The sequence below is a fragment of the Oryzias latipes genome, chromosome 3 (genome assembly GCF_002234675.1).
Source record: "Oryzias latipes chromosome 3, ASM223467v1".
NCBI classification, from domain to species: domain Eukaryota; kingdom Metazoa; phylum Chordata; class Actinopteri; order Beloniformes; family Adrianichthyidae; genus Oryzias; species Oryzias latipes.
In genome coordinates, this window is record NC_019861.2 from 16,516,228 (window position 1) to 16,568,674 (window position 52,447).

A 52,447-nucleotide genomic window follows, 5' to 3' on the forward strand; every position below is an offset into this window, starting at 1 on the left:
CCCCCATGCAGATCTGATCCCTTCACTGAAAAAATATATAGTCTATCGTTAAAGCTAGATTACTCAATTTAAACAAATTTACTTTGAGAAGACTAATAAAAGTTCAGTTTGGCTTATGAAATTGGGTGCTGGAAAGAAAAAGTAAACCCTGCTGATAAAAAATAAAACTAAAAAAATAAAGAAGAAATTTTGTGGCCTTATTAAAAGCTCTGACAGATGGTTAAGACTGTGATCCTGCAGCAAAAACATCAATGAATAGAACAGTGAGACTAAACTGATAAAGTGTCGACACAAATACTGACAGGCAGTTATTGTCACAGCAGTCTCATAAACAGTACTTCAATATTGTGACCTACAGGGCAAAATCCTTAGATTTAAATTTAAATATAGTTTTAAAGTCAATAAATATTTTATATTTTACATTCTACAAAACTACATTTTGATGGCCTTTTTAAAAATAATGAATCAAGCTTGAGCTCAACATAATTTTTCATTCATATCCTGTGGAACTCCTTCATGAACAACTTTCATCATGAGCTTAAAAAAACAGACCACACATTTGCATTAATGTCAGTTTCATTTAGTTTCTCAGGGCAAAAAACATCACTCTTTCACTCTTTCATTCAGCTGTTTTTATATACACATTTAACACACTTATTTTAATACTTTTAAAATATTTGTACAAAATACACTGTTCTCCCTTTATATGACTGGTTTGTCTGGAAAAAAGTCTGCAGGAGTGAAATGTTTAAACTGGGACATTATTGCATATCATCTGTATTGCATAACTCTTTCCCGAAATTGTGGGTGTCGAGAAAAGAAAGAAAAACGATGGAGCATTTACTGGAACTGATGTCACGGCAAAAACTCAGAGATTAGAAGATAATCGTGAAAGTTTTTTTAAAACCAGAACATGACAATAAATATGAGCTTCACACACCTGAGGAGAGTTAGTAACTGCCAAAAACACACACTGAAGACACTTTAGGAGAAAAAAATTAACACTTTCATCATTGTGTTGACTGGACATCAAAACTGAAAAGAGGGCGTGGAATCAGATCACAAAGGAGAAACATTGTTTTACCATAAAAACCAGGCAGTGGTGGTATTAACAAGTGGCAATTGGCCCGTGGGACAGAACCTGTAACTTCTTGGGTTGGCTCAATCACACTTTCAAACACAACATGCACTCTCCTCAGCCATTCATCTCAAGATATGTGTGACAAATATAGAGAAAAAATGAGTCAAAACTGTTGAAAATCACCTGAATTGTTCAACCCATTTGACACAGAAAAAACACATTTCTAAAACTATTGGTCAACTGTTTTTGAAACAGTTTAGACATGAGCTTAATTATATATATATAAAAAATTCTTAACGATGACTTTTTTTGTTTGTTTTTCCTTAAATAGATCCTAAAAAAGTGATGACTGGCACTGGTTGGGATCCTGCTTTCTAGGGATTGCCCCATGAGGCTAAAACACAAATATACTTATGGAGAACACAAAATTCACATGTAGCTTGCAGACTGGTCCACTGGCACGCTAAGTACATCTATACTTCACATGCAATCAATGGTTTGGCAAAAGTTAGTCAGATAGAGCGCCTGCCTTTGGATAGAATGGAGCAATGCAATCAATTAGCATCCTGTACCTACAACAAATTTTTCCTAAGGATGCAGACTTCTCAAAGTTTTGCAAAAACGTTAGAGAATTAATCAAAATGTTGAAAAAATAACTTTTATAATTTGCTTTTTGCTGTATTATTAGCTTCACGACAGCAGAACCTTTGATTTTTGCTTCTAACGTGTACCTGTAACATGAGCCTGAGCTGCAAGGGATTTTTTTGGCCTGATGACTTGGAGATGTAAGATCAGAGTTCTGCTCCAGCTGTCAGTGTTTCTCAGCAAAAATACCTTTAGAAAATTTACGAAAACACCCCCCAGAGGATGAAACTTTCTCTTAGACGAGAGCAGCTGCAGAGCTGAAGCAGAGCGGCGAGGAGGCGGGGGGAATGTGAACTTTTTTGCTTTAGGTGTAATAGGTTTTACCAGAAAATCAATGTGAACATTTTAATTAATGTTAAATGCATGGAGCAAAAGGTTCCTGGTGGAAGTCCCTGCTGGGTTCTTTCACTGAAGACTCAACATATTCACTGAAACGGCACAATTCTTCTATTTTGCAGCAGTCACGCTGCGCTAACTGGTGCTTCCTTAGTCTGTGTGGTGTACCCTGTATCCTATCCAATAAAATGTTTCCATCTTTGACCACAAACTGGACAAAGTATGCACTGAGAATGTTTGGATGGGTGTCAATAAAGTTAGGACATTATGGAACGACATTTACAGAAGTTGAGTGCAACAAAAACAGGCCGAAAGCTAGTTTTGGAAACTCCTGCATGGGTTTCTTCTTCTGTTCAACTCTGCTGCCATAAAATCTTCAGTTCTGCATTGCATCACGTTGTGGTACTATTTAAAAAAGCGCCTTTCTCATGTCCAAAGAACAAGACCAAAAATCTGTATATATTTTCACATATTGTGGCTGAATTTGACGTATTCTTAGGGCTGTTTCTTTTCTGTTACGAACAATTTTCTTTTTAATGTCTTGATGCCTATTGATGCAAATATGCACCAAACCGCTCCCGCTCCATAATTACCTTAATTTAGCATCTACCTGAAAGCAAAAAACAACAACCAAAAAAACAGAGTTTTTTTCCTATTTGGAAATAAATTCTGGTATCAAGGGGTTAATTTTGGTACACAAGATTGATCGTACCATAAGGATTTTAACCCTACCCTGGCTGTCTGTTTTGGAAACGAAACCGGTTTTGAGGTCTTCCTTTCTCCTTCTATTCCCAGAAGCTGGTTTTAACTGAGGCCTCAACTACGAATCCACAAACTCATCCAAACATTTAAATAGGCCAAGAAGAAACTTATTGTCCCTTAAAGACAATGAGGCTCAGCATGATGATGACAAGGCTTTAAAAGACAATATGTGCATTGGGAGATGTGCAATTCCCATCATGCCTTCTTTTAGTTTGGGCCCAGTGATCCCTTTCTTGTGTTGCTTGGTCAATCGGCTCAGGGCAAAGCCTAAAAAGAAACCTGAAAAGTGGAAAAAAAATGATTCCTTCCTGTTCTCTGAAGTTTGGTCAGTTATGTAACAAATACAACAGATCATTTCAACAATATATAAAAAAAAAATAACCAGGCAAAAAAAAAGCTTTCTGAAAGTCTGCAGCAAAGTTTGTTCTTCCATGAATCCAGAGGCATTTAAAGTGCATGTTGGTCACTGTCCGAACTGTCCAGTGAAAAAATTTGATCTCTCATCACATCACAGATGAGCTTGTGCTGTATCTTTATCTTTCCCCTTCTCAAAGCTGGTCCTCCATGTTTCCCCCTCTCACCTGGAGATTTTTCTCCAGGCTTGATGTGATGGAGATTCGTCCGTTCAAATTTGGCAGCTGAAGCTGAGCGATTCGGCTAATCAGGAGTCACTTGCTGCCACCCCCAACAGAGTCAGAGTTATCTTTCAGAGTTTTTTGGCATGGACACAATCTCATTTTCTTTAGAAAAAAAAATAGAAAGATTAAAAGTCGACACTAGAATCCTGGGTCTGTTTGGGTGCACTTCCCCAGAGTTTGGAAAAGTATGCTGCTTCTGGCAAAATTTGGAGCAAAAATAAAACATATTGAGCCAGTGTTAGATAGAGTAGGTGGAGTTTTCAGCCTGCTGGTGAACATAGCACTGAAAACTCTTGTCTCCAATAGGATGTTCCCTGGAAAAAAAAGAAGAAACAAGTGTTGAAGATGGAGCGAATGAAGCAGAAAAGAGTACAAGTCTACCACCTGTTGGCAGAAAAGGAGAACTTTTCACTACCTATAAACACAAAAATCGTGTTTTTGGTGTTTTGACATGTTCTTGTGGCATTTTCTGATGATGGAGGACATATATAAAGAAAACTAAGCTTCCTAATTGAGTATTTTTTTAATTCAATTTCAGTGAATCAGAAGTAGACGAAACAAAATGCAGTTTGAAAAGGAGCTTATTTGAGTCGTAGAAGATACAATGCTCCCTGCTCAGCTCCGAGCAGCAAGGAGGAGAAAGAGAGCAGAGGAACTGCATGCCAACAGTCCCTCTCACAACTCAGAGGTGAATTTACAATCAACTACTGCTGCTCTGCAGAACCTATGTCATAGAAAATAACACAGGTTTTTTGATTTTGCCTAAAGACGGCATCATCATAATTAAAAGACCACTGGGAACCCTTTTACGGTAGATTAAAGAATAGTTGGGGTGAGACTTTAACAATCTAATATTCTGCAATAAACAAAAGGAAATCCAAACATACTGGCTGCCTATCTTTGTCTTCTTGAACTTGTCCCGTTTGTACTTGGTGTGCTGTTGCTCCAAGGTCTGCACGGCTGAAATGATCTGCTTCAGGGTCTTATAGGTCTCCTGAGGGTCATCTATGACAAAGCTGGAGTACTCTTCCTGCTCTGGCCCGTCATATACCGACTTACTGCCACAAGCCTCTGCAGCAGACATCAAGCAGCGATGAGGAGGAGGATGGAACAAAAGGCAAAAGCTTTAGAATGAGTTCAGGCGCATTTAGAAAGCAGAAAAGCTGTTATCTGTGTCTCACCTTGCATCTTGATCAGCTTGGTCATATATGTGCTAAAGAGGGAATAAATTCTCTCCGTTTCTCTGTCTCCATCAACGTCTAGCTGGATATTTGCCGGGAGACCCCTGGAAACAGATGTATATGGATGTATAAGGATGAGAAGAGTGGACATAAAGAAGAGAAATGCATTGCTTAATGGATGTGAAAGATTTCCTTGTACCCAGTGCACGGCGTACACCCAGGAGCCGTGTCTGCTGAGTGCTTACAGCAGAGCCAGTGGCCGTTGAGGTAGGCTGAGGGATGGTAAGTGCTCAGACGTTTGCGGTTGCATTGGCTCACTTTGGTCAGGATGTCGATCCAGTCGCGGGCCTCCACGCAGTTGTTGGCCTGGATGTAGAGAGCTCGCTCTGGCTGGATGACCTGGAACATCTGGAGCACGGAGAAGAAAACGACAAGTCAGAGAGACATGTGCATGCTTTTGGGAGATCTTCTGGCCCAGAAGGTACTCACGTTTTTCATTTTGAAAGACTCCTCTTCCAGCCGCTCCACAGCCAGGATGTTTTCTATAGGAATGCTGCAGAGAGCTCCCTCACCTGGATGTGACAGGTATTACAGGTAAGGAGCAGAAAACAAGTACATCTGGAGAATTCTTTAAAATTATAACTAGATTGAGAGTAAAGTATGACACTAGCAACATCAATATATAGGGTTGTAGTTTAATTATTACTGATCAAATGCATGCCTTGGACAAAAAAAAGAGATTTGTTGTTATAGCTCACTTAATAACTTAGTAAATTGGACGGGTTGGACTGAAACAATTTTTGTGATATGAAATATTTTGCTTTTGTAAACCAATTTAAGTAAAATGCTTTTTAGGATGTTTTCTAGCTTTTTTGTGCATCATGTAAGCAACAGAAAAAATGAGATCAAACTGCAAACCCTTCTCTTTTTTTGTCACTGCAAGAACAGTTCAAGTTTGCAGATGCAAAGAAAGCTAAACTGCGTAAAGGTTTACCAATTTTCTTCTTTTTTCCAAACATATTCTTATTGTTCAACACATACATTGAGAAAATACAACATCATCAGAGATACCCGTTAGCTGATCCATTAACGCTGCACACCTCCCTCACCTTTGGTTTTGTGGTAGGTGAACTCATGATTGGTGAGGCGGAACCATCTCTTCTTGAAGTTTTTCATTCCAAACCGTTTCCTTCCTTGAGCTCGCTTAATCATAAACCTACGACGAAACAGGAAGCACAAACTTGTTTCCATAAAAAACTGTAAATGTGGGACTGAACTTTCCCTCATCCGGCTCCCTTATGTCTATCTGCAGTGCTCAAAGAGTGCAGAGCGTGAATGTAGGGAAGCACTACATAAGTTAAGCATACAAAATATCCTTGAAAAGAGCCCTATGCTATGAATATCTTTGGTTTATCAGTCCATACACATGCTAGCATACAGCAACCACTGCTGTAACTGTAGGTGTCAGTACAGCACTCATAGACTCATCAGTTTATGAGAGAAAAAAATAAATCAGGTGAGGAAAAAGCGCAAACATACCAGTGATTTTCCATTTTTGTTTACATTTTTGTCACATTCAATTATTAAGGTGACTTTTTTAGCGTCACAACAAACAATGAATGTGAAGTTTTATAAGTAAATAACAGATTGTTGAAGAAAGCATAACCCTGAATTTCATTTTTGTCCATAAATCAGTTTTTCCAGAATTAATTTTTGACTGATCATTTAAAAAAAACCCGCAAAGCTTTATATTTGAGTCCTACTATTTGGCAAACTTCTTGCTATCTTGCTTATGTTTATCTTGTTGAACTGATCAAATACCTTTTATTATCTGAGTGCTTCAGAATAGAAGATAAGTAGCTGTGCAAAAGCCATTTTAATTGGCCAATGAGAACATTTTAATGTTATAGACATAGTTAGGCAAAAGTATAATGTAAACACGGCTCATGTAAACATGTAAAACCACTGGTAGGGTCTTTGAAGGAAGAGTAAACAGCAGGATGTCCTTTGTTTTAGAGATTTAGGGTGATAACATGAACACAAATGGCAGGCGGCCAAATGCATATAGGACTGATGCATACAAAATATTTTAAGTTCTTTATATCTCGTCACAATCTGACCCACATGGGTCTTTTTAAATAGTTTTGGAGATGCTTCAGGCCGATATGATACAGTGAAAGCGCAAAAGAAGGGAGAGAGAAAAAAGGTGCCAGACTGGTTTCACATTTATCTATCGCAGTAAATAAAAACAGTTGTTTTTCTTTCTGCATTCTTTTTTTATTTTTATGTACAGCACCTTGAGCTGTTTTGTACATGAAAGGTGCTATATAATAAAAAAAAAATTTGAATTTGAATCAGGAGCAGACCAGAAAATGTTTGAAAAAGATTGCACTTGTGACGTAGAAAATACGTCTGGCAGACTACAAGCTCTCTGCTCTGCTCCATTCTAAGGCATACCCTTATAGACAAATAGATCCATGTACGTCTTTGTTTTCTTTCTCTGTACAGTGGAAGAGCTCCAATATATTGCACAACTTTTGTTTTACCGGTAATGTTATGTTAGGGGTTCGTGAGGGAGAGTGGGAGAGTGTGTAAACAGAGAGCTCTCAGCAACAGGGAGGAGAAAGAGGTCAGGGTTGCTCTGGTCTACGGAGTTAATGAACTACTGCAGAAACAATGTCCAAGAAAACGGCACAATTTTTCCCCATTTTGCCTGAAAACAGCATAATCATAATTAAAAGACCGCTAAAATCGATTAATAGATGATTAGAGTGGGATTATAATATGTAAATGACTGAGAAGGCCTCATTTAAAAAAAATCTGTTCTGCACACAAACCTTAAGGTGTCTCAACAAGAGAGAATTACAAATAAGAAAGCATAATTTGTGTGCATTGCAAAAATAAAGCATAAAGTGATGTTCTTAGTTATTACTTCAAAGTTTTATGCATTTGGCCCCTGTTTTGTAAGCACCAAAACTCTCCCATAGGTACATTTTTGTCTTTTCACCATCGCCACAGAGCTCCGGTTTCACATTTCATGACTATAAAGTGTATACAGAGTCAGGATGGGGGCGGCTCAGGAATACTCGTAGAGGAATCAACTCCTGCGTTTGCGTGTCTCGCAAGGTGAGTAACAAAACAGGCCATTAGCAACGGTAACTCTTTCTAGGTAAGCAGGCTTGAAGCTAACACTTTACTTCACACAGTAAGAATACGGTAACACATTGACAGACCTAATCATCCAAGGATGTAGCAGCACTTTTTTCTTTAAAGGTGAGAGTAGAGTCTAAAGTAAAGTGCAGCGGCGTCTACAGTGGTGGATGACGTTTGGCTTTCCAAGGTGGGAATGGGGTGGTCAACGTAAAAACACGGGAGGGTGATCACAGAGGGGGGTGGGGTTTGTATACTTTTATATGGAGAAGCTCTTACCTGCCCTTCGTGCCTTTAGACCCCTTAGCATCAACCCTCTTTATAGTGACCTTTAAACTCCTATGCCCGGTAGCAGAAACAAAAGAGGGTGGGGAGGTTGATGAGTGAAGCTAGCTTCTTATGGAAGCTTCTCCTTACAGCGTGGATTGTGACCCCATCGCACTAACGGCCGCATTTTTCAAGGTCACCGGCACAACTATAAAAGCTAAAGTTGGGCTCCTTTTTGGTGCAGAGTTGAATGAAAATCTGTGTGCAACAGTCCCCTCTCGGACACTTTTTGGGTTCATCCAGAATGACGTTGCTGACAGAGGGACACAGTTTCTCCATAAACAGAAAGGATTTTACTCATTAAAAAAAAAAACTCAAAGGAAAGCAGTAAGAAGACCCTCCAGATGCAAAGAGGAAGGGACTCCACTCCTCCCTTGCTGGTAATTCCTCACCCTGAGTATGGTTGACACATATTAACAATGGGGATGTCCCAGACGACACCTAAATAACACGCTCTTTGACAAACTCTTCAACTGTTTATGCAATTAATGTGAATTAACTGATTCTGACGCAGAGAAAAGCTGCTTTAATTATCGGCTTTGCCCCGATATGGAACATATTACTGACCTACAGTGTTTTATAACAGCACTGCTTTTCTCTGCGACAGAATCCGCTGAAATTAGGTGCATAAACGGTTGAAGAGTTTTGGTAGTCAACCAAGGGAGCTAAAGGGTTAAATCCTGTTCTGAGTAAAACTGGTATTCATAGATGCAGAAATGGACTGCAGACTTGGCTGGTTAAGTGACAGCTTTTAGAAGAGCACACCCATCTCCACGTGCTGAGGTGCAAATTCCCACTGTACCTACCTTTAAGTATCAGAGTTGTCCAAGTCAACCCTTTCTGTACATAAATAATGCAAATGATAACGTCCTCCACTACAACAGACGCTGAAATAACTTAAACAAGTTAGAATCGAATGGACCAAAAACCACAAAGACATGATTTTTGCTTAGTTCTTTCTACTAATGAAGGGTTGTTGGGATGCTGGTTCCTTACCCCTCTTTGAGCATGATTGGCGTTTCAATGCTCTTCTGATCCCATTTGCCAGAAGTGGAAATCAGGTCCAGGAACTGCAAAGATCCCCACCCAGGAGTTAGTCAGGGAAAAGTATAATGCAAATGTTTGTAACACATTTATATGTTATTAAAGGCCAAGTATGGTGACACATCTGACAGGCAGGAATCCGATTCATTGGGTTAGAGGAAAACTAAACACTCACATTCTTTACAGCGTCTGCATATTTTTGCTCATTGAAGTAGTCATAAAAGGAAGCCATGTAGGACTCTTTGAAGTTGGCCTTGGAGAGATTACAAGAAAAACAAAATACATCAATATGTTGTGGATGAATAGAACACTGTACCAAAGACAAATGATTAGTTTGGAGAGGAGAAAAAGCATTGAGCTACAACACTCACAGATTTAGATTTGGCAAGACTTCCCAGCGTCTGGATCGTCTTTGAGATGAGGGTGAGGGTTCGGGAGGTAGCAGGATCCTGTAAACACGAGGAGACAGGTCGACCATCAGTCGTCCACTATACTGGTTAAAGCAGGGGTCTGCAGCCTGAGGTTCTGCAACAACATGCATCTTTCATCCCTCTATTCTGGCTATAAGGCTTTGAAAACTGAAAAAAATAAATAAAGTGTGGTCATTTGGATATATAGGGCAAAGTCTTTACTTGGTGAAGCTTAAGATTAATTGTTTGAAGTGTTTTGCAGCATTGTGCTCTGCAATTCTTCAGGAAAGCATACAAATACACAGAGAAAAAGATGGTTAAAAGCATAATCTAGTACACTATTCTTATCTCCTGCTGCACAACACAGTCTAGATTCTCTTCAAATGAAAATATGCAAAAAATACATATCTGCACGTACATGTAGGTAAATGCATATGCATGTTTTTACATATATTTCATGCTCAATCCAAAACATCCTAAATGCGATCATCTTGTAATTCAGTACTGAGTCGAAACTACAGCACTAAAAAAACTAAAAAAAAAAATTCACTAAAAACATTTGTTGCACACCTATGCAATTTTTGTTATAAAACAAAACTTTCCATTTTAGCTTAAAATAATAAACTCTTAATTCAAGTAGCTTATGCTGCAACAGAATGATATTATATGACACATGGTACCTTGTATAAATTTAAACTATAGCTATATTTAAATAAGTCTATTTACATAGTGTAACAGTGAGATCATGTTAAAATACCACTCTGATCATCTTTTGATCTATTTTAAAAGCATTCCTATTGGTGTTCTAATTATAATAATGCTGTTTTTAGCCAAAATAAAAAAAAAACTTTAGTTTCTGCAGAAGAACAGTAGTTCCTTAAAAATTCATCTCTAAATAAGTCATCTGTTGGTTCGGAGCAACCCTTTCCCCTTACTCATTACTGAGATGCTCTGTTTATGCACTCTCCCTTTAGCTTACAGCCCTTCACAACCCCAACCTAACATTAGCGGTGCAACAAAAATGGGGAGCAATATCAGAGCTGTCCTGCCGTACAGTTTTGAGCCAGATACCAGCTCCGATGAGGAAAACAAAGATGTACGTGGATCAAGTCGTCTGCAAGTAGATGTTTTTAATAGTCAGAAATGTGATTTTAAGCTACATTTTCTTTAAATATGTCCTTCATCACCCGAAAAATGCCAAAAGAACGTATTAAAAATACCCAAAACAAAATTTTTTTTTCAGAGTGGGTCTTTAAAGGAAGTCTTTTTGTAGACTGAATTTAAGTCTTGACTTATCCCTGATAAAAGACACATGATCAAAAATGATACATTTTTCATAAAACATGCAGTGCAAATTTTGGCTTATTTTTTTTAAACCATATAGAATGTAACTACATGTGCATGTTTTGAGTATGGTGCATGTGTTGAACATCAGACTCACTGGATGGTGGGGGCGCAGGTGGAACAGGTTAGGGGAGAGAATAGCTGGGGCGAAGAAGCGGAGGAAGATGAAACTGCTGACTGCTGTGTATCGGACGTCTTGGTCAACTAGAAAGTAAAATAAAATAATAATAATAATAATGGATTGGATTTATCTGCGCTTTTCAAGACACTCAAAGCGCTTACATTGTGTCCATTATTCATTCACTCCTCATTCATGCTTGGTGATGGTAGACTGACAGAGGCGTGGCTGCCATTTCGCGCCTACGGCCCCTCTGACCATCACCGGTATCATTCATACACATTCACACACCAGTGGAGCCACACTGGAGGGAATACAATTCATTCTTTATCTCTGTTGCCTTATTTGGCAATGTATATGCCACAGTGCAGTTTTAAAAACTTCTAATTAGATTTTAAAAAAAATCTCAGAAGTGAAACATTTTTTTGTATGACATTTTGGAGATTTAAAACTCATTGAGGCTTTAATACCCTTTGTGCTATCCTAGGCACTTTAACATTGGGAGTTGGGTCATCTGGACCCCACTAGACAGTGCGCTGAACCTTTTTTTTCCAATAATTTGTGATCTTCACTGGTGTCCATGGATTACATGAAATCTTACCACCTTTATCATGGTAGGGAGAACACATCAATGTAAGGGTGGGGTCATAGGCTAGCACAAGGGATACAGTAAAAAATGTTTTTTTTTACTGTACAGGAAGTATTTCTTCCTGTAACCAGCAGGAGGCACCCTGATACAAGAAATGACCTTCATTGTTCCACAGATGACCATAAGGGGTAAATGGGAGGCTTCAGTTGTTTAGAGTTTGACACAGCCCACAGAGGACAAAAAGCCTTTCAGTAAATCCAGTGTATAAAAAAGAGAGCGTCCTCAGCCCTTTCACACATCCTGCTCTTCACTGTTTCCTCATTTGCTTTTGCCTGTTACCAGCTGTGCCCGGTAAGCTTTTCAGGAAGCGGGTTACCTTGGAAACGAGTGGCGGCGGACTCTCTTAAGGAGAAGAAGATGTCACACATGACGGTGGGACAGCGGACCCCAGAGGTGGTGATGACATTGAAGATCCGGTCCACGTACTGGCGGAGGTTCTCCTGAGGAGGGGAGGGAGATTGGAGGCGTCACACGCTGTGGACTACGTGGAGAACGCACAGAGAAGTGCCCCTGCTTCTTACCCTGTTCGTCTCCAAGTTCTCTGACTCTTTGAGCTTGACAGGATCGATTTCACAGGGTTTGTGTTCGGTGCAGATCTATGATAAGGTATTGAACCACAATAAGTCAATGTGCAGCTGAACCCTCAGGCAGGAACAAGGGTTACAAACAGGATAAAACATGTGCACGCTGTACGGAGTGTTAGGGAACCGCTTCCATACCTCATCTACGATTGGCTTAAGTGTGACTTGTAGATAGTGCATCCCTGCCAGCTTCATGGTTTCGTCGATACATTTGGAAGTCAATGAATTTCCCCGGAAAATGGTGTTTGGATCCCTGAAATAAGAGGGAAAAGTTTTATTTTTTTATGCAGTAAAAATAGGAACAATGTCATCATCTCTAATTGAAGTCCTCAGCCACTCACTGTGTGCGGTTGACTTCAGCGTGTGCGATGGCGCTGATAAAAGGCACTACTTTGCCATAGTGGAGAAAGAGACGGACAAGCGGAATGGCGGCTTCCTGTTTTTCCCGACACACCTCCCCCAGGATATGAGCGGTGGACGCAGACACAGGCTGAGTTGGGACAAGAGGGAGTAAAACAGTGGGACTGGCGTTTGAACATCCGAGGAACTCCTTCACAAACCTCCACGTTGGCAGAGTCCAGCAGCAGGTCTCTGAGGGGGTTGTAGTGTTCGGAGGGAAAGACGTGGTCCTCGGTGTAAACGATGTTCAAGCGCAGAGAGCCCAGGTCCTCCACCTTTACAGACTTCCCGCCATTCTCCCGGGGCTGCAGAAAGTACCTGAAAAAAGGAATCCCACACTGATGGATTCAGATTAAAAAAACTGATAGTTGAAGAAATACAGACAAATAAAACAGCCTAATCCCTTTAATTGTTAAGAAAATGATCATATAAAGTAATCCTATTTGCAGCAATTACAAACCACATCCACTCTACAGGGACCAAATTATTTTGTACTTCCTGACAAACGATTGTAACTAAAGCAGATATTCTGCAAGTTATTTTTAACTCCCAAAACCAACCACTTACTTTTCCCAGACTATCAGATTATATTACAACTGAACTTTGCTGAGTCATTATTTTCAACTCTTCCATTGTTAAATCAAACTCCTCCCCTGATCAGTACCAACATATCCATAAACCACAGATGGGCAGTTACTCTGATTTACTGCATTTACCTACTCTTTTGTAAATATCCTTTTTCCTAAAAGTAGTTTCATATTTGCACTAGTATGTTGGTATATTTTCATAATATTTTTGCAAACTGAAATCCATAGTTACTATAGTTGTTCTACGATTAAAGGGTTTAGAGAAATCAAATGTCAGTGAGACGGCAAAAGTCTATTGAGTGTTGCAGGAGTGTTCTGGCGCCTCCCACTCTGTCTTGCTCCACAACTTCCCCAGCCAGTAATCACCACCAGTGCATCTGAATGTGTTTGCCCCATTAGATCTGCTAATAGAGCATGGAGATATGAGGACAGAGTCCAGTCCAGTTTACAAGTGTTCATTGCTGTTTGTTCCCACAGATGAAGCGTCGTACGGGCAGAAAATAAATTCTCCCTTTAAACATTATAGTAATTCAAACAGGCGCGCGTTGCATCTGCAAAAAACACAGTAAGCTAAAAAGGGATCAGCTGAGCAACAGCTGCCTCATTATTTTGCTGTTATTAGGTCATATGTGCCAGGGTTTCAACAAGGACTTGAACTTAAAGTTCATCACCTGCCAGTAGCGGTCCATCCCCAGAAAACATACATTAAAAAGAAATCTAAGCATTAGCAAACACTTCAGTTAAACCAGAACATGAAGCGAACTCTGTTCACCATTAAAAATCCATCAAAATAAAGTCTGTCCTTAGACTTGATTTTTCCGTTAAAGCATATTCAACCAATAATCTGCAGATAATAATCCCTTCACGAAAGCTAATTTTTACAGTTACCTTTGTGCTTTCAAAAAAGTACTTAAAAATGTGTAGTTTTGCATTTTTTAAATGCTTTTGAATGCTTGAGGTTAATCATTCTTTTGAATATAAATTACATTAAATTTAATGGAACAGAAAAACTGTTATCAGTACAACAGGAAGCCAATCAATAACCATCAACCATTGCTCCTACCAGGCATCGTGCACACCAGCTTGGCCCAGGACCCGCAGAGGGACGCGCACGCCTCCCAGGAATTCGTCCCCGAACTTCAGATTGCTGGCGTTCCACAGATCCACCCTGACCACCAATCATGTGTTAAAGTTATACCAGGAAGGAGGCATAAATGGCGACATAATGTTGTGCAGCAGGAATCCAACAGCCTTACCTCAGCGCTAGTTTGTCAACATCCTCCTCTTCAACATCAAACTGCCTCTTTGTGTAGCTTAATGGCCGCGTAACCTGCAAAACGCGGTCACGTCATTAGATATTTGAACAGAAACAAGTTTTTCATTGCAAAATACCTGGAATTGTAGTTTTGCCTCAATGTTTGATACCAAGTTGCAGAATTTGTGTGTACTCATGAAAAAGAGAGGATTGAGGGGGACAGAAGAACTAGGTACGTGCAGGGAGAGGGAAGGGGGTTAACGTCCTGGTTTGGAGTAAATAAGCGGGTTCTTGTCACTTCCAAATCAATGGGCCAGACTGTTTGGTTTGTCTGAATCAATCATACTCTTGTCCTGCTGTCTGTTGGTGCGGCAGCGAGGAGGCCAGAGGGAGGAGCAGAACAAAAATGTCACTTCAGAGCTACAGAGCGACACGGTTTACGAGGCCGCCCTGAAAGGAGGAGCCCCAAAAACAATCCAGTGTGTAGCTATTTAATGGCTGGAATTAAACACCAGTAAGTTTCCAAGCTGACCACATAAATGGTGGTCCTCCTTGTGTCCTGAGAGGGACTTTTCCTCTAAAGATTTCTACAGAATTTTAGGGTTTTAGTGGTTAGAAAAGAAAAAAAAAATTTTTTATGGCAGACAACACTAAAAAAGTATGATTATAGTTAAACGTTGTCATAGCAATATAAACAACAAACAGTGACGGATCATGCTGGACAATGGTGAAGTACCTCAAAGTAAAAAACCTCCTCAAACTGGGGATTGTTAGTTTTCCTCTTCACTTTGGTCTTCTTAGCTTCTGACCTGAAGTATTAAAAAAACAGCAAAGTAAAAAATAAAATAAAATCCCAAACAAATTTTTTACAAGATGTAACAGACAGAAAAAGATGTGGAGAAACTCGCCTGGAAGGACCGAGTAAGGAGACAGCTGCGTAGGGATCACACTGACCATTGATGATCGGAAGACCTTGGCACTCCAGCACTCTGCACAAAGAAATACATCATCACATGCAAGACTCAGTGCTTTGAAAGCACAAATCTGGTTATCAATGCCACAATAATAAATTCTATTTTAATTTCTGATTCACCAGGGTTAAGAAAAAATTTGATTCAAAATGCCTTTCCTACACTGCAAAACAGGCAATAAATCAGAGTTTCTTAAAATTTGAAAGAAAATTTTTAAAAATAAAATAAATACAAAAATCTACCAATGGGGTAGAAATATGGTTATTTAAGAAAAAAAAAGACATGTTTTCTTAAAATAAGATTATTTTACTATTGAAAATCTTTCTTTAAAAGGATTGTTTTTCTTGCAAGACAGGAAATAAAAAGTCTTTTAAGATTTCGTTGTTGCAGTGCATTGGTTTTACACTGTATTTATTTCCAAAGGAAAAAAATTAATACAGCCCTTTCTAGATCTATTTTCTTTGCCCCAATCAGGAAGTCTTCTCATTAAAGAGTCAGGTGACTAATAAATGAGAGTCACAAGCACAAATAACAAAATCTAATTCCATCAGCCCCCATGCACTTTCAGCGCAGCCACTAACTCTTTGATTTGGTTTCCAGCAGAACACTTCCCTAAAAGACAACAACAGCAAAATACAAATAAAAATATCCCCAAAGTTTCCAAATTTGTTTTGAGCTTTTTAAAAACCCACTCTGATCATCTCTTGATCTATTGTAAAATCGTTCCCAGTGATCTCGTAATTAGGATTATTCAATTTTTTAAGCTAAAATCAATAAACCTGTGTCATTTTCTTACACATAGTTTCTGCAGAGTGGGAGTGTTTCATTAGAATTGGGAGCAGTACAGTGCAAATCCCACCCCTCTTCCCCTCCCATTGCGTAAAGTGGAGCAAACCAGGAAGTGTGTGGCCCCTCAGTGTATTTTCTAAGTCACAAATTAGACCTTTTCACACTGCGTTCTTTTCGTGATTCACCACAATTTGAATAAAGACAAACTCAGAAATGCAATTTTCTTTATATGTTCTTTATATCAGAATTTTCATCTGAGTGGGTCTTTTAGGCTTTATCTCTGAAGACCAACACAGCATCTGTATGAACATCAGAGGAACAGATCATTTTACAGTTATGGGTTTATTACTGAGGCTCTCTGTCCCCTTTGAGCTTTTATATGGATATTGAGTGTGCATTCAGATTCTGAACCTGGTCCATAGTGGACCATGAAGATCTCTTAGGGCAGTGGTCTGCAACCTGAAGCTCTGGAGCCATTCTTTGACCCTTCCTTTGTGGCTCTCTGGTTGAAGAATTTTTAAAAGTACCTCATTTTTCAGCACTATATGGCTCATCAGGCAAAACAAAACAGATGAGTCAAACTTTATTCGACTCATTCACAAACAACTGAAGAACAGAACAATGACTACCCATGATTTATTCTGATTTAATTTTAGTTTGTTAGATTTATACATTTCTGGCTGAGATGAACCACAAATGGTAAAATAAATGTTTTGATTTATTTATTTAAATCCCAGCTGACATCGCACTACCTACTACTTTTTGCAATGAGATGATACTATATATGGTACAGGATGTCTTTTATTTTGAAAGGAAGTTCACATGAATATCTGACAAAAGCTATGTCTATTTCTTATTTATGCAAAAAACAAAAAAACAGCAACAACAGTTTATTTATGATAATATAATAATAATAATAATAATATCAACATAAATACAAATCAGTGTTTTATTTTTCTAAAGAGGGAAGATAGACTTTGTGGTTCCAACTGGATTGTGATCAATGAGGAATCGACCCGAAATGTTAAAGGTTGCAGACCTCTGTCTTAGAGGAACATATCTAAACATAACAAACATATCTACATGAGCTGCACACTTTTACGCATGCACCATCAGTAACCAGGATTCATTCAGAATCTGTACATTAAAAAAACATCCAGTTTTCATATGAACTTCTCATAAAAAAAGCAAAGCATGGAACCACTTCCACTGATTGGACTAAAGAGATTCCAAAACACCTTGATCTAAATGACACAATTTGCAACCATAGAGTGTTCTGCAGTAATTTAGTGCCCCACAATGGGTGGAAATAGTAGCCTCCAGGAGTTTTGTCTGTGGCAGCAGAGTTCTGCTGGCGTTTGTTGCTCTGCACCGGCTGCTGGATGACATCATGCTTTAATGGGGTTTAGGACTCGAACCGAGCTCACAGCGGGACGGCTCCCTTCCTGTGTGTCACAGTGACGCAGCACCACTCCCACCGCACAATGAATTAAACAGCAAATCCCACCTCTGCCAGCCACGACCAAAGTGACACACAAGCACTGTCCTGTCCGCACGTAAACACACACTTCCCTAATAAGAAACAAGGATCAGGCTGGGTTAAGCATAGCTAATTCCGGAGCACTTCCTGTGCAGTAAGCTGGTTTATATAACCCCTGCTTGGCCTACAATCCAGCCCATCTCCCCTGTCATGACCGCTGTGAGCTCTGACATGCACACAGAGGCAGTGGAGCAGACGTGTTTGTTTTAGCTGACAGTCCTCGTGTTAGGTTCCTCTACGCCCACATTTCCCATCGAAAAGGATTTCACTCAAATATGAATTACATCACCGCCTCTCTGCCACCCCACATAACCTGAATACATAATGGCCACGTGGCTACGGGTCGCTGTCCTTATGGCCGCGTTATTAGATTGATAAAAAAGGGAACTTTTTATTTGATTACTCCTGACGCAGATGTCACATCCAAGCCTGCGCCTGGGAGACAAAACAATATGAAAAACTATAGTGGAAAAAGTCCTGATAGGAATATTTGATGTGGTCCGTACGGCACTGAGTTCTGGTGCTGGCTTTTTTGCATGATTGCACCAAAACATTTAGCAATTAAAAGTGCATGAAAAGGTAATACATTTCAGCAAACCTTTGAAAACTTGATGTACATAAAAATCAAAACGATTTTTCCTCCCATAAATCTCCTCTTCTTTTCTGTCGGAATTGAGAGCTGGGGCCAGATGTTTGTGAGCGTCCATGATGCCCATAGGTGTCATTAAACATGCATATCCAGTGTTGCGTTCCTAAATGTCATTAAAAAGGTCTCATTTCTCAAGGTTTTTTTTTCTTCTCAGCTTCACGCCAATGTATTTTGTGCAGAGATGTGTTTTTAAATGTTGACATCAAACTGTGGGTCACAACAGGTTGTAGCTTTGACATCAGATCCCCAAACCAGATCTGTTATTGGATTCTGGATGCATAAAACTGTTGAAGTTACTCTTCTGCTGGTATAGGTAACACTTAAGCCAAAGATAAGTATTCAAAACTGAAATTCATTAATGATAAATAGGATAATTTACCAAGAAATTATAGTCTCTTAACTTAATTCTGAAAAGGAGTTCTTATGATTTAAAGATGCTTGTACCATTATCTGTGCAGAAATTAAATTAGTTAAAAAAGTGATTTATTTTGACAAGTCTTCTTTTTTCCTTCAGCCTTTTAGAGTTTTGCCATCAAAGTGGACACATTTAGAGATTTTATTAGCAACCTAAATATAAAGAACTTTTGCATTGATTCTCTAAGCATGTGGGGAAACTAAGAGTGCACACTGTACATGTTTTTTGACTCATGAAAACACTGTGTGACACCATCAAAGACAGCTCATCTGAGTCAGTGACATTTGCGGTTAGAAGTTGGAAGATCAAAATGATGGCTGAGGATACAATGCTCATCTTGAGACTTGCAGAGCCTCAGACCGCACTGGGTGAGGTGCAAAGCTGGTGCCACCCTTCCCAACTTAAATGCACAAGAAGAACATCTGAAATAAAAATAGACCCAAAAGGCATTTTAGCTGAAAGGGGCCAATTCCAGACAGGATTTTCCCAACCTAATGACTTTAATTTTTCACTTAAATAAACGAGATCCATAACAAATTTCTTGTTGCAATTGACAATAAAAATGCTTTTAAGAAGTTTTCTTTATTATGAGGGAAATATGCCAAAACTTGCATTAGACTAAAGGAAAAGCATGTATTTGTAAGAAAGCTAAGTTCCATTTCACAAAAATTTCCTGAGAACCGACAAGCTGAATCAGGAAATAACCTGATTACAAGTGGCAGCACAAAGTGAAGCAAACCAAGAGATTTTTAAAAAGCAACTTTTCAATCATCTTTCTAAAGAAATTAAAGAGCAGAAGAAAATAAATCAAGTAAAGGATATTTATTTGTCAGGAAAATGAATATCTTAAGCTGTGGGGCTCCACCAAACAAACAGCCATTAGGCACCAAGCGAGAACACTGAACAGGAGTGGTCGGCTCACTAAATGAGAACAACAAGGACTCATTAGGGATGCCATAAAAAGATAGAAAACATGCAAAGAGCTGGAAACGCCACATGACTCAGTTAAGATCAGCATTCGTGATTTAGCTACAGGAAAGAGTCAGTGCACAAAAGGCACCCCTGGGAGAGATCAAGCTGAAAACCACTGCAAACAGTTTTCACAACGTTGTATGTGGACAAATATGCATTGCAATTACTTTCTCTCTCTCTATGTCCAAACTGAATGCAGAAAAAAGGCCAATCTTTGTCTATAAAAGTATTTCATTATTTATAAAAGTATTTCATTATTTAAAATAGCTTATTAAGTATAAACTATACATAAATGGATATAATTCTCACTCCACTGAATAAAAAAATGTCTTTCAAACATCCCACATGCACAAACATGGAATAAAACAATCTGCTATGTTTCAGTCCAGCCAGTACATGAGCAAATAAAGCCAACACACAATTCTGACAGGTCATACGTAAAGGCTTTAGTACGGATATGTTAGAGAAATTTACACTTATTTTTAAATATCCTCCTAAGGAAAAATTCACCTATTGGAGACCAAATAAATTTTAATTTAACAGCAGCTGGAAACACGGCATGTCTTGTCATTTAGTTGAACTTTTAAGGGCTGAAAATTGATTGAACATTATTTATTTTTTTTACTTTTTCTTAGAAAAAAATGTTATTCCTGCAGCTGCTGCTGTTATAAGTCAATCCTCTTACAACATTTTATGCAGTTGAGCCAGTGACTTTGCTGAGAAAAAAACAATCTTTCAATGAAGGATTGAACTCTGAGATAATGCACAGATTCAGCAGTCAATAGTTGCACAATAAGAAGTTTGACACCAACGACGATAAATGTTCTTCAAAAGTGGGGCTTCAACCTATGGAAGCTGTCAGATCTTTCTCTTTCGGCTTTTCCCATCAGGGGTCGCCACAGCGAATCATCCTTTTCCACCTCACTCTATCATGGACATCTTCTACCCTAACATTAGCCAACTTCATGTCCTCTGTTAAGACATCCATGTATCTCCTCTTTGGCCGTCCTCTTGCCCTCCTGCCAGGCAGCTCCATCTCCAACATCCTTCTACCAATATATCCACTATCCCTCCTCTGAACATGTCCAAACCATCTCAGTCTGGCTTCTCTGACTTTGTCGCTAACACAGGCAACATGAGCCGTCCCTCTGATGTACTCGTTCCTTATCCTGTCTAACCTGGTCACTCCTAAGGAGAACCTCAACATCTTCATCTCCGCTACCTCCATCTCAGCCTCTTGTCTCTGTCTCACTGCTACCGTCTCTAACCCATAGAGCAGAGCTGGTCTCACCACTGTCTTGTACACCTTTCCTTTGAGTCTTGCTGGCACTCTTCTGTCACACAACACTCCTGACACTTTCCTCCAACCGCTCCAACCTGCCTGCACTCGCCTCTTCACCTCTTTTCCACAATCCCCATCACACTGAACTGTTGACCCCAAGTACTTAAACTCCTGCACCTTCTTCACATCAGCCCCCTGTAACCTAACGCTTCTACCTTGATCCCTCTCGTTCAGACACATGTATTCTGTCTTACTACGACTGACCTTCATGCCTCTTCTTTCCAGAGCAAACCTCCACCTCTCTAGCTGTTCCTCCACCTGCTCTCTACTCTCACTGCAAATTACAATGTCATCCGCAAACATCATTGTCCAGGGAGATTCCTGTCTTACCTCGTCTGTCAGCCTGTCCATCAGCATAGCAAACAAAAAAGGACTCAAAGCTGATCCTTGGTGTAGTCCCACCTCCACCTTGAACTCCTCTGTCTGACCTACAGCACATCTCACCACCGTCATACTTCTCTCATACATGTCCTGAACTACTCTGACATACTTCTCTGCCACTCCAGACGACCTCATACAGTACCACAGCTCCTCCCTCGGCACCCTGTCATACGCCTTCTCTAAATCTACGAACACACAATGCAGCTCCTTCTGACCTTCTCTGTACTTTTCCATCAACATTCTCAAAGCAAAAATGGCATCAGTGGTGCTCTTACGGGGCATGAAACCATACTGCTGCTCACAAATCTCCACCTTCTTCCTAAGCCTGGCTTCCACTACTCTTTCCCACAGCTTCATTGTGTGGCTCATCAACTTTATTCCTCTATAGTTGCTGCAGTTCTGCGTGTCACCCTTGTTCTTAGAGATCGGAACCAGAACGCTTCTCCTCCATTCCTCAGGCATCTTCTCACTCTCTAAAATCCTATTGAACAACCTCGTTAGAAATTCCACTGCTGTCTCTCCTAAGCACTTCCATACCTCCACAGGTAGGTCATCAGGACCAACGGCCTTTCCGCTCTTCATCCTTTTCAGAGCCTTCCTAACCTCATCCTTTCCAATCTCTGCTACTTCCTGCTCCACAACAACCACATCTTCCTCCCTTCTTTCCCTGTCATTTTCCACGTTCATCAGCTCCTCAAAATACTCCTTCCATCTTTTCTGTACACTCTCCTGGGTTGTTAGCACCTTTCCATCTCTGTCCTTAATCACCCTTATCTGTTGCACGTCCTTCCCATCTCTGTCTCTCTGTCTGGCTAGCCTGTACAAGTCCTTCTCTCCTTCCTTTGTGTCTAACCTGTCATATAGCTCATCGTAAGCTTTCTGTTTGGCCTTTGCCACCTCTCTCTTCACTCTACGCTGCGCTTCCTTGTACTCCTGTCTATCTTCCTCAGTCCTTTCTACATCCCACTTCCTTTTAGCCAACCTCTTCCTCTGGACGCATTCCTGTACTTCCTCATTCCACCACCAAGTCTCTTTACCGTCTATGGAAGCTGTCAGATAATAGATTTAAATAAAGTTTCTTTTAAGTATTTAGCAATGACATATGTAACAAATGTTTTTTTTTTGGGAAATAAAAGTTCTAAACATGCAAAAAAAGAGAACTCCTTAAATAAGTTTTCTTCAATTACAAGCAAAGTTTGATTTGTCTGTAGCACTCGTTCATCTCAACCTGTGTGACGTGAATGATTCTGCTGATGTGCAGAGTTGAATGTATTTCACACACGCGCGTCTTTCTAGAGAACTCTGCCTGCATGACATCCTGCTCTAAGCTCTAAGCTCCTTACCAACAATGTGCTCCGGGAACAGAGCCATGCTGGCTCATCATCAGAGCTCACTGCTGCATTTTTACCCATGAGGGAAGCCAACACGCACACACATGTGAGAGCGTGCTCTTCATCCACACTTTGCGTGTTGTGGGGTGCGGTGTTCACTAAACTGCCGTGGTGGCTGTTTTCGAGGCGGACTCCAAACACAAACTTCAGACCTGGATGTGTCTTGGTGCCAGTCAAAAGCTGTTGCCAGGTAACAGGCCATGCACCACAGAGGTGTAATGAAGCGTTCTGCGCTGAAGCCAGCATGACATTTAGCACTGTGAGAATGCTCCTGTGCATGACACATCACGATAAACAGAAGTGGGATGACGCAGACTGCTGGAAACTTCCGGACTTAAAGCAACTTCAACTGTGTGATTTGACTAGGCTTTTTAAAATTTGTCTATTCTCCTCTTTTTGCTCAACCTGCAAGACCAGAGCAAAGGAATTGCACCAGAAACTCAGCAGAACTGTGCAGTCATCCCTACTTTTAAATGTGTATTTGGCAAACCTACCAAAAAAAGAAAATGTTCAAACAAAGTGATTTAAGGACCCACTATAATTATATTTTGATCTATTTTAAAATTGTTTGAAGCTAATTATGATTATTTTAGCCAAAATGTAAAAAAAATCGGTGTTGTTTTCTTGGACATAGTTTCTGTAGAGCAGAAGTAGATCATTCAAAATTTGCATTTTGTAGGCGGGACTCTTGGAGTACAGCAACCCCACCTCCCTTTCCCCTCTCCTGGAAGTAGGGAGCTTGGTATTTTGTATTTTTTACTTCCCAAATAAGCTATTTTTTTTACAACAGCACGTTTTCCTGATGCACAACAATTTGAATATTGAAATAATACAAAAAATTGAAGCTTAATGTTCTTTATATATGTCAGAAAAATGCCACAAGAACACAACACCAAAAACAAGATTTTCATTAAAAGAATGAGTAAAACACAGTCTTACCTAGTTGCCAGTTTATGGCTGATGACTCCACTGTCAGTGATAACTTCACTCAGACGCAGCTCCAGGTGCACCTTTCCCTGCATGACGCACAAACACAGTCCAGTGTCCCATCAGCTACATGCAAACACAGTTTCAATGCTTGCTTTTGATGCAATGCAAATTTCTGCTGAATCTAGCAAACAGCTTTATTCACTCTATAAACTCGCTCCAGGGTCAGAGCCAATCCATCAGAAGGCTCAAAGGCACGCATCTCCATCCATTCATCCACGGTGCCTCAAAACGCAGCAAATCAAAACAGGGATGCAGATGCCACTTTCTGAGTTTTATGCGAGGCTAAAAGGTGCAAGGCTACACACACACACAGACACCCTCCGGTGTGAACATGTGCTGATTCTCCTGCTTCACACTGCAAATATTTTGCCTGTGAAATGATTGGATTACTGTCATAATGACAGAGCGGCGTTTGCAGCTGTCTAGAAAAGCTCCATTAATTAACAGCATCAGTATGCAAACTCACAGGCGTCGCTCGTTCTGACTGATTCAAGGGAGGGACACAAACAACGCACGCACACACACACACACACATACACACGTGCATACAGGCCAAACAATGTGTTCTCTATTGAGAGGAGAAAAAAGAGACACTCTATCTTCCTACTTCATTTGATCCATCTCCTTGGCTTTTTCTCTCTGTGCTCTGCTCCTCTCACACATCCTTCCTCTCCCCGGATGAATGTGTCTCTGTATCTGATAGCTGCTACGGAGCAACACACACCCATCTGTCTGCAGATGTTCCTGCTCACTGTTCAATGAGTATGTGTGTGTGGGTGGTGAATGACTGGGAGTATTGAATAGTCAGTAGTGAATGGTAGGAAATATTGCACATGCAGCAAAGTACGCATATCTGATGAGTTTAAGAAGATTTTTTGTTTACTGGAAGGTTTTGGACTTTAAAAAAATGTGTGACCGAAGAAAGAATTGACCCAAAATACGTGTTTTTGGGAGCAAATAGTCAATACGGGACTCAGATGCAAACTTTTGAAGTAATAAAAATAAAACAAAAAAATTACCCAGCAGTTGAAAGTGCTCCTGCTTTTTGTCATAATACAAACAAATGGCTGCAGACAAGATGGCACCTGATAAAAAAAAATTACCCTAACCCTAACCAAAACCGTTCAGAAATGTAGAAAAGGCTTTTTTTAGAGCGGAATGGGGAACTTCCCGGTTCGGATCGTTGTTCGGCATGTTGCTGTCTGCAGCCAGGTCCTCCTGAACAAACGTGCATTTCTTCAATTGTGTTTATGTTGTGATGCTTCCCTGACTTGACTGCAGTCTGCATGATCCAAATGGAAACAGCTGGACATAAGTGCAAAAGCTGAAAGCGTTGGACAGTGTGTATCAGAGGAGCAACAAGCTGTAAGGCTGACAGGATTTTCTTTAGCACTCACACACACACAGCATGGATATTAATCACGGATCTGCAACTTTAAGCCCTCTACAGTAAAGAAAGTTTGGAAAACAGATGTCCAGGAAAGCTAAGAGCAAAGTCTTTATTCTGAAAACCAACCTGTAGATTGGTTCTACTAGTTGTAGTTCTACTTTGAAAGGAGTTTCTATTTTGTTTATATTCGATCAGAGTGAAGCACAGCCAAAACCCTCCAGTGAACGTCTGTAAATAAATGTATAATCTGATCAACCAGGGTCTGAAGTTTTTCACCACAAACATCTCCTCTGCACAGCCAAACCATTTTAGCAGAAAGGTGGAGGGGTGCTTCTGTCTTTCTCTGCCCCATTTTAATATACGGTAAATTACCCCTACCTCACTTAAATTGTCTTACTCTCACGAGCCCTCAATACCGTTTCTCGACTCCCCATGAGGTAGTGTTGTTAGTATACACTTTATTTAATCCTGCACAGATGACAGCGCTGGGATTTTTTTAGATTTGTTTGGTACTTTTAAATTAACCAATCAATGTCAGTAATGGAGGTGATTTGAAAAGGTGTTCAATGCTTTGGGGAGCACTAAACTGAGATTAGGATTGAGAAAATGTTCCACATTTTTTCATTGGTTTGGTCTTGTTAGAACAAGAGGACCACACATAAAAAATAATAGAGAACTGGGATAAATCTTTAAATCCAAAGGACAGTTTGCCTACCCTGGGCCACACACAAACAACCATTTACAGTCTACACTGCAGACTATTTCATACTTACAAAGATTTTAAAGCTTGTTTTCAGACATTCAGGATATTTCCAAGACTTTGTTGTTTTGACTTAGAGCTAGAATCTAGAAATAAGGAAATGATCGCTAAAATCAGTCAAAATCCCATTGCTCCAAACTCTTAACAACAGAAAAACTTGATTTAAGACTAAAAAAAAACTCAAATTGCATTGTTATTTTGGGTTCAATTTTAAGGGTGTTATTTTAAAGTTCAATAAGTGTTGACAAGTTAGACTGGCATTCATTATCATTTTTTGGAAACAAAAATTTAGATTTATGTTCTAAGAATAAGTGTTAGATTTAGATTACCGGTAGTGTGGAATTCCTTGTTTATCATAAGATCTCTTGCTAAGTAAAAACGATTTGCAGCATAGACAGATAATTTTCTGCTTTGTAGTGATTTTCTTCTTAAGATTCATGTTCTTTTCCTATTTTTGGGGTAACACTTTTTGCAGCTTGGAGAATAGAGTCACCAATCAATCTGTGAAACACATTTTTGGACAGTGTGAAGAAGCTGGGGTGCCAGGGTGAAGTCCCACACATGCTCAGGAAGAACATGAAACTCAAAAAGGCAAGAACCCAGAGGCGAGATTCTTGCTGAGGAGAAACCGGGCTAACCACTGCACACCAAAATGCACACTTCAATAAAACTATTTTTTAAAAGGGGAACTATTTAAAGGTACATATGAATTGATCATGGAAACATTTGAAAATGTTGAATCATTTCCATCAAATCGGATTGGTTCGTGACAGATGGAGAAACTCATAAGCAGTGCTTCAGCAGGTGATCAGGCCCGGAGCAGCTGTGGAGGGAAGCTTGTGTTTTTCACAAAGACACATTGAGGCAGGTGACATTGACCCCGCAGGTCTGAATGTTTCAGGTGCACACATGCCGTGTTTGTTTGGGCCCGGCCCTGATTCAAACGTTAACATGCCGCCAGAGTATCACACACATCCATAGGTGCGTGGGATGCTGGGAGATCGCCTGGTAAAGCCTGTTTTGAACCAGCGATATCATAACACCAGATTTTCAGGAGGAACTCTTAATGATGCCTTTGTTTAAAAACCAAAAACTAAAAAAAAACTTTCAATTAGAGATTTTATAGGATCGATAAATCATAAGTTTAACATTTAAAGAGCTTGTTGAAGTACATGCAGCAGCCATAACTTTGGTTGAGTAATTATTTTCTGAACAAAGATATCAGCCTGTTTTGTCACCCCTTCAGTCGAGTGTTTAATGGTGTTTGAGTCGATAAGGTGTGTTTGGTCTTAGCCATACACTCACGTCTGAGCAAACCGCGGGACTAGCGGCCATGTAGTTTGTTCAAATATACTTCCACTTAATACATCTTTATTCAAAAACTTTAAGAAAGCTGTGTTGCGACACGTTTCTGGTAGTGATACCGCCCTGCTGTCATAATTCTTTTGTTTTCTTATTCTTATTATTAGCACTTCCTAAAACCTCTGCAGGCTTTTTTTTTTGTAACCTTGAGGTGAACTTGCTGTGACGTTCCCCTCTCGGGAAAAGGAGCACCTGTCCCGAGTGTTTTCCATTTGTGAATCATTTTCTCGCTGCACGGTGACGGCCTTGGAATAGTCCGGACCCTGCTGCCCTCCATCTTGGCCTTGTGCGAACACACACTTGAATGCGCAACACGGGCAGCCTGCCAAAGCGCCGTGAACATTTAATCATTAATTGAAAGTGCATTCAGTTACCAGTTCTCTAACTACACCGTCATTTCTATGTGTTAGTTTGTAAAAACAGCTGGATTCTTGTTTCCAACTGTATTGCTTCAGGAAGAACCTGAAAATATCTCTGCAATTAAAACAAATGACGTTGGGAAAACATAGAAGGAGGTGAATTATGGGGTTTAAAAGCAAAAAGAAAAAGGTGAAGTATGTTCAGCCTTGTGTGGCAGATGCTAAAAGAAAATAAATGGGTGCTGTGTTTTAAAAAAAAAAGTGTGATTGCGTTCTCGTTACACTAACCTGCACCTCTGAGTCGGCACTGACAGGCTGCAGCTGAAACCAGGTGTCTTTGCCGTGATATTTCTGCAGGTCCTCTTTCTTCACCGCGACCTTGCCTACATACACATTAGAACACAAAGACAAATGAGCTCCACAACAACACTCAACGTTCAGATGTGATCCATGGCAAGCGCACCACGACCCCACCACCCCCACGCACACAAACACACACACAGGCGCTTACATGTCTGCACATGCACTGTAAATCCATTTGTTTAACTTGTGCAGGGCCATGGAGCAGACGACGCACTGGTGGAGCGGCCTCAAGTCGACCCCTTGTACCTCCCACACAAAAGCAGGAGCTTGTGCTCTGATAAAGTTCAAGACACTCACACAGACACACCTGACTACATCCAAATATACCCCCAAAAACGTGCACGGACCTGTTACACTTTAATCCAACATGTCTCCAAATATCAACATTCATAAAAGAATGAATTAAAAAGGGATTAACACTGACTTTAAAAAGATTTTTAAAAGGATTTTGTACTAAAAAATAAATACAAAATCTGATCAATGAAGCATAAATGTGTGGAGCATCTTCATACAAGACTTTTTCTTGTTTATTCATCTCAATACAAAAAAGTTTATTTTTTTCCTTATACTTAATCCAACACCGGCCCGAATCATGATCATTCCACCTCTATGCGTAACACTTGGAAGAATGCTCATCTTTCATAAATGCCTTTTGCACCTTAAATATTTATGCGTTTACTGATGCAACTAAACTATTTATATTTATTTATTGCAAATGTAGTTCTTTGTACACTTTTCAACCTTGAAAAATTAACATTACAAGTAAAACATTTCTGATAGCAGTTCAATAGAATAGTTTTGATCATTTTGCAATTATTTCTGCTTTTTTATAGACATTTTTAATGAGTGACATAAAGGAGCAGACAGTGTTCCAAAGGAACCAAAGAGTTAATAAAATGTTTAATTCAAGGATTTTGAAAAATAACTGATGACCTGCTTTTCTTAAAAGAACCAAATTAAGACAAAAACATTTTTATTAGTTTATTTTTTTGCACTTGTTTTAATTAATTATCACCTAAACGCATGCAAAATAAAAAACAACTACAATTATGTTTTCAAACTGCAACGCACAGTAAAAATGCTTGTATGCTTTCCCCAAATTACTAACACTAAAAGTGAAACTCTTTGCTGCCAGTAGATCTGTCAGGGTCTTCCGGATGACTGAAAATTCTGCTGTTCTGACGTCAGTCGGGTCCAGACAAGAGGGGAACTGTAAGTTCATCTGAGTAATGCGACTGTCAGACGTCTAGAAGTTACAAGCAGCTGCTGATTGTAGCTTTTATTTTTAGTCACATTCTGCCATGACACATTTCTGACTCAGCATGTTTCTATGGCAACAGAGACTTGAAACCAACCTGAGCCTAGAAGAATGCAAACATCTGGTGGTGGTTGGGGGGCATTAAAAAATAGTTTTGCTGAGTTTGTGTGCGATTTTGCATCGTCAGTATCTCTGATCCACATGTCTGTGTAAAGCACACCTGCAGACATAACATTTACATTTAGCAAATTTATGAATAAAGATGTGTAATTTTACTCTTTGGAGATGTGATACAAACAAGCCAACATCAATTTCCATGATGAGTCTCCAGAACAATTTAATCTACTGTCTGATGCAGACAAGAAAAAAGCCGATACTGCACTGATCCATATACTGTATTTCTGTCTGGAAGAAGGGCTTCACTGTCTTAAAGAACAATACAAAAACATTTCTGATATTAAATTGCAGACTGACAGGCACTTAGAGTAAGGAGGTAAAAAGATGAACTCAAATCTATTGCATGCTGGTGTCATGATTGGGGATTGCTTGAAAACTCAGTAAATAGCTTAAATGTATTTTTTTTTTTATTGTTACATGCAGAGTTTTTTGTGAATCCATGTTTTTTAGTGTCTTTCTCATCTGCATGTTTTCTTTTGATGAGGAAATTAAAGACACCCGGTGGAGGCCGGGCAATCAAACACAGCCCTGCACATGGATCGCTATAAAAGTAAGACAGTCTATCCTGTTCAATCCCATGTAGTCCAAGTTTTACTGTATATACAAAGCAAGTTGGTTGATGTCTCCCATTGTTTTGATCAACATTTGGTAGAGAAGTTAGGTCTATACTTTAGTTTTCTTGCTTTGTTTCGGAGTCAGACCCTTTAGGTCTGGTTTTGTTCAATTCGTTTTCATTTCTTTGACTCGACCATCAACAGACTGGCGACAATTCCGTTTACCTCACCTTCACCCACCAGTAGCCGTGACAGGCTCTGGCAACACCATGACCCAGAAAGGGATATAGCGGGTTAAGAAAATGGATGGATGACTTGGCCTTGGTTCCTACCTCTCCTCTGTTTTTTTTTAAACTAAACTAATAAAAATACTAAAGTCATTGCATTTGTGTGTCTTATGTTGCAGTCCCCAAATGCCCTGCCTAGGGGTATTTTAGGTAGAAAGAAAATCATGCTATTTTCCCACTCTTTTTTGACATAGTCTTATCCATCCATTCATTTTCTAAACTCACTGAATCCCTTTCAGGCTCACAGGGTTGCTGGAGCCTATCCTAGCCACCATGTGCAGAGGTAGTTTACACTTTGGACGAGTCACCAGCCCATTGGAGGGCCACACAACCACTCATTTAGAGTGGGCAGCTGACCTACAATGCACATCTTTGGACTGTGGGAGGAAGCTTGAGTGACTGAAGAAAACCAACACATGCACAGGGAGAACACAAAAACTCCACACAGAAAGGTCCCAGCCGGGATTTGAACCAGGGCCTTCTTGCTGGAAGAGGGGGAGGGCTAACCACTACACCACTGTGCATACATGCACTTTATTTCTTCAATGGCTAGAAACTAAAAAGTCTCATTCGAAAGCTGTATATTTAGTAAATCGTATCAGATTTTGTATGATTGCTTAGGTTGAAAGTGCTTCCAGGACACTATGCTGCACCAACAGGTTTCTTAATTTAGACAAATGCGTCCTTTTCTTTAAACGTCATCAGTTTAAAAAAAAAAGCTTTCATCCGGTTTTAGGGGGGGGACAGAAGTAAAGAAGGAGAAGAAATGTGTGTTCACCAATGCTTGAGTCCCTCCTGAACACGTCCCTGTCAAAGATGTAGAAGGAGAGGTGTCTGAAAGTGCGCGGGATCTCGCAGTAGAAATCCTCTCCGTAGAAGGGACTGCAACAAAAAACAGACAGGAGAGGAAAACTGTTATGATTTCATTTCAAAAATCCTCCTGAATCTGTGTTGTTCTTTGCCATTGTTTACCTAAAAGAATTGGAACATGATTTATTATAAAACAGCTTAATGAAAAATTAAACACAGGTTACTAGGTTGGGACTAAAAGCATCCTGTCAACTCATCAAATCAAAGTTATGTAATCACAGGCTACCTGACTGCTGGTTAATCTGTCAACTGTTGCTGGATTTCCGTGTCTAGGAGTGTTTTTGGCTGGAGGCAGATATTAAAATTAACTTTCACCTTCATTTCAACCTCTTTTCTCTTTTCAGTTTAAATATTTTTTTAATTCAGCCCTTTTCATTCACGGGACTGCTCTGCAGCTGGAGTCGCTGTGACACTGGTCCAAGGCCACACTGACTTCCCCAGCCGGATTTACCTAAATGAAGACCACAGACGCCACAGCTATGTGAATCTCGTGAGCTGAGCCCTCAGGGCTGCTGCTAATAATGACTGACTTCTTCCTTATCTGTGCAGACATCAAGACGGACAGAAACTGAGAATGTCCGCAAAGGAAAAAGGAAAGAAAAAATATATTTTTTTTAGCAATCTCCTTCCTTTTATTTTGTCATCAAACCCAGAGACACATACCATCTGAAAGCTGCCAACCAAAAGCAGATTTGATATTTACAGTCCAACCATCTTTTTCATCTATTGTAAAAGCGTTCACGGTGGTCTTTCATTTATGATTCTGTTTTTTTTTTAGCCAAAATGATTAAAAACCTGTGTTATTTTCTAGGACATAGTTTCTGCAATGCGAAAGAAGTTTATCAGAAATTCCTCTGCGTTGTGGGCGGGACGTAAATTAGACAGATGTATGTGGATCTATTTGTCCTCAAGTGGATGCATCAGAATGGGGCGGAGCAGGGCGACAATCGGCTGGCCGATTGTAGATTTTACATAACAGCTACAAGCTTTTTGAAACAACATTTTTGTCTGCTCCTGATTTACCACAATTTGAATAAAGAAAAGCCCAAAAACGCTATTTCAATTGTAATTTTCTTTATATATATCCCACAGTATGAGAAAAAATGTCACAAGAACATGTTAAAAACACGATTTTTATTAGAGTGGATCTTTGAGAATCATTTGTTTAAGTTTGGAGCCATTCTAGCTTAGTTTTTATAGTATTATTTTTAATTATTATTATTATTTTAATGAAAACAGCTAAGTAAACCTGTTAGCCATCAATTTAGCAGTTCTTAAGTTTGATCTTTTGTAGACGAGATTTTCACCCTTTTTCTTCATCCGGAGTGTATTTTCCAAAAATGACACAACACCAAGTACTTTGACGTTACAAAAACTCAATGTTTTATCATTAGCTCCTCAAATGAATTCTTTCTTTAAAATATCCTTTGATTATTTTCATGATTTACACACCAGAGTGACTTTTCTACGATCTTAGTCCTGAAGACCTCTTCTCGATCCAGGTTGACTGTGCAGTAACAGTCCCTCATCTTGTTGGGCCCTGGGTATGGGGGGATGTTTTTTGCTTCGCCTGCACAAAGAAAAGAGGAAGGAGAGAGCTGTTAATCCAAAACACCTTTTATTTTATTTTTTTCCTTAAGCTGAAAGAAACCCTTTTTTTTTTTAGAAACACTTGAAAGCACAAAAAAAGATCCACTCTGTGTATGGGTGGGTTTGGGTGTGTGTGTGAGTTGAGGTCCAAATCGGCCTGCATCTGCCGAGGCAGCAACTTTTATATCAGACTCGCATATATCAAGCTGTGGTCGCAGCGACAGATGCATAATGCACAGCACGGCACACAGAGCTTTAGCTTTCAGTGAACCCAATCTGTGTTATCACAACTCTGAATGGAGGAATCTTTGTGTTGCACTTCCTGAAATGTTGTTGAGGTTCATCAGTGCATCGAACACGTGTGACAGCACAGCCTTTCACAGGAATGCAGTCCAACCACCCACCGAGGCACACAAACCACTGCTGCTCCGGTCCGGCAGGATCGATATATTCTGCTTTATGGAGTTGTTTCTCCTCGCTTCGGGGACCCATGGGACTGCCCGGTCTACTGTTACACATGTGTTAACCAACATTGTCAGTGCATGCTCCAATAACACCACCGTTTTGTTTATGGGAATCTGAGGCTACTATGCTTTGTTGTGCTATTTCGGCCTTTATTCTAGTAAATGTCCTCACAAAAAAGCTTAATTTCCCTATTGTCCACTCCACTTGAAGGACAAAATCTCTTGCAAACGGATTTGAAATCCCAACGTGGCCTGATTGAAATTTCTTTCTAACCCCCATTCAAGCATGTGAGGATATTTTACTACTTATAAATCACACTAAACAACTCATCTAATTATGCAGCAGGCTCTATTTGGATTTTGTCAAAAAAAGGACCAAACAGAGAAGACAAATAAAATCAAAGCAAGATGTGATGGTAAACAAACCCTCAACGATTGAGAAAACTCTGAAGCGATTCAGCCCCACCATCCCAAAAATGACCTTTGTGCTAAAATCAACACAGACAACCTTTCCGGAAACTTCAGACCAAATTCTGCATCTGCTTAAAAACAAGTAAACAAACCATATGGATTTTAAAAACAGGAACCACATGAAGGAAAAACATTTATTTGTTAGGGCAGCCCTTTCCTTTATAGAAGCAGCATTAACAGGTAAAGGACATTTACGCTTCTTCACAGGCAGTTATCTTCTTTCCTAGAACATGTGAGTGTAATTAATGCTAACCTGTGTGTGTTTGTGTGAGGGCATAGCAACAATTTACATTTATCTCAGTTACTGTCTGTATAATTGTACTTCTAATGCTAAGTTTACAACAGGCTGGGAAATGTGCGTTCCAGCGAACACTTTCACTTCACTTTCAATGAAAAGTCTATGTAAACGCTAATTCGGGCTTCTGCATTCAAAACTCTCGCATTCACGCGTTGCTACACAAATGTTTACGTTTATTTTCGGGCTCCAAGTGCAAAACACCCTGCCACTGAACATGCATTGAAAGTTCCACCAGTTGAACTTTGACCAATCAGCGTCTTGGATTTGCTAGTGACGTATAGATAGCGTCATTTTCAAAACACAGAAGTGCAAACTGTATGAAAATTGATCATAAAGGAGAAATAATAATTGCGGTTTGTGCCCGGCTGGGATTATATGACCCCAAGTCTTTCATATATCGGAACAGAGCGGTGAAGGAAAAGCCTGCATGACTCCTTTACCACCCACTATAACCTGAGTTTACTTTAGTTACACTGTCAGTTCATTTCAGAGGTTGATTATTAATTTTGACAAAAAGTCTTACTTTGATCATCTTTTGAGCTATTTTCAAAGTGTTCCCAGTGGTCTTTTAATTGTGATTATGCTGTTTTCAGCCAAAATCTGAAAAAAAAACCTGTGTAATATACTAGGACATAGTTTCTGCAGAGCAGCAGGAGTTCATCAGAAATCTGTGGGTGGGACCACTGGCACGGAGTAAGCCTACCCCCACTTCCCATTATTTTTTTGTTCACACTCTCTTCCACCAGCTTACTGACTCTTATAGTCCATTTCTAACATTATCAGCACAACAAAAATGAACCATAGTTAGATTATTTTTCTTCTATCGTCACCTATCCGAACATACTTTGCTTTGAAAATTTGGATTAAATGCATTTTTTCTTCCTTTGGAAGATTGTGCTGTTTTGTATTGTTTTTGGAAGACTGTATTGAATGCATGTATAAATGTGGTGTTTTCATGAGAGGAATAAAATATATTACGCCTGCACAATATACCGCAAATTTATCGTTATCGCGACATTAAGCTGTGCAATATGCATACCGCAAAAGACGGCGAAAATCGCAATAAATGGTTACCTTAAATTTGCTAAAACAATCTCATGGCAGCTTGAAATATTGAACAACTGAAATAAATCCCTTTATGCATTTAACCAATCGGAAGGACCCGTTTACGTTGTTGATCAATCAGATGAGCCCTTTTATGTTTGACGTTTGCCTCCTACGTCGACGTGGGTCATTTGGAGTCTAATTTTTAAACTGTTGCAGTGAACACGGAAATTATGTTTTTGGTTGTTTTGCTATTTGTTTATATACCGCGATTTATATCGTTATCGCAATATTAATCACCAATATCGCATATCGCGAGTTTTCCTCATATCGTGCAGCCCTAAAATATATCAAATCAAACTTGTGTATATGAACCTAAAGTGTTGTACAGAACTGAAAACAGAGGTTGTATGCTTTGTTCCTCTGAAAGGAAACAGAAGTTGTATGCAGTTGGATGCTTTTGCCATGCATTCCTCCATCTCCACAGAGCTGAGACAGGAAGCAAACCACCTGCTATGATGCAAGCATGACCAACTTTTAGACTAAAGTCTAGTTTCAACAGACCCTGACTGAGGGAGGTTGAAGGAAAATGGGTGCAGAGTTTTGTGGTTAAAATGTTTTCTATAAAATAAATAAAAGGTCATTCATTATGTTTTATAAATGGATGCAGGTACCAGTTCAGACTGACTTAAAAATCTATGAAAAGGTTGTATTATTGCCTTTTTATGCATGGAGGTGTCTGCTTCCTCCTTTGGTCTTGAGAACTGTACAAATCATCTATCTTAAGATAGGCCAAAATATTTATAACAATATCAAAATGGGTCTAGAAAAGCCTTGTTTGACTGCATCCACAGTCCACTCTGAACACCATGCGCGGGCCATGCAACTAACATCTGAAAAGGAGGATACAGGGACATTGTCTAACCAAACAAATAATCTACCATGAGATTAAAGAACTTTTCCATTCCATCAATCTGCACTCAGAAGACTGAGAATTTCTGAATCCAACGCGGCAAGTCAAATTTCGTAGCTCTAAATAAACTATTTTGAATTTTTTTTTAACAAATGAGAGTCAGAAGTCAGAGCTCTGGCCCCCCCTCTGGTCACCAGCGGGAACCGTCTCCAGAGTACTGATTGCACTACATCTCCCAGCAACCCCAGTGCTGCACAGCTGACTCTCATTTGCCAGATCAATCACAGTACACTTAAGCACTGCACTGAGCCTCACTCAGTGTGAAGTATTGTTTGTGCCACTCTGTCTGCAATAACGAGTGTTATAGCCAGACCTGATCTTCTGATCTTCTGATCTTCTGATCTTCTGATCTTCTGATCTTCTGATCTTCTGATCTTCTGATCCTCTGATCTTCTGATCTTCTGATCCTCTGATCTTCTGATCCTCTGATCCTCTGATCTTCTGATCCTCTGATCCTCTGATCCTCTGATCCTCTGATCCTCTGATCCTCTGATCTTCTGATCTTCTGATCCTCTGATCCTCTGATCTTCTGATCCTCTGACCCTGTTTTGTCTCTGACTCTGTTTGCCTGCCCCCTGCTCCCAGCCTTGGGTCTTGCCTGGATCCTGACTACTCCTGTTTCTTCTCTGATGCTCTCATGCTCGTTATTGACTCCTGCCTGCCTGGCCTTGATGTAGCTTTGTGGACTTTTAGCTGTGCCAATAAACCTGCCGCCATTGGAACCAGCCGTCTGCCTGTACTTGTGACAGATAAGTCATATATCACTGAGAAAAAGTCATTGGCATGTATCTGTTTTTTTTTGTATTGTGGATTATTCACATTCTTATTATTCTTTGACGCTTTAATATTTTGATGGTTTCAGATCCAGTGTATCCTTATCCTTTAGCACTATTATTCCCAAATAAAAAGGAAAAAATTATATTTTTTCTTCTATAATCTGTGTTTTATCCTTTGAAGATGAAGATGAAAAATATTTAAATTTAACAAATAATCTGTAGCTATACACAAAGCACTATTGAATGAAAAGGAATATAATACTGCTGTTACTTTGTCCCAAAGCACTTTCTCTGTTCCCTTCACAATTTTTACCTCTTATTTCTTCGAATATGATTTCATCTCCATCATGTAATCCCTGATTTCACCCCTGCGCTCCCAAATTCCCTTTAATCTTTTAAATCCAATCCAATATTTCCTCTCGTAACCAGTGACGTGTCCTGATCCTGATTTGATTGCATCATTGGGATTGTCAAAAATGACAAAAGGTTACAGCAGCTCTAAACAAAACCGCAGGTATTTGGAAGCAGAAGTGATCACACAGTGCGGCCAATCTGTTTAAAATATGCATAAAAACACAAAAATTAAGACTTTTTAAAGCGCCGTTGCTTATTTAATCCAGAAAAAAGACATCAAGTGTCAGTATGAAACCCTATTGATGTGAGAAACAAACTCGCCACATCCGTTCAGATGTTCTACAGATGTCCAACCAAGTCAATAATAGAAAAAAGCTGTTGCTGCTTGTTGACTGATCCACAAACATTAAAAGTTTCATATATACAAAAAAAGGACCAAAACCCATTTAAAGTTGTTTGAGTGAAGACTGCAGGGGGCAAAGAGGAATACAGCCGGAGACATTGGCGCTGGTTTGGCGGTTTCTTTTGTCGTTATGACCTTCTGCCAATCAACATGTGTCATCGTGTGACATTAGCTTCACCTTAACCGTTCTGTTGCATTTTTCTATGGACCTACAACCAGGGTCGGTTATTGGGTCTATTTTATAATGGAAAACTCAAAATCTCGGACCGGATCGTACATCTTTTATGTTTTGAAAAGAATCTTAAATCAGAACAGCATTGTTCTGATCAGAGACTCAATAAAAAGAGGAGGAACAAGCAAACCCAAACAAATGACAAACTGGGTCGTTTTAATTTGTAACAGTATCTTTGTAAAAGCCATTTTTATGAAACTAAAAGTTTTTATAAAGCGGAAAATCAATGGCGTAAACATTTGGTTTGTCTGTCTGAAATCTCTAGACAAGCCAAACCGCCCTGGAGCTGCACGCATGCAGAGCCGCATCATGTAGCATCGCTACCAGACAGTGAGTAAGGGATGCTGCAACAGCTGATAGGAGCAAAGCAAAAGTCATTGCAGCTATCATCTTAGAGTGAGGACTCATCTTCTTATTTTTTCTACTCGCCTTTTCATCTTATCTGTTTCAGATATCTCTTGCGTTGCTACTTTCATTCTCTATTTCAAAATAAACCTCAACTCGATTTCTCTTTCTTTTGTTTCGATACACTTCCCATTTTTAACTTCCACTTCCTCTAACCTTTCCAGAGTTGAGTGTTTTCCCTCCTCATGACTGGATGGAAGTACCAAATGTATGAATTTTTAAAATTATTTTATCATTTAAGCATTACTGTTTACTATCTAGCTGGGATATCTGAGCAAAGGGTGTGGTGTGAGGGCCCTTCAGCAGTAGGGCAGCAAAACTATGAATGACAGGGCTACACTAAAGACAGAACAAGCAAGTCAGAAATAAAAAAAGGAAAGGGAAGAAGTGGTTTCCTCCCCAGCTAAAACACCACAGAGAAAAGAAAAAGAGGCTAGAGGAGATAAAAATGAGGAAACACGAGTGATTGAGGAGATGTAATTGACAGTGTGAATGTGGAGCTTTGTTCTTCACCCACTCTGCTGGCATGTTCCAGTCGGCCAGGCGTGCGTACAGTTACAGACCCGCCGCTTGACTCGTTACTCTAATCTTCTGTGACATGAACACAGGCTCAGGCCTGGGAAACATAGGCTTTGGGGGGGGGGGGGGGTCCACCGAGAAAAATACATGCAGTGTACTCAATTGAGTGTGAGGAAGAGTACAGAGAAAAAGGGAGAAGTCAGCCAGATAGAACACTGGGGCGCAGTTAGCTTTGGAGAAAGCTACAACAGGAAATGAGATGAGGAGAAAGGAATTTCAGCTGGATCCAAGACGACGAGGTTTAAAAGTAGCAAACAACCCAGTTACCCCTGAGAAAGAACATGAACCCGAGAATACAGAGACGGGAAGGACATTCGTGTAAACCCATTGCTATCTCTCAGCTCTTCTAAAAGTTCTTTTTTTCTTTTGGGGTAAAAATACATGACAAGAAGTGAAACGAAAGCAGGAGGACTGCTGTCTTTCTGCACACGATTAAACCTAAAACCATCACTCCCACACAGACTGGGCAGAGGCCATGAGCACAATCACAGCGGGCGCTTTGATCCTGCACGACTTTTTTATCGCCCACTGTAACCTGAGTTAGCTTTCATTGCAGTCCATTTCAAAGGCTAATTATTAATTTTAACAAAAAGTTAAAGTCCCACTTCGACCATCTTTTGTCTCTATTGTCAAAGCGTTCCCAGTGGTCGTTTTAATTATGGTTATACCAAAATTTTAAAATTGGGTAATTTTCAAGGACATAGTTTCTGTAGAGCAACAGGAGTTCATCAGAAATTCGCCTCTGAGTTCTGGGAGGGCCTGTTGGCACAGAGTAAGCCTTCCCCCACTACCCATCATGCCTTTGTTTACACTCCCTCTCGCTATCATAGTCCCTAACACCCCCAACCTAACTTTACAAAAATGCCACAAGAACATGTTAAAAACACCAAAAACACAATTTTCATGAGAGTGGGTCTTTAAACCCTGAAGACAACATGTTAATGATATACGAATACGTTTTTTGTTTTTTTTAAATCTGTCAAATAAATAATAATCTGCTGTTAATTAGATAAACCTGCAATTGTCTTAAAATGAATTTAAAGCCCTTGTAAACTTAAGTCTGAAAAATTTTAGCCTTTAACTTAAAACAACATGGGACATTTTTAAGTCTAAACTACACAGCCCACCATCCTCCAACCCTGCAAATGCAGAAATGTCCACATATTGCAGTTCCTCAAAAGACCACTAGAGCTAGGTTTCAGGAAAAGCCTTTTTGAGTTGATTTGAGTAAACTCTTGTCAGTGTGGTTGTCCCACTTCAGGCTTTTGGAAGTATTTTAGTATATGGAACTACATTAAACATACTAAAGCCCACTGCCCTAGTTTGTAAAACCATCTTTCCTAAACCAAACAAAAAAACTATTCAAAAACACTATTCAATTATTCACACGCATCTACAAATTTGAGCCGGATAAGGTAGTTTGATTAGCTTTTTATCCAGCACTGAGGAGGAAACTTCAGAAACTTAAAGCTATGTCACACAGCTTCAATGTACATTTTGGACATATTGCACAGATTAAAATTGGTCTTTCATGAATATATATGGAAAAAGTAAGAAAAGATGTGGTCTTTACATTAAATTATCACAAATGTATCATGAATGAACCAAGTTAAAACTACAGAAGATGTACGAATAAACCACACAAAGAAAAACATGTAAATCAGCTTGGAACATGAATCGTGCGTGATTATTGCACTGTTAATATGCAATGCATGAGTTATTCATGCGTCTGTTGCATAATTTTAACGTGAAATGTTTGGCATTTACTTGATGTGAAAGTTATATAACGGTGGTACATGCGTAAAAAGTCCGTTAGACATACGTGAAACGGTAGTGCAAAGCCACAAGTTGTACCTTGTAAAAATCGCACACAACTGCGTAAGGTTTACGTAATAATTCCGTAATATTAATTTCGTATAAACTACATAAAACACTTTTGAACTTTTAAAAACTGAATTCACGTGAAATTGAAACCCTCAGCAGACATCTGTACACATGACGAATGCAAGAAACACTTATGAATTCCGTACATCACGCATGTATCATGTAAGACCGAAATTTCCGAAATGTAAGACCGAAATGCGCAAAATATACGTAGTAGCTGTGTGACATGGGCTTAAAACATGACAATCCTGAACGCCAAAAGTCAGTCCCATCTTTACCATAAGCCAGCCACTGCTTGGAACTTGCTGACAGCTCATGCAAAGATCTATGCTGAGTGAAACGGTTTTAACCATTTTGTGGTCCAGAGCGTTCAGCTGTATTAGAGGAAATGTGGCAACAAGCCACAAAAATAAACGATGCTTCCTCATAGGCCTACAGCTTTAATTAGGAAGGGTTTCTGTTTTATAGCCATATTTCTGAACTGCTTGCATGCCGAAAATGCTGCATCTGAGCCTCTCATCAGCTATGGCTGTGCAGCTGATTGTTTGAAACTGAAGCTGATTTATTCTGCCCGGACTACAAATGAGTCTTTTCAAAGAGCCATCCCTGATTCCTCCTGACAAAGGATCTCACTGAGTCTGACGTGACAAACAGCATAACTTTTTAAAAATAAACCTGCGTGCATCATAGTTTTTTCTTTTTATCTATCTTATTTACATGTCCAGTGTAAAGAAACACATTCAAATAAGGTTGATGCCGTAAACACAAATTGGTAGTACTGCAGTACAGAACATCTCCCCTAGATTTTCAAATCATGACTCATTTAGTGTTTGTGTGTAAGAGATGCTGAGTGAAAAAAAAAAAAAAAGCAATGGTATGGAAGGATGCAGGGAGGCCTGCTGCAGGGTCTGGGGCCCTCGATTCTCCAGCATTCCCCTCAAAACATTTACTCTGGCGGGATACTTTTTAAAAGACTTCACTCAAACGGTGGGGAGCCCATTATGGTCAAACGCAGAAAACTTCCAGAGAGTCAAAGATAACAACCACGACGATATTGTCTTGACTTGATTTATAAAGAAATCGTTCATTTAAATAACTGTCAATCCAACAAATTACTCAAGCAGAAGAAAAAGATTGATTTCTAAATGTACTGGATGAAAGCCTAACAGCTGAGGCAAGTCTCAGTATGGAGACTTTTGACTGTTCATGAACAGCAGAATCCACTGCAGTTGATTCCACCTAAACAAGTGAAATCAGTACTTCTAGTCAAAAACTCTCCGCCACCAAAGAAGCAACACTCAGCTTAGTAGATCTGCTGCAGAGCGAGTGGAAACACAGCGGGGGAACAAGGCCAGTTCTGGTTACAGACTGTTCACTGTAGTCTCTGTGATAAACCAGAATACAGTTACTGATCAAGCTCAAACTCTGTCTCAGCGCGGGCTGGAAGCTAATGTTCACACGAGTTCGTCACTCCCGATGGAAAATCTGAGTGAAGCAAAAATACACATTTATGCGCGCACACACCTTTATGGGCAGCAGAAAGTTTATATGTTCCCATCAGAGTTTTGTTTGAAGTAAGAATGGAGAGATCTGACTGGGAGGAGCTGCCTTCACTGCTCTGCATTTGCTGTGCGTCCCACATGAGTCAGGACACAGTTTAACCTCAATCCTGCCTCTAGGCTTTTTACCCATTTACAAAATTCTGAGAATACAGTTTGCATTTGGACTTTAAAAAGAAAAAAAAAGATAAAAAAAGAAAAAAGGTCAACCCTTGTGCATTCTTCTCCACTTCATTCACTAACAAACACCCTGGTAAGCACAATGAAAAGATGATATGATCATTTTTCCAGGCACAGTCGAGGTGAGATGTGACTTGAGCGCGGGACCCTGTATCTCATGTTATCAAGGGAAAAGCAGCGCAGTTTCATCAGTGCGGGTTTGTAGACAGATCTGCTATGGAAAACAAGAAGTCTTTTTGTCAATATAGCACTAAAACGTCTCTGCTCTCAGCATGTATGGACTCCCGAGCACCTCTGCCTGCACAGTATTATTTCCTGTCTCCTACAGCATGAACAGGTAAAAGTGAAAGAATTTCTCCAACAGGTCATCTGAAGGACAGGCTGAGTGAGTGACACCCTGGGAGAGCTCTGCAGCCCTTTATTTACCCCTGCTGGTCCTGCATGATGTTCCTGTGGTTACACTTCCTACTATTCCTGGTACTGTGTTCTTGTGGAGGACACATTAATTACACAAGGAGAACTGCCGTACCCAACTCGGATTATAGCACCGGCCTGAAGCTGCGCTTGAACGGCCAACCCACATGTTTACTGGAAACTTCCCAAAGAGCTCGCCCTCCAGGACAAAATAAAGAACTTGACACAAACGTTTGTGTGCACACACCACGGCCACAAAACAGTCAGGATTTCAAATGGAATGTAAACTTGGGCTGCATTTTGCTGGAGTTGTTAGATGTCAACTGGCACTCAATTTATGTGAAGTTTGCATCTTCTTGTGATACGTGTGTGGGCTTTTCCACCTAGAGTTAACAGACATTCATCCTAGAGCTGCATGATTGGACCAGGTTGTATTAAAATGAAATAAAGTTGATTAAATATAAACCCATTCCCTACAAAAGAGTTGGTGTATTCCAGAAGTGTCACTGTAATTAAGCTGATGGAGGTTCACAAAAGATGGCAAGAGTCTCTTTTCAGTTAGCAATGTTGAATCCCTGTTTGGTCAACGTCAAAAAAGGGGTGAAAGGGACTTTTTATTTCAATTCTTATTAACCTAAGATCACTTGGACTCTTGGCCGAACACAGCTTCAATTTATTTATCTGCTCTTCTTTTGCAGAGCTTTTACAATCGTAAATGGTAAATTGCATAAACTTATCTCACTTTATGGTCCGATGCGCTTTATGCAACGTAGACACTGGGCACGTGTACTTTCTAGAACCCAAGTTCAGGATCTACGGATCATGATTTTGGTTTTCATGGCTTACGTTCTTTCTCTGTTTTTAGTTCAGTGACGTCTCACCAATAATACCATCACTAAACAGTTTATGCACATAGAAGTGACCTCTTTTGAACCAAAAGAGCATTTTAGAGTCTTTTAAGGGGGTTATTTTCATTTAGTGGCTTCATCGGGTCTGTGTCGGAAATGGCATTTAATCATCGTCACATTCTGCCATTAGAGTTTCCGACAAATCCATTCACTTACATGATGCGGAGGAGAAAGCTGTGAGGGATGTAATATGAATCCAATTCCCATTAGACAACCAGTTAAGCCTGCTGCTGCAGAAGCTCAGCCTTTATCTCTCACAACACTGGGTTTTATGTTTTTTTCAAAAACCATAATGTTTTGTGATTTCCAGAAACGGCAAAAAGATCACAAAACTCTGGCACAAACTGAAAACTCAAGACATTTACCAATCTATTAGGCATCAAATAAATAAGTCAGATGTCATTCAAGGGTCATCTGCTTCAGTAACAAAGAATAAATAGTAGTTATCCTCAGGAGCGACTTCTATTAGATTTTTTAAAAACATAAATAGGCTCATATATTCGTTATTTTCCCACTAAAAATTGGCTGCCCTTTAGCGATTGTTTCCCGCTAGCGTGCCCTGTCGGTGTGTGTATTAGTATGTGCTAGTAATACGCTACGCAGCAACGCAGAAGAAGAAGTCCCGTCCAAAACAAACATGGAGGAGAATCTGATTGGTCTTCTCCTGCACTTCATATTTTTCTTAATTTCATCAAGACATTTTTTTGCTTTCCTTGGACTAATGTGGGACAACCAGTCATCAAACTGGGTTACACAGTGAAGTACAGCTAAAAGGGCCATCATTCAGACGCAGCTCCTACAGTAGAAGCTAAAGACCATGGTAAAAAAAACAAAAAAAAAGATTAAATGACCCCACAAAGCCAGACATGGAGACGTGCTTACCAATGCTTTTGTAGAGCTCTTCAAAATAAATAAACCTGATCTCTCTGCATCTGTTTCTTCCGTGCATTGCAAATGAGATATACAGTCAATGTTTCTATGTAGCGATGAGGCTAAAAACTAAACAGTAGCTTCTCTCACCCTCGATGGGAGGATCAAGTTTATGAACACATTTTTTGGACAGGCATTGAGCATCGAATTTTACGAGTGTGGAAAAAGAAGCAGCAGCCGGAAATTTGCTCTATGTTAACGTAGCATTACGCCAGTCTTGACGGATTTGTTCAGAAGCATTGCACTGTCTCCCAAAAGTGCAACTTATACCCCGGAGCGACTTCTATATGTTTTTTTTCTTTATTATGCATTTTTTGCTCCTGTGACTGAAACTCTGGTGTGACTTTGACTCCGGAAATATGATAACTCTTAAACATTGTCTTCCATACAGAGTTTTTCTTTAGTCCAAGGCTGCCCAACAACAGTCTTCAAGATCATCCACCCTGCTGGCTGTTTTCCAGCTCTCCCTGTGTTGCTTCCTGCAAATCACCTGGATCAGGTATGTTCAGTCAGTCAGAATGTGGAGACACCTACGTCAGCTATCAGCAGCAAGCAGTGCAGGGAGAGCTGGAAAACAGGCAAGGTGAAGGATCTCAAAGACTGAGGTTGGTTTTTTTGTTTTTTCTTTACACTTCCTAGGTTCTTATGTTTCGCATTACACAACTGCGGCCAGGTCTACATGTGAGGAAGCAAACAAACCAAGCCCACTGTGCCACAGCTGGTCAAAAATCCTAAGTTCAGTGGGTTTAGGTTTGCAATAACTAAACCAATTGGACGATGCAATTAAAGACCTCCATTTATTACACTGGATTCTTCAAAGGGACAATAGTAATGTGCGCCGTAAAAATGTTCTACATGTGTCCCAGGCTTTATCAAGCAGTGTTTCACACAGCAGCAGAGAGGCCAAATGCACATATGTTGTCGTTAATTAGCCCCGACTCCAGCTGTGCCACTGAGAATTAGCGTCTCCGAGCAGAGAGTCGCTGACAGATGAAGAACAGTCTGCTCCTAAATGTGAGACACCACCTCTGTCCCCCGCTCTGCATCCCACTACATCTGCTTTGTATTAGCTTGTTGCCATGCAGGAAAAAACACGATTCTTTTGTTGTCTATCCCAGCCAATCAGGAAGTGAATTGAGGGTAGTTTCCTGTTTCCTGTGTTCCCCAGACGGCAACTCAGAGCTCAGTAGCCTCACGCCGTTTCCGTCATCCGTGTGTTCCTCCAGGAAACTGGGAAGAGTCGTCACCTGGCAGAGTGTGCTATCTCAGCTCCGAATGTGTGCCAGAATCCAGGCTCTGAGTCATCAGACTGGGGCAGCGTGTGTCAAAAGGCAACCCCTTTGACGAAAACAACATGATGCAAGGGTTTCACAGACGTTCCCGGGAGCAGAGCGCGGTGGGGATCAGGCGGACATTGATGTTGCGTGCTGCTTGGTTACACCACAGCACTAAAACTCCATTACAGAAGAAGAAAGCCTTTGGAAGGGAAAACAGCGTACATGTACTTCAAGAATGACAAACTCTAAGACCTTAATGTTCCTTTGACGTCGTTTCCAGGTAGAAAATGAAAGGAAGTTTATTGACTTTTATCCGATAAAACGTTTATACCTCTAACTTTTGCTGTAATGCACTAAAGGAATGAATTTTGCCTTGAATATGACAGTAAATTATAATTCGAATGGAACCCAAAACAAGAAGAACAAATAACCGAATACCGTAACTATGTTAGTTACACTGTTCCACATCTTGATCATAAAACACGCAAGATATCTTTATATTTTGAATGTCACAAATGTTTTGTGTATTTTTTTTAAAGATTTCCCCAAAACACATTTACTTGTTAATCTTTTTTTAAAGGATATTTTTAATCAGAAATATGATCCTGCTATGCATTAATTTAAGATCCAAATTAAATTGGTGGTGGTCTAACCTTAAACTTACCTTTACTGAACTGGATATCCATTTGTCCAGCTTAGGAACAAGTCCTACTACTCTGTGCTTTGGTAACATGACTCAAAATCAGACGTATATCCTAGAAAGATGTCATTTCCTGTGGAAAGGTCATTTAGCCATTCCAGTTTTGTTCCCTTCAGCTCCATGAATTCATTCAGAAAATGCTGCAATCTAACAAGGCCTCTGTGACTTCCACATAATGAGCATTTGCTAACCTCTTAGGGTGGTTCTTTTCTGGCTGTTTTCATGCAGATCTGCTGGTAATGACTGGGATACCAGCGTTTGATTGAGAGGGCGAGAGGAGTGAGGCTGTGTGGTGCAGGCTGGCATCGTCACGAAGCCCCACAGCTTTGGCGGCTGTTTTGTTTTCATGTTTCTGTCCTTGCAGCTCAAACCCGCTGTCGCATGTTTGGAGTCAAAACACACTGGACAGCACAGACAGGATGAACTGGGTGCCAGGTGTCAGTCAGTCTTGTCCTGACCTCCAGATTGAACTTAGAGCAACCAACAGGAAATGACTAGATAACACTTTATTTAGCAGGACTCAAAGCAAAAGGCTTTAAATTGTGTCTAATGAGTCAAACTTTTGTTAAAGTCTCGATCATCTTTTGATCTATTTTCAGACCATCCCCAGTGGTATTTTTATAATAATTATTCAGTTTTTAAGGTAAAGTACGTCATTTATAAGGACATAGTTTCTGCAGAGGAAGTGGCCAGGGCGAGGGAAGTCTGGGCATCTTTGCTTAGACTGCTGCCTCCACAACCCGGTCCAGGATAAGCAGAGGAAGATGCATGGATGGATGGATGGATGGATGGATGGATGGATGGATGGATGGATGGATGGATGGATGGATGGATATGAATGGATAGTTTCTGCAGAGTGGCAGTAGTTCATTAGAAATTTAGAAATTCTCCTCTGAGTTGTGGGCGGGACCGTTGGTGTGGAGTAAGCCTTCTTTCATTTCCCATCGTCCATTTGTTTACATTCTCTCCCGCTTGCTTACAGCCCCTCACACCCCCCAGCCTAACATAAGCGGTGCAACAAAAATGGTGAGCAATATCAGAGCTATCCAGCCGTACAGTTTTAAGTCAGATACCAGCTCAGACGAGGAAAACAAAGATGAACATGGATCTAGTCGACTGCAGGTGGAGGCATCAGGATTGGGCGGAGCAGGGAGCTTGTGGCCCGCCCAGCATATTTTCTACGTCACAAATACAATCTTTTTCCAACTGCGTTTTTTCATTAGCTCCTGATTGACAGCGATTTAAGTAAAGAAATACTAAAAAAAAAACAATATTTTTTTTCCTTAATTTCTTAATATATGTTCTCCATCCTGAGAAAAACGCCACAAAAACACCACAAAAACATTTTTAACCGGAGTAAAAAAATATAATAATGAGTTAACAAACTAAACAAATAACATTAATGTTCAATAAAGCCAATCAAATTTTATTTGATTTTTTTACTTTTTTATACTTTTTTTTTTTTTATCAAATTCATGTTCAATTAATTAAAAAATTGCTACTATATTTAGTTTTTATTTTTACTGCAACTGATGAAAGCTTATTCAAATATAAACACATAAAATCACATTTGCTCCATTCATGACTTCATTCATAAAATATAAAGGCTCTGAGTGCCTTCTTCAAATCAGGGGTGCCCAGCTAAATCTAAATATAGAATTCTGGGTTAACAATCAATAGCTACTAGCTAGACAACCATGAATGCATCTTTGAGGGGGGAAGGGGGGGTGCAGGAAAAGAAAGAGGGGGGTTGGAGATGTGACATGAATGGCTGGATGCAATTAAGGGGTAATAAAGGGTTGTTGGACCAGAAAACATAAAGAAAGACAAAGAAAACATCTGGATCTTTGCAGCTCTGACGCCTTGGGGACAGAGTCAAGTTAAACAAGCATGATGGGGATCCAAATGCCAGCTGCCAAATTCCCACAATCAAACCATTCTTCTTCTCTTCTTTAACTTGTGCGGGTTTATAGTTTTGCGTTGCTGTGCGGTGGAGAAGCAGAAGACAGATATCCCGTGTTCAGCCCCCACTGCTCCCCGTAAATATGGAGTCATTCTCGGAGGCGATCGGGAAGGGGGGGGGGGGGGGGGTTAGGCATTTGTCTTTCTTACCTATTTTTATTTTGACGCTCTGAAAAACCCGAAGACCTTCCTCCTCTACCGCCATGCCTTCCCCGTGGCTCGGTCCCTTCTCACGGCTGAATGGAAGCTGTCCTCCACGGCGGTTGGTTCCGGCCTCTCCAGTGTGCGGATATTCCAGGGGGTTTGCACATCTATGCTCTCCTGAAAGCGACTGCGCACGCTGCTGCTGCTGGAGCAGGAGATGTGGGGAGCGGGTTCAGCCTCAGAGAGCGCTTCGGTCTCTCAGCAGCAGCGGCGGACGCGGGAGGGGGCGTGGCTCCAATCGGCGACGCCCACACGCGTGGTGTGAGGCGGGTGATGTGTGCCCGGCTGTGGAGGTGCAGAGGAAGCGCAGGCTGAGTCACCGCCACGGCCTGTCGGGACTGTTATACCCAACTGACCAAAGCACTTCAACCTATTTCTAGTGAAACCACGTGACTCTTTTCATGCTTTAGGACAGTTTTTCCACAAAAGAAGGTTTGAACTTATTCATTTACTCCCACAATATAATCAATGCTCTTAAAACACTTGGGTTATTTCTTCAACCCAACTTTTTAATTATTCATGTTGGGATGCATTTCTGGGTCACTTTTTCCCCGCTGAGTTTAATTTTAATTTTATCCTGAGTTAAAATAACCCAGAAAAAAGTAACCTATAATTTAGGTTAAAAAAAAACCTAACTTGGGTTGTTTTTTTTTAAATTGAGTTTTTAGTGTGATGAAGATCCATCCATGTTTTATTCTAAAAGAAATTAATACTGACCCATAAATAAGCCTATTGGCATAAAGAAGCAGAGAAGTTTTACATTTTTTATATAATGCGTTCAAAATTCTCTGCCAAAAAAATTTCAAATAATTATTTTAATGAAATATTCAGGAAAAACAAGATTGTTTTATCCAATAAAGAATAATTTTAAATACAAACATGTATTACCAGTTCACTTAAAGAATAAAAGGTCACATGGCATCTGTTTTAAAACGTACAAACATTTAAATATCCCACTCCCTTTCAAGCAATTACTTCAACTCCTTTTGACAGACTTTAATATTTAAGTCTCATGTCACATGCCCTGCGCATAAGAGTTAGTGTCTATGTCATTTGAATTTTTTACAAGTGTATGTATGTGGATGTATTTTCTAATCAATGTCAGGACTAATTATCTTAAGTTTCATACAATATTTACATTTACAATAATAAAAAATTGATAAATAGCTATAGTCTTATTAAACTAACATATAGGTAGCCAAAAAATTTTTTTTTCAATTCACTAACAGTGTTGCACATAAAGTTTGTTGCTCCTCAGGGGGTTAATTATTGAGTTAAAAGCCATCTATCATACATTTGCAGCAGACATAGACATGGTGCAGCCCAAAATAATAGAAGAAAAGTCTGGACAGGACTTAAGATCCGCCCAGGTGAAATATGCATCATCAACGCATCACCAACCCACACCATAGGCCACGCCAGAGAAATAACAATTGGGTTCTTTCTTTACAATAGCCCAGCTGTGGTCTAGAGTGTTCTCCACATCCTGACTCAGCACAGACGTGGCACTAGAGAGGAGTCAAGGTGACTATTAACCAGAACAGCATTTAGCTGCACTGACTCTGCAGCCAACTCATGTGTTAGGATCAGCTGTGACTCCTTCAGAACAGCTCCAGATCTAATTAAGATCTAATTAAGCTTCACAGCATGTCTCAGTGTCAAGCAAGTCAAAAAGAAGTAGCACACCCAAAAAAGACTGAGATTAAAATAAAAATCTCTGGGTCCTTAGGAGGTGAAGATAGTGCTTAAATACAAAGAATTTTAGGGGTAGGAGGTTTTCCACGTTTAGCTGCTGTCAACTGGGCAGCTGGCTAGCGCAGCAAGCCAGCCCACTGAGTGCCTACTAAAGCCAATGTGGGCAAACACAGGTGGGGCCCGGCCACCACAGAAACTGCAAACAAAAGCATTCGGGGCCCACTTTTCTGCCCACTTTTAAACCATTTGGGGTCCACTTGGCCTTGCTGGCTGGGCTTCTAGATTTTACCATATTTGTCAAATAAATTGTGGAATATCAAAGTATGCATCAAACTGGTAGTGATCTTTGAATATTAAATTAAGTGTCATGTATTTTTTTTTTTTTTACATTTTAATACCTTAGAAATAAAAGTGTCATTTTTTACGTCTAAAGGCCCGCACACACCGGGACGAATATTCGCCAGCCGTTTTTCGACACGTTTTTTGTGTTCACACCCAGGCAATTTTCGCTGACGATGAGCCGAGCGAACATGCAATTTCATTCCCTGACGTTAGATGGCGCTTAATGTAAAACAGAAATACTCCTGTACACAAGGTGGCGCTGTGCAACTTCACGCTTGTTAAAGTCGCTTTTCACTCAGAAGAAGAGAGCAAGTATTTATGCAATTGTCAGAATCATACAAAGAAAACATGAATATTTCCAGCACCAGTAGCTCAAGACTTGATCATCTTATTTTCAGGTCCTGTTTTGTGTCTGACTCTTTTCCTGCCGCCTACCCCGGGTCTCGCCTGGATCCTGACTACTCGCGTTTCCTTTCTGATGCTCCCATGCTTGTTATTGATCCCTGCCTGCCTGACCCTAATTTAGCTTTGTGGACTAATAAACCTGCTGCAATTGGAACCAGCCTTCTGCCTGTTTTGTGACAGAATGCTTCCAATGTAGGTTCATATCAAAGGTGGCTTAACAGCCTGACCTTACAGAATTTGAGTATCTAGCCTGGAGTTATCTATAAATTGTTACTTGTTGTGCATTACAAACACAAAAAGATTATAAGAATTTTGAAAAAAGCTGCAAGCTTGTGGGGGTAAAACAAAACGAAGTTCCTTTTTGGTAACCACATCCTGTAAACTGAATGTTTATGCACATGATGTTAACAAAAGTAGGTAACTGAGTGATAAATAGGCCATAAAAGCAGACTCCTCATGCACTAATGTTACAGCAGTCAAATTTCCTGATATGACTATCATGACTTGTTAACCAGAGCAGCTGATACAGAGAGGACAGTTTAATGATACTTTTACTTCACTTCAGATACGCCCTGTGGTCAACTACAGCTGTTTGTATTTGTGTAACGGTGCGGAACAGCAAAAGTGTGTCTGACACACTGATGTTTAGGCTATTAGAAAAAAAAATGAGAAAAGGATATTTTCCATAAACCAATCATTCTGCAAGAGTGTAGATGTGTGGCAAAGCAGTGGCAGAAAGAGGAAGAGAACACAGATGCTGATTATGAGCAGATTAGTGAAAGGATGCTCACTGGCGGTTGATTTTGCACAAGCAAGTGGGTTTTAGGGCGTTGTCACATTTGAAATAACTGTGCATGCACTACTAACACACCCTATTGTGGTTTGTGTTTTTTTTCCACAATAAAGCGACCACCATAATGTATACATGCATACTTGAAAACATGCCGGAGAGACAGATCTGAACAGATGGCGAATGACATGTGCAGGCTTAATCCTGGTATTATGGAGAGGATAAATAAAAGCTCAGTGAATAAAGCATGAATCAAATGAGAGTGTATGTAATTTGGCTTG

General features: G+C 40.0%; 1 protein-coding gene across 2 annotated transcripts; it reads right to left on the reverse strand.

Annotated features, from left to right (window-relative positions):
- Positions 1–564: 564 nt before the first annotated feature.
- Positions 565–49,156, reverse strand: rasa3 (RAS p21 protein activator 3). Of its 2 annotated transcripts, XM_023953392.1 has the most exons (25): positions 48,881–49,156; positions 32,780–32,897; positions 31,236–31,339; positions 28,107–28,201; positions 23,897–23,973; positions 15,416–15,496; positions 15,244–15,316; positions 14,509–14,582; positions 14,316–14,420; positions 12,827–12,983; positions 12,608–12,756; positions 12,405–12,519; positions 12,207–12,281; positions 12,002–12,125; positions 11,016–11,122; positions 9,536–9,613; positions 9,340–9,417; positions 9,117–9,190; positions 8,073–8,132; positions 5,753–5,859; positions 5,133–5,215; positions 4,843–5,051; positions 4,644–4,747; positions 4,350–4,533; positions 565–3,776 (listed from the first exon to the last, which is right to left on the reverse strand). In XM_023953392.1, exons 1-25 carry the CDS (start codon positions 48,933–48,935, stop codon positions 3,701–3,703), a joined length of 2,562 nt encoding a protein of 853 aa, XP_023809160.1. In that variant the 5' UTR covers positions 48,936–49,156; the 3' UTR covers positions 565–3,700. The 2 variants fall into 2 exon arrangements, with proteins under 2 accessions (XP_023809160.1, XP_011488626.1); XM_011490324.3 differs by lacking the exon at positions 8,073–8,132 and having other exon boundaries at positions 48,881–49,154.
- Between the last annotated feature and the right edge of the window lie 3,291 nt (positions 49,157–52,447).

Coding starts and splice junctions, on each gene's coding strand:
- rasa3 (XM_023953392.1), bottom strand. CDS start 48,935: ATGGCGGTAGAGGAGGAAGGTCTTCGGGTTTTTCAGAGCGTCAAAATA. Junction 12,757..12,826: donor TGGACTCTGCCAACGTGGAG/GTTTGTGAAGGA, acceptor GTCCCAACTCAG/CCTGTGTCTGCGTCCACCGC. Junction 9,418..9,535: donor GTCTTGCCAAATCTAAATCT/GTGAGTGTTGTA, acceptor AATCTCTCCAAG/GCCAACTTCAAAGAGTCCTA.